General features: G+C 34.1%; 1 protein-coding gene and 1 pseudogene across 1 annotated transcript; both read right to left on the bottom strand.

The window, feature by feature from the left end:
• Window positions 1-24,506: 24,506 nt before the first annotated feature.
• Window positions 24,507-30,363, bottom strand: LOC127869551 (heat shock 70 kDa protein 12B-like). The gene is made up of 6 exons (XM_052412214.1): window positions 30,314-30,363; window positions 29,868-29,918; window positions 27,619-27,923; window positions 27,198-27,415; window positions 26,901-27,019; window positions 24,507-26,237 (listed from the first exon to the last, which is right to left on the bottom strand). Exons 3-6 carry the CDS (start codon window positions 27,913-27,915, stop codon window positions 25,186-25,188), a joined length of 1,686 nt encoding a protein of 561 aa, XP_052268174.1. The 5' UTR covers window positions 27,916-27,923; window positions 29,868-29,918; window positions 30,314-30,363; the 3' UTR covers window positions 24,507-25,185.
• Window positions 30,364-34,044: 3,681 nt separating this feature from the next.
• LOC127870212 (dipeptidase 1-like) lies at window positions 34,045-45,472 on the bottom strand (annotated as a pseudogene).
• Window positions 45,473-65,193: the final 19,721 nt, after the last annotated feature.

Here is a 65,193-nt window from a genome sequence, read left to right as displayed (position 1 = left end):
ACAGTGATCTTTAATGTATGTCATAATATAAATTAAAATCAATCTTAATTAAAGCTTGAGCGGTTGGTTTGTAATAAGTTTTGTAAATGTTGCTGTAGGATATGTATGCACAATAAATACTAACGCTCTGGCATATTGTGATGGTGATATGATTATATATTGCACAATGAATATGTGATGATGTTCTTGTGATAATATTGAGGCTATAATTAGTTTTTGAATTAAGCTAGCTAATTTCAAATAAGATACAAACACATCCCAATCCTAAAATTATCAGTAAGTTATAGTATTGTTTGCCTCTAGGCGCATAATTAATTGAAGGCCTAGTTTATCTGTTAATCCTCGCCCCATGTGGTGTCCCAGTGTGTACACTGATATTAATACACGATGTATTGGTCCACAATTAAATCTCTTATAAAAACATGTCTCTCAGGTGACTGTAAAATGGCTGTGTAGATACAACAAATACTACTACAACGGAGACTAAGATAACACATGTTACAATTAATTTGTCTTCCTTGCGTTCTTCTTATACGACAAACACTTCTAAAACAAAAAAGCAAAAAGCCGCTACTGCTACTGCTTCGGCTACTCTTACTGCTACTGCTACTGCTACTGCTGCCGCTGCCGCTGCCACTGCCAAGGCCGCTGCCACAGCCGCTGCCACTGCCGCTGCCACTGCCGCTGCCGCTGCCACTGCCACTGCCGCTGCCACTGCCGCTGCCAGTGCTGCTGCTGCTGCTACTGATAGTGCTACTGCTACTGCCACTGCTACTGCCACTGCTACTGCCACTGCCACTGCCGCTGCCACTGCCGCTGCTGCTGTTGCTTCTGATAGTGCTACTGCTACTGCTGCTGCTGCTGCTTCTGCTGCTGTTGCTGCTGCTACTGTTACTGCTACTGATACGGCTACTGCTAGTGCTACTTCTACTGCTACTGCTACTGCTAGTGCTACTGCTGCTGCTGCTGCTGCTGCTACTGCTACTGCTACTGCTACTGATTCTGCTACTGCTACTGCTGCTACTGCTGCTGCTGCTGCTACTGCTACTATTGATAATAATTCTCCTTCTACTTCTCTTTCTAATATTGCTAGCGATGCTTCATAATTTATTTTTAAATGTATCATTTTGTTAAAACAGGAAAGAACTGTTTTATATATTTTCTTAAAGGGATCTTTTCACGCTTTGGTAAATTGACAAAATTGAAAAAAGTTGATTCAGATTCGTAAGTTTTCGTTTTAGTTATGATATTTGTGAGGAAACATTAATACTGAACATTAACCATGCTCTAATATAGCCATTATATGCATCTTTTGACGATTTTAAAACCTAAAAATTATACAGCGTTGCAACGCGAAACGATTGAATAATTTGGAGAGTTCTGTTTTTGTCGTTAAATTTTGTGAAACTACGAAGATTGCTTATATAAGGTATAAAATACGTCGAGAATGTGTACTCGGCGGAATAGCTCAGTAGGCATAAGCGTTTATACTACAGGACTCTGCCAGGACTCCAGGGGTCACTGGTTCGAACCCTGCTCCGGGCAATGTACATTTCCTTTTTTTTTTTTCTTGATTTTTTACTGGAGCTTTTATGATCCAATGTTTACATTTATCAATATAAAGCATTTAATGAATAAGTTAAAAAAAATGCCAAAATCTGTGAAAAGGCCCCTTTAAAGGTGTAAAGAATCTAAACTTTTCTGCGATTAAAGTTTTATTTAACTGGATTAGTATAGGCCACATAACAGACGCTATTGTACTGATTTGTACTAAACAACATTTTGTCATAATCAACAGTTTTAACATGCCGCAGTTTCCTTGGAAGTTGACCTTTGATTGGAGTTATGTATAAAACATTAACAAGGTATTTGTTGACAGTTTGTCCTGTCACGATTATATATTAGTTGAGCCAAACGTGTGATAAAGATCCCTTTTGGGGTGGCGATAAATACTATTTATATTGTTCAACAGTGGGAGACTGAGAAAACATATGTTACAATTAATTTGTCTACTTTGCCTGCTTCTTCTTTATATATTTTTCTTGCTAATCGTTTAAGTTTAGTTTTAGTTAAGTAGGTATATCAATTTACATTTTTTGATAGATATTTATTTGGATAGTAATGGTATGTTTTATTTGACTTGACATCATTGAACCGGTTTATTCATTGATAAGATCGGATCTCCACAGGTGTTTAATCTCGATTGTTAGGTGGGGAGAAGGGTCCGAATGATAATGTTGTCGTCGGCTTACGAATCACATTTCACAAGTTTTAGACAAATATGCATACGTTATAAACCTAATTTAAGTATTACATAGATAATAACTTATCTTTATTTTGATGAACTACGTTTAAGGTATAAAACTATAATTATCTATGTGTTGTGTGCCGCATACAGGCTCTAGGAGAAGTGCCCCCCCGGAGAACTGCCCCCCCCAAAGATTTTTCACTGGGCGGAGAACTGCCCCCTCACTGTTTTTTATAGGGCGGAGAACTGCCCCCCTGCTGATTAATAAGGGGCGGAGAACTGCCCCCCTGTCAGAATTGATGACCCGGAGAAGTGCCCCCTAATTAAAGAAGTTTCGCGGCGATATATAAAGCGAGTATTAAAATGACAATAACGCCAGTAACTTTCTTGCTATTATGTCTGGAAATTGAGTGAAATTTCAAAAATAATATAAAGTTGTACAAGTAATAAAAGTTATAAAACTGCAAAAAAAAATACCTGCCTCGGCATGGACGTCGCCATCTTGATAATCACGTGATTTTCGTCTATGTGAACAAAGAAAAACAAATCACTTTTTGCTAATAAAAAGTTTTCGCGGCTGAATTATTTGATATTTTCCCCTTAATTAAAACAAACAATTAGCATGCAATTTAATCCATCCTTATGCAAGCTGAAAACAATAATTTATTTGTTTGTTTTCGCCAATTACGGATTTGGACGGTTCAATATAATAAACCCGTATGCGGCTTTATTCAATATGCGGCTTTATTCAATATGCGGCTTTATTCAAAGCTAACAAGTTCTTAACAATTAAGGTCGGTCCGGTCTACCAATTAAAAGATCGCGGTGCTTATCGTTAACGGTAACAAGTTCTCTGCCTGCCTTATTAGCTGCTAATTAAAGCAACTGTTACCGATTTTGTTTGTTTGGCATGTCGACATGATCTGCTCAAAATGCAAACTGTTGCCGTAATGTGTGTATTTATGTATGTTATTTTGTATGTCACATGAATTTACTAAACAACATAATAAATTGATTATGAATTCGACTTCACTTCACTTTTTTCTTCAAGTCAGCTAAATTATTGCCTTTGCTTTGCCTATTAATTTACTTTTTTATACGTAAATTTACGTTTTTTTTCCATGGGTCAATACTATCTTTATAATGTAAATTAAAGAGATCTTTTCACGCTTTGGTAAATTGACAAAATTGAAAAAAGTTGTTTAAGATTCGTAAGTTTTCGTTTTAGTTATGATATTTGTGAGGAAACAGTTATACTGAACATTAACCATGCTCTAATATAGCCATTATATGCATCTTTTGACGATTTTAAAACCTAAAAAATATAAAGCGTTGCAACGCGAAACGATTGAATAATTTGGAGAGTTCTGTTTTTGTCGTTAAATTTTGTGAAACTACGAAGATTGCTTATATAAGGTATAAAATACGTCAAACATGTGTACTCGGCGGAATAGCTCAGTAGGCTAAAGCGTTTTTACTTCAGGACTCTGGCAGGACTCCAGGGGTCACTGGTTCGAAACCTGCTCCGGGCAATGTTCTTTTCCTTTTTTTAATTTTTTTCTTGATTTTTTACTGGAGCTTTTACGATCCAATGTTTACATTTATCAATATAAAGCATTTAATGAATAAGTTAAAAAAATGCCAAAATCTGTGAAAAGGCCCCTTTAATTCCGATGTAACTTTTTCTCAATAAGTACTGAGTTGCACGTCTATATTTAGTTGCGACACATGGCCAGTATTAACACGCACGCGTTTCCTGTGTGGACCTCGACTATGTTTCGCGCTCTTATTAAAACACGACTTTTACATGGCATTCATGTATAGTGAGTGGTGCAGATGCGTACCAAGGGCCTTAAACAGTATTATCACATGCCTCTAGACAATTTGTGTTATTTAGTTCGATAAATGGTAATATACTTGTACTGAAATTAAATTGTTACCGGATAAAATGTGTACGGCGATAACGTAAAATTACCCTTAAGTATTTTTTTCACTACGTAACTAATAACTAATATGACACCGGGGGGGGGGCAGTTCTCCGCCCCGACAGATTTGATGGGGGGCAGATATCCGCCTACTAAATTCTGACAGGGGGGCAGTTCTCCGCCCCTACCGATTTGATGGGGGGGCACCTCTCCGCCACCTTTAAAATAAGGGGGCAGTTCTCCGGGGGGGGCAGTTCTCCGGGGGGGGGGGGGCGCTTCTCCGGATACCCCGCATACATACCATCTTGCTTTTTTAAATTTGATCACAACGGTCCGAAGTCATAAACATTCATTATGCATGGTTGCTAAAGCACAGTGTATACTAACTAACCTATGTTTATTGTTGTTTGCTAGGGTTATTATTATTATGTTTTATTTTATTTTTATTTTTTTTTTGGGGGGGGGGGGGGGGGGTGGGAGGGCTTTTATAGAAGATTTCAACTAGTCCTTCAATTAACGAAAAAAAAATATTGGTATAGGAAATATAAAAGAGTAATAGACAGCTTCATTCATGCTGTTCTATTATGGTGTTTTAACGCATATAATTATGTATGGTTGATGAAGCACATTGTATGCTACCGATGTTTATTGTTGTTTGATGATGATGTTAAGTTGGTGTTGCTGTTGTTGTTAATGATGATGATGAGGAGCAGGAGGAAGAAGAAGAAGAAGAAGAAGAAGAAGAAGATGATGATGATGATGATGATGGTGGTGGTGGTAGTAGTGACGACGACGACGATGATGATGATTTTGATTATGATAATGAGATTTGAATTAAATTAATGCGCAAAGATTTTTCTTTTTAGCGGCCAAATGCAGATATCTGCGCTCGGCCGCTGTAAGGGTTATGTAATATTTGCAATCTACATAGGAGTCAATAGCAGATACCCAGCACCATATGCTTATGAGAAACAAAAGCAAAATATTGGCAATCGCTGAAATCTCGAATATGACTTACTCATTTTATTAAATGAAAACCGGTAACTATTTTAAACGGTTATTATATTGCAACAACTTAGCGGTGTTTATCCAAAAGACCATTGTTATAATTACAGGGACGTCAATAGGCCAAACTATTCAGGAAATATGATTTGAGTCGTCAAGGATAGATTTTGAGATCAATGTTCGTCCGATGAGATTTAAAGGGAGTTTGAGGCGTAGGGACAGATTCGTTCGAGTACGCGATCATTTGAGAACAAATTATGTTGAAGCTTTATCGGAATTCCGGAAATTTGCGATCGGTACCGATTTTTTCTGGTTCTTTTTTATTGATTCTGATAAGTTAGCGGCCGGCACGGACATGAATATTAACTGACGAAAACCTCTTCGCTACTTTCCGAAAATCTTCGACATGTTGCAAATATCCGTAATATTCCGCATTGTACTCACCAGAAATTGCAACTAGAAAGACTACAATAAATCAGTTAGCTACGGCTCGGGCGGGGATTTACCTTTTATCCCTGTAAGGGACCTAATGCCCCAGACTACCGGCTATTTTTTCCGGAATTCGAACTTGATACACTTGATATCCCTGAATTAAATATTTTTATCCGCACTTTTGATCTCTAGAGTGCTGACTGTTAGTATTGTATTTGACTGGAATGACTGTCGATTATGTGTTTTTAAGATTAAAACAAGCTTACGAAGAACTTTGTGTTTGCTTTTTTGTACGCTTTCTTTTTAAAAATGTATTGTCCGCCACGGACGCAACAATTGACCAAATGTACCAGATTGTGGTCTCTTTAAAGTGCTATGTTTTTACTGCCGTGATATCTTTAACAAACTACACATTATTGATCGTGGACGTTTTGTACTCTTATTGAATTTGTTTCCCCAAAATATGCTCTTCTATTAGTAGATGTTTAGGTGACGATATTCTAATTATAGATCTTACACGGCCAAGAAACACTAGATAGGTCTTTGCAAAGAGAGCTGTTGGATATCGTGAATGCGTTCAATGTGGCCTGTTTATTTCAGAAAGCTATGTGCAATGTTTTATGGGGATTTCTATCAAATTGCCAATTGCAAAATTTGATTTAATTCATTCGGACCTACAAGCGGGAAACTTCTTCATTAAAGTTCAATGGGCTTTTAAGAAGTTCGTTGAAAGGCCAAATTTGACGTTAAACAGCAACGCCGAAAAAATTGCTACTCAGTCTTATTTATCACTTTTTTTGTAAGATTTACCAGTAGACGTTCTTCAGTGAAATTAAGCAAACACACAGTGCCGACAAATATGGAAGGGTATTTAGGTAAAAATTACATCCTTCTTTGTGACTGTGTCATGATTCTTGATGGTACTTTCAATTAATATGTAGACACCTTTTCATGCTTGATGACACTTACATCTTGCCTGATGTCCAATGTCTATTTACATTCTGCTTAATGGTATCATGCATGTGTACAGATGCAACATTCTTGTTCGTTAATTGCATGCTGCATATGTGTATGTTGGTTTGTGCAGAGAGACTTGTGCAATAGGCGCAGTGCATAATGAAATCAAATATTAATGCGTTTAATAAATTAACGCGATGGTAAGATGTGAGTTTCACCCAAGCACAAAGCAACATACTATCATGCATGATACAATGATGTCAATTGACAGTCATTCCGAAATGCTACGGAGGACTACGGAAATTTACGGCGTATAACGGAAATTTTATGTTATAGGAGAAGTTGCGCACCTTTGTAAGATATTTGCTACTGAACCGAAATTAACCGCGTGTTTGTAGACTTAACTTTTTTTTGGTTAATGACTAACCATATTTTTTGTACAGTAATTTACCTTCAATAACCAAAGAAAGTCTATGGATATATTTCAATATATGCTACTAATGCATGTATGCAGAGCTCCAGATAAGACGCTTAAAGTCGTAAAAAATTGAATTAAATTTAGTAAAAAAGTAGACTTAAATTCTGTGCGTACGGTTACACATTGGAAAAATAAAATAAGAATTCAAAATGTGTGATCATGCGTAAAACTCAATATCAATGCATATAATGTAAACATTTTATCAATGAGTTCCCACTCGTCTAGGCCCTCATTACAATTATGAAATCAACAGCACTTTAACGTTATTATGAATAACAGACCATCTTTACAACAGTCGAAAAGCCGAACGTTTTCCATTATCTGGTCCTTTTATCGCAAAAAGTCTGCTGTAAACCGGCAATTGTCATTAGCTCTTCTTAGACTATAAACCTAAATGCGGATGTGCCAAAAATTATATTTACATGAAAAAAAAGAATTAATAATAGACTTTAAGGCTGGATTATTATAGAGTGTAAACCAAGATTTTGCTGAAAAAGTTATCTGGAACTTTGCATGTATGTTGAGAGGAAATCGATTACATAATTTCAAATTTACTAGAGTACTTTTATATTGCACCACATAAAATGCTTTAAAACTATAATATTGAAGTGCACATATAAACTTTATTATAGATGGGTAGGTATTTCGTGTCAATCTCTTTCACATATGAAAGAGCTGTTGGTCATGCTGCTTTAAGTACATATAGATGCATGACACAATTTAGATTAAGCAAAATAAAACACTAGGTATTTGCCAAGAGTCAAATATATACGAGCAGTAAGAGCGTAATCGTGCACAGCGATACTTACTCTTGTAGAATTGAAACTCTTATTGCTTTCTTTCGAAATAATTTCATGTGTCCGATCTAATATGCAATATGCCCGGTGTTTTTTTTGCGGATTAATGTTCCGTTTTAGATCCATAATTAACGAATGCCTCAATATTTTCAAAAATTAACACCGGAATAATGTTCACCGACATTTTTTCATACAGATTGGATATAAATATTATAGAGCTTAACAAAAAATACATTAAGCCCTGTTCTCCCGGCACACGTGCTGGACACACAGGTGGTTAGCGTGTGGCTATGATAATAATTAGTGAAAACATCTTTTTGAATGATAAATAATCATATTAAAACGAAAAATCAAATTTTCTATAAAAAAAAAATCACTACCGTTTATATATAACAAGGTATCCAACTCGAAATCATCCGAAAACGGGGTGCATCGTTTTGAGCAGCCATTACTAAATTAATTTTGCAGCGATTTTCATGACCCGGTCTTATTCAACGCAGAAATGAATTTCCTTTTAGGAAATGTATATATATTGTTATATTTCTACACATGCTGGGTCAAATTTTAAGAAATAAAGCTATACATAATTCGCTTGACCCAGTTGTTATCGATCAGACCGTATTTATGAATGAAATCTCCAGTTGTAAGGACACAACTCCGCATTGGAGCAATGAAATCACCCTTGTGTTTAAAATGTCAGTTGGTTGAAATGTATGTAAACAAAGGTTTGAAAATGCGCTGGACAGTTAGTTTTGATGCATAATTCTACGGCAAGCACGGTAAGAATGTTTTTTTTTCATACGTTTTATTGAATTATGGTATCGAGGTTCGTGAACTTTGCAGGGAAAATGCCCATTTCCCCGTGAAGATTTCAGTCATGAATACTGTCTGATCGATCACAGCTGGGTCACGCGAGTTGTGTATCGTGTTATTTTTTAAAAGTTGACCCAGTATTTGTAAAAATATTGCAAGACATATACATTTCCAGAAAGGAAATTTATTTCTGCGTTGAATAAGACCAAGATCGTGAAAATCGCTGCAAAATTGATGAAGTAATGGCTGTTTAAAACGATGCATCCCGTTTTCGGATGATTTCGAGTTGGATACCTTGTTGAATATATATTTAACTTATTTTTTTTAAGAAAAGTTGATTTTTCGTTATAATATGATTACTTATCATTCCAAAATATGTTTTCACTAACTAGTATTATAGCCACACGCTAACCACCTGTAGCTGGACACTTTTAAAAAACACTATACAAATTCAAGTACTTATGCATTTAATTGATTGTAAACAATGACGGTTGAAATCCGTGCGTGGGAATTTTTCTGGTAACCAAGAGCGACGTCAACGTTCATGACAAACCTGTTTATATGACATTTATTTATTGATTTTTTCCAACTTGATTGAAAATTATGTTTTATGATATTTTAATACATGTAGATGAAGTAGTTGTTTTCTCAACGAGGAGTACAATAGTTGTACAGTACTAGACACGAGTACTTGTAACTTTCAGGTTTCTCTGTATACCACAGACATTATATAGTCATAAAATGATAAATATGTGTTTATAGAAATTGTAATTATAGCATGGTAAACAGACTAGAGAAATCTGAAAGTTTCACGCACAGGTCTGTGGCAATGGGGGTTTGGGCTACTTTATAAATATGAGGTCGATATGCAATGCACATCGGTAGATTACGTCTACTGTAATTATTTGGACTAGGGAAGGGCCACAATTCCAACACATCAGCCCCGTTATGTTCTGAATAAAATGCATGTATAATTTCTTGAGTGCCAATTGCATCTTACAAATATCAAAAACATTCACGGCAGTCAATTCATTGTGTAAACTTACTGGTCTTCATGGCAATAATGAACGTATTTAGTTTAATGGAGATTATATAACGAAGGGAACTAATTCAGCTTATTCAGTTTACTAGTCAAAATGATTCGGATGTTTTCGCTTTTTTTTCCGAAAAGTAATTTATTCAACATACGGAAATAAACGCGCGCCACCTGATGTCATAATTTAGTAACTTGCATTCTGCTTACTGCCTGTTGCTAACTGCCGTTGTTAATGACGCTTAGTGGCAAAACCGATTATGACTGGTTTCAGGAATAATGAACACACAAACATTGGATAGTCACCAAGCATGTTGAAACAATCATCAAGTATAACCGATAGAGAACAAGCATGTTGGAACTGTCATGAAGCATGTTAGAATAAACATCACGCACAATGTAAATATTATTCATGAATGATGTAATGTTGCAGCAATCATCAAGTATAAACGAATAGACAACAAGCATGTTGGAATTGTCATAAAGCAAATTAGAATAAGCATCGGTCATAATGTAAATATTCACCACGAATGATGTAACTTTTACCTAAATATCCTTCCATAGACATGTGTTGTTACTAAAATAGACATAGAGATTTGAGCATTGGGAGTGACCTAATCATACTGTGCTTTAGCAGTATTACGGAATATCGTTAGTGCCATCGTGGTTACACATTACAATCCAGAGGGCGAGAACGCGAGAACGCGATAGTACGATGGCGACAATGTGACAATACGATGATGACAGGGTGACAATACGATGGCGACAATGCGATAGTACGATGGCGACAATGCGAGAACGCGATAATACGATGACGACAATCAGACAGTGCGATGACGACAGTGCGACAATACGATGGCGACAGTGAGATAGTACGATGGCGACAATACTACAGTTCTATAGTGCGATAATACGATGACGACAGTGCGAAAATACGATGACGACAGTGCGACAATACGATGGCGATAGCCGACAGTGCGATAGTACGATGGTGCCAATGCGATAACGCGATAGTATGATGGCGGCAATTCGAAAATGAGATGGCGACAGTGCGACAATACGATGGCGACAATGCGATAGAACGATGGCGACATTGCGAAGATACCACGGCGACAGTACGATATGACTATCGCATTGTCGCCCCCGTACTATCGCACTGCCGCCATTGTATTGTCGCACTGTCGCATTGTCGTCATCGTACTAGCGCGTTTTCGCAATCGTACGAACGCATTGTCGCCATCGTATTGTCGCACTGTCGTCATCGTACTTTCGCGTTCTCGCATTCTCGCCCTCTGGATTTTAATGAGTAACCACGGTGGCCCTAACGGTATTTTGTACAGTAAAGTGCGTAAAATCTGGTTTGGAATAACAATTTTTATGCCGAAAACCCGACTTTGTTTTATAAGTAGTAGTCTAAATATACAATGAGTTTTCCGAGCATTAAATAAACATATTAAAATAAAATTCATGTTCGTATCAGTTGAAGTTCTTGTTAATAGTAGAAGCAAAAAACACAATAAAACGCTGATTGGGCTTACTAATTTGAGGCAAGAAAAAACACATCGCGCTATTATATATAACATATAACGCGCATCCGCAAAGTTCGAGCGCCCGTCTCGGTGCCGTCGTTTCCGGTAAAAGTTTCGCACAGGAGCTACCGAGTTAGGATATGAGACCACGAATCATGGCTTGACTTTATATATCAGTCAGCGTAGTACCTGACCAGACTGCGCGGTTGGACAAGCTAGGATGGACCAACTTCGGCCGCATATGACATAAGACCCATTTTCGCATGACGCGGGTCATCTGACCTTTATAATGTGTATATAGCTTTGAATGGAATTTGCACATAGTTTTTGGCATGGACTTATTGTTATGTTAATGTGTTGCACGCTTTCAAAAGCAGAGGGCATATATAAGATCAATTATACTACGGAGTTCATTTTCTGTTGCAAAATGAAATGCAATAAAGATTGTTACTCAGCGGTGTGTACAGTATGACAGCGTTGTCTGTCTGCGATGCATTTATACTGGTTCTAAGCTGGCATACTCACCAATTGGACTCAACCATCTGCTCGAACAAGAAATGATAAGTTCTACTAGCATAAACCTTTAATTGTAACTCATTTTAAAAATATTCATGTTATTTATATTATTCAATTTATTATTCAAAATTATAATTATTATTTCCTTTATTGTTGTTTTTCGCATTAAGAAACTTATTCGGCTTACGAAACTGAAAAATCCCATTGGAAAAAAATCCCATGGGAGAAAAAATCCCATGGGATTTAAAAATCCCATGGGATTTAAAAATCCCATGGGATTTTTTGTTTTTTTTTAAACACGACTAAACGCATTAAAATATCGTAGTTGTTCATCATTTCATAAAATATGATGTTTCTGAAAGTTTCATGAATAAATCTCTCAAAATAAGAAAAAAATCCCATGGGATTTTTTTCTCCCATTTTAAAATGGGATTTTTTTATTACTAAATATTTTTATATATAATTGGCATAAAACCAATATACAGTCCTTAAATAACGTTAAAATACTTGCAAACGCAAATAAAACACGTTTTTTAAAATGTTCAAAATCCCATGGGATTTTTCTCCCATTTGCAAATTATGGGAGAAAAAAAATCCCATGGGAGAAAAAATCCCATGGGAAAATCGAAAATCCCATGGGAAAATGCAAAAATCCCATGGGAACCCCAACTTTGCTTATAAATTTCATAGTGAAGAAAACGCGTTTTTTGAGTGAAAATAACCAATTATTAATCAACGATAAGACTTTTATCGCATACTATGTCTCAAAGTAGCAAATCTTTAAGAAAAAGGGTACTTAAGTTTGCGAAATTTCGGTTTCGCAAAGTTTTTCCGGTGGCCGTTTATAATCGTTTTTGTGCTGTACTTGGATAGTTAGTTACCAAAAAACGCAGAACACAGAATTGCTAATATGCTTCAGTGCTAAGAGGAGCTATACCATTATTTTATGTTGTGCTTATAGCGCAAGGAACGAATTGTGCTGTGCTAGGAGAATAAGGTACTGGATAAACAGAACACCGAAGTGTAAAACTGTTAAAGTGCTAAATTGATCTATCCCCTTTATTGCACTGTATTTGAGTGCAAGGAACAGGATAAACAGAACACTGCATTGTTACAGTACTATTGTACTCTATGGGGCTATACTCTGTATTGCGCTGCACTGGCAGAGCAAAAAACCGAAGAAACAGAACACATTCATGTTTAGGCATTACAATGCTTAGTGGAGCTATCTTTATTGGGTTGTACTTGAAGCGCAATGAACCAAAACAACATATGTCCGATTTGTAAAACTGTTTCAGCTCTTAGTGGAGCTATTTACTTTATTGTGTTGTGCTTCAGGAGACAGGAACCGATGAAACAGAACAACGAATTTACTGCCATAGTCCTTGGTGGAGCTATCCTCTTTATTTTGTTGCACTTTGAGAGCATGGAACCGACTAAACAGAACAACGAATTGAGACACTGCCAAAGTATTTGGTGGAGCTATCATCTTTATTTTGCTGTACTTTGAGAGCCTGGAACCGGAGAAACAGATCAGCGAATTTAGAAACTGCCATAGTCCTTGGTGGAGCTATCCACCTATTTTGCTGTAATTTGTGAGCATGGGACCGAAGAAAAATAATAACGACACGAGACACCGTCATAGTCATTGTTGGAGCTAGACTCTTTATTTTGTTGTACTTTGTGAGCATAGGGCCAAAGAAACAGAAGAACGAATTGAGACACTGCCATAGACCTTGGTGGAGCTATCCTGTTAGTTTTGTTGCTTTTTGAGAGCGTGGAACCGAAAAAAAAGAACAACAAATTGAGACACTGCCATAGTCCTTGGTGGAGCTATCCTCTTTATTTTGCTGTACTTTGAGGGTCTGGAACCGGTGAAACAGAACTACAAAATTAGACACTGTTATATTATTCATTGGAGCTATACTTTTTTTGTGATAGGCAAAGAGCGTGAGGTACCGAAGAAAGAGACCTGAATGGAGGTATACATGTTATCGTGCTGTGCTCGAAGCGCAATGAATAAAAAAAAAACATCACAGCATTAAAAAACTGATATCGTGCTTATTTGAGCTATACACTTTAATGTACTGTGCTTAGAGAGAAAGGAAGAGAAGAAAAAGATCACCGAAATGTAGCTCTGGTATAGTGCTCAATCGAGCAATACTCTTCCTTTTCTGTACTTTATTTGGAGAGCAATGAACCGAAAAAACTGGACATAGAATTGTAACATTGTTAAAGTAATATATGGAGCTACACTCCTTGCTAAACCGTTATAAGAGAGCGCAAGAAACGAACAGAAAAACACAATTGAACTACGAATTGTATACTTATAAAGTGCTTAGTGTAGCTATAATTTGTTACACTGCTATAGTTTTAAATTTAGCTAACCTATTTATTGTGCTTTAATTGGATAATACGGAACTGAAAAAAAAAAGTTATCATTTATAATGCTTTAATTGAAGCACAAGAAACTGAAAAACAACAGAGCACTAAATTGTAGAACTGTTATAGTGCTTAGTGGAGCTATCTGATTTATTGTGTTGTACTTTAACCGCAAGGAAGAGAAAAAACAGGGCACCGAATTGTAACAATGCTAAAGTGTTTAAGTGAGATATACTCTTTATTATGTTGTACCAGGACCGCATGGAGGCGAAAAACACAACAACGGGAAACCGAATGTTAACACTGCAAACATGCTTAGTGGAGCCATATGTTGTCGTTGAGCTATCCTCTATACTGTGCTTTTCTTGAGATTATGGAACCGAAGAAACAGAACACCAAATTGTAACACTGATATTGTGCCCAAATGAACTACTCTCTTTCTTCATTATGCTGTGTTTTGTGCGCAATGAACCAATGAAGCCGAATTGAAAAACAGTTTTAGTGGTTAAACAATAAGACCAACATCTTTCATTCGTTCTTTTTGAGGAACATTGCTCATGTGGTTCACCGTCCTGGACAGTGGATCTGTGAACCAACTTTGTATGATTGACGGGTCAATACCAAGCTTTTATCTCTCTCCAAGAACATCCTTTTCATCGTATTTCAAAGATGACAGTCGGTTTCCTACAGTCCCAGCGGGATATCGGTATGAGAATCAGACTCGAATGTCTTCTTCTTTGCCTCAAAGTCACGAATCGTATGAAAGTAATCGCACACTTCGTATTTTAACTGTCCCAAATACTTCTCTCAATAACGTTGTGAAGTTTACATCGACATGTATTTCGCCCCACGGACCGCCCCTAGGGGTGTGAATATTCTAAAGAGATGTCAGCAGTTCCACTTATGGATTAAAAATAAGGCAGATAAAAATACAGCAAATTCACATATTTCAGCAAATAACTTATTGTTAACAAGATTTTAAAACCCTCTTGTATTATAATTGTTATTATTATTATTATTATTATTATTATTATTATTATTATTATTATTATTATTATTATTATTATTATTATTATTATTATTGTTATTATTATTATTATTATGACTATTATTATCGTTATTATAATTATAATTTTTCTTTTTATTATAATAATAATAATTATTATTATTTGTTATTCTTATTATAATTATTATTATTATTATTAGTAGTAGTAGTAGTAGTAGTAGTAGCAGCAGCAGTAGCAGTAGAATTAGTAGAAGTAGAAGTAGTAGTAGTAGTACAAGTGGTAGTAGTAGTACAAGTGGTAGTAGTAGTACAAGTGGTAGTAGTAGTAGCAGCAATAGTAGTATTAGTAGTAATAGTAGTAGTAGTAGTAATAGTAGTAGTAGTAGTAGTAGTTGTAGTAGTAGTAGTAGTAGTAGTAGTAGTAGTAGTAGTAGTAGTAGTAGTTGTTGTAGTAGAAGTAGTAGTAGTAGTAGTAATGTAGAAGTAGTAGTAGTAGTAGTTGTTGTTGTTGTTGAAGTAGTAGTAGTAGTAGTAGTAGTAGTAGTAGTAGTAGTAGTAGTAGTAGTAAGCAGTAACTAATATGTCGACGACCGTTAACTTTTTCTCGCTATCGTGAGACCGAGGGCTTCACAACTGACCGCGGCTGCCTCCGGTTTCAGGGCCTTTTTTAAACGTTCACCATCGATACCAGCCTGAATATAGAATCAGTTTAATAACAAGTGGCTGACGATATGGAAATGTTTAATGCAATCATGAAAGCATCAGACGTGTACTCATTGCGTGAATAGTCTGTGCCTTATGTATGTTAGTCAAAAGTTTTAGATATTCCGCTTGCATGCATAACACATTATTAGCATTAAGCGGTTATTAAGAGTGTGTCATGTTATACGTTCATCAGGCTCAATTGTTTCACCCGAGATAGAAAAATTAAAAAAATGATTATAGAATTGGTAAGTTTAATCTTGAACAAAATTTTGTTATTTTGATTGATACAAAATTAAATTATTCGGAGCCCCTCGTCTTTTTGTGCTTGTGCTTAAACAGCTATTTCTATCGATATGGTACCGAAGTGCATACGTGGGTTTTGATTGTAGATAATACGTCTATTTATTCACACCTATGCTATCATTTTAGTATACTAAATCAACATTGCCGATGTAGGAAGACATATTATAAGCAATAAAAGCATTTATCATTACTAAGGCGTCTGTACAAACTTCTGGTTAGACTCCTTGAAAGATGTCACTAAGTGCCTATGTTTCAGCTTTGATAAACGTATACGTTGAGACATGTTGTGTATTTGAAAATCAATATGTAATTCTGTCCTTTATACTGGTGGGGAATTTTCATGTTGTTTCCACAGTCCTTCCGTTTTACACGTCACTGGTCATTTGACGTGAATAAAATAGCAAGCACTGACTCTCTAAAACCTCTACCAGGATGTAGCGTTTTTATCTTAACAACTACTTTTATAATAGAACATATGAATATACAAGGATTTAAACTGTGAACACCGCCTTTAAAAATTCAATGCTAAACACTGGGGTTTTAAACTGGATGGATAGACAGCCAGCTGAACCTCAAGCAATGCGGAGTATTAAACCTTCTAAAAAATAAACCTTCAGGAGCATATTGAGTTTCATTAGTTCTCAAATGAGAAAGGGATATAGCAAGGAACGGACACATCACCGATGAGTCCGTTGATAAGGCAGATACGTTACTATCGATCGAAGTGACTTCCATACTTTCTGAACCTGACATACGTTTGTATAGAAATTTCAAATTAGTATCGCCATTGTCAACGTTTATAAATTTGCATTACGTAACGAGGTTAGTTGTGGAATTTCATTTGTTTCTGTTTGATGCACACACAAAATTTGAAACCCTTGAAAAGAAAAGAATCGTATTTGAGTTTAAACAGACGAAAAGCGATTACCTATTTCGATTTGAAAACATGACAAGATGGCGTAACCAAGACTTGGCAATGAAATCTATTAAAGCAACTTTTTTTGTCTAAATATAGACAAGAGAGTCATGACGACCCTTAAAGGGGTCTTTTTCACGTTTTGGTGAATTGCCAAAATATATAAAATGTTTCAGAATCGCAAAATTTCGTTGTAGTTATATTATTTGTGAGGAAACAGTAATACTGAACATTCACCATGTCATTAAATGCTTTATATTGATAAACGTAAACATCGGATCTAAAAAGCTCCAGATAAACAACAAGAATAAAATTAAAGAATTAAATAAAAAGTAACCCTCAACTGGACTCGAACCACTGACCCCTGGAGTAAAAATCTACCGCTTAGACCACTCGGCCATCCGTGCTAATACAATAAGTGATGTATTTTATACTTATCATAAGTAACTCTCGTAGTATTACAAAATATAACGACATCATCAGAACTCTAAAAAATTATTCAATCGTATCGCGTTGCATCGCTTTATAATTTTCAGGTTTTTAAAACGTTAAAAGATTCATATAATGGATATTTTAGAGCATGTTAAATATTCAGTATTACTGTTTCCTCATAAATATCATAACTAAAACGAAATTTTGCGAATCGTTTTTAATTTTGTTAATTAACCAAAACGTGAAAAGGCCCCTTTAATGGCCGTCATGACCCTCTTGTCTATATTTATTAACAGTGAAATTGACCATGCTGGAATAGCCCCAAATACCAAATCCCAGGCCAGACCTACATGTAAACTTGATTTAATGGGAAGTGTCATCAAGATTGGTCAATCTAAACTTAGGTGCTCGAACGTGTAGAAATTCTATATAAAATACAGGTAAACATAAGTAACTCTCGTAGTATTACAAAATATAACGACATCATCAGAACTCTAAAAAATTATTCAATCGTATCGCGTTGCATCGCTTTATAATTTTCAGGTTTTTAAAACCTTTAAAGATTCATATAATGGATATTTTAGAGCATGTTAAATATTCAGTATTACTGTTTCCTCATAAATATCATAACTAAAACGAAATTTTGCGAATCGTTTTTAATTTTGTTAATTAACCAAAACGTGAAAAGGCCCCTTTAATGGCCGTCATGACCCTCTTGTCTATATTTATTAACAGTGAAATTGACCATGCTGGAATAGCCCCAAATACCAAATCCCAGGCCAGACCTACATGTAAACTTGATTTAATGGGAAGTGTCATCAAGATTGGTCAATCTAAACTTAGGTGCTCGAACGTGTAGAAATTCTATATAAAATCCAGGTAAACAATTGACAGCAAAATTCTTGGGATATCATTGGAAGAGACGATATTTTAATCAGTCGGGCAATATTGCTTTAATGAAGTTTTCCAAGAGTTATCCTTTCTGACAACTTAACTGTTAGCGTTGCAAATCAAATAGTTTTTTTTAAAATAAAATATTTAACACGTTTTAATACACTTTTATGTTATGATATACAACATTCAAGAAAAGAACAATCTTGTAATTTGAGTTCCAGCTTTACCCACATGAAGTTGTATATCATAAGCAATATTGTTTGAATGATGAAACATACCATAAAAAATAGCTTAATCAATAATGCCATGCATTATATGCAACATTCAAGAAAATCAAATGATAGAAATAGGAGTATTCTTGTATTTTTATGTTGTTTAACTCTGTGTAATGTGTAACACTACACAAAAATAAATAATGGTACAAAAGCAGTAATGTGGAATCACTAATTTGAAGCGCAGTAAACATTTAGATTTTCACTTTATAACGGTTATGTAGCTCACGACGGTATGCAACTAATGAATGCATAACACACTGTTTTCCCAATTTTCAAATGATTTTCAATAAATAAAAAAGATGTCAGTTTGGCATGCTGTAATACAAAATAGTTGGTATACCTAAATTATCCAGACGTGGAGACATGGACCAATGCAATTGGACATCCTTATTCAGAACCGACCAATGCGTTTTCTGTTCGATTAAGGCAAACTTTCCCCCCCCCCAAATTTCATTTGCATAAATGTAAGATTGCGCGAACAAGTCCGCTATTGAAACTGCTAAAAATGTGTACCTCGTGAATTTAAAAGATTCAACAGTATAGCAGTATTTTGGTCATGCTGAAAATTTAGAAAAAACCTTTTCACTGCATTATGTACCTGCACATTTAAACATGAACTGGACTCTGTCACGGCCATATTGAACAACTGACATGCTATATTGAGCGACAAACATAGCTCTATGTCTCGCGTATTACCGTTTTATACACCAACCGGATATTTAATGACCACATATAAACATGTCAGACTATAGTGATTCTATTGAAAAACGTAGGAGTTACACACACTTCATCAGAACAACACTTAAAGAATTTAACAGAACAACAGAAAACTCAGTTTCAATAAATTCTTCCGTATTCAAAACACTTCGAAGTATGCGTTCATACTACACTAGGCACAAGCTTGTTTCAGACATTTAAACGAGTCGTTATCAATTTTTAAAACTCAATATACCAACAATCACTTATCTTATAGGTTGAGTTGTCATATTTGTTACATTCCCAAGTGACACTTGTTTGGGCTATCTCGTGAATCATGGGAAAGAAAATGCGTTCTTTGTCTATCGTCACTAGAGGCATCTATAATCTGTCTCGGCGTTAGCTTTCTAAATAGACTACTAGTCTTCTAATTATTTTTGAATAAGTAAAATACGATACGGTATCTAGTGAAGAACATGTGAAATACTTATTGCTGTTAAACGCTGTAATGCGTTGTATTTGCATGCACAGACTTGACAAAGTTATTGATCATAGATGTTATTTAAATAAGCGATCATAAATAAACAAGACGGCTCAGTTGATAAGATATTATGAACTCGTTTTTTTTTAACACTTGAACGATAAATGAAATCATGTTAATAATTATTTCAGTTATTATACAGGCAAAGACAGAGGTGTCAACACAATTGTATGCGGTTATAACAATTATTAAATGTCATATTTATGCCATTTGTATTCAAGTCTATGCCTTAATTTCCCAGATTAAGTGAAATGTTTTCGTATGTCCCACTTCCAACATGCACTCACAAAATTACATCTGGGTACTATACACATGTTTGGAACAGAAACAATGCTAATATTGTATATAAACGTGGAACATCAATGAGCGTAACAACGTTAACATACTAGAAAGTTGGTTCAAACAAAAATAACATTATTTCATTGCATCACAAGAGCCTTGTTCAAGATGAATATCGTATATGGCGTCAGGACCAATCTAATCGGCTAGTAAAGTGCCTTTACACCAACAGCTTAAACGGAAAGAGAGCATACATATACAGCTAAATTAAAAACAAAACAAAATATTAAACAGTCTAAAGCAGATATAGATAGCACCATGTAACTGAAGCCACCAACATGCAACCGAAGATACTATCGCGAATTAATATACTACAGTGCAATATTTCTAAAGACACATAACTTCAACTCAAAACACAAACTAAACGATACATTCACGAGCCGTCTAAAAATCGTCGCGTACACTTTACCATTTATCCAATTTAGCGATTTTGTTAACTTTTATCGTGGTGTACCCGTGTTTCATTGCCTAACAAGATATTTATCGGTACTTCTACGGCATCTTACTGTTTATAACTACCTATCATATTGATTTAGTCATGTGCAGTCTAAAGTCGTGATTTGCATTCATCAAATTAAGCGTGTTATTAAATTTGTAACGCACATGTTGCAGTGATAAATAGACCCAAACGTGTTTTCTCCATAACAAATGCTTGTAGAGGCCATAGCTACTACGCTGATATAGTCACTTGTAGTAAAAATGCATCAATTGCTGGTGATTGTTCATCCGATTATGCCCTTTATTAACGTAAAGTTTTATTATTACGTTTATTTTTATTACCAAAACTTGAAGTACCTATTTTTGGTTGCCAAAAGTACCAAAGCAAGAGTTTTTTCCAGACAATCGTCTTCTTTGGGCTTTTAGAGTATACAAACACCTACCACGCGGATACAGGCACACTCCGTCTAAGGTCGTCACGTGCATGACACAATTCATCCAATTTCGCACTTTTCTTAAATGTTTACGTGTAATGTCCATGTTTCAGGGACCACAAGTACCAAAAGATAGCTTTCCCGGACTATCCACTACAACGCGCCCATACAATACACAAACCATTCTTACATAGTCACACGCCGACTAAATTGTCACAAGCACCATGTATCCATTTTAGCTTTTGAATTACATTTTTAATGAACAGTGTCCAATAGTATTCCCTGACGAATAATTCCGACTGAAAGAAAACAAAAACTGCCACGCTAATTTAGTAACGTGCCAGTGTCAATGTTTTAGTGGCACAGAGACGATTGTCCCAGTACCATGGATTAATACGTGCTTAATACAGCTGAAACGCTGATATTATCATGTGTCGTCTAAATGCATCATGCGCGCGATTTATTAATTTGTATGTATTATTTTTTAATACTCCTACTTTCCTAAGCATTTCTTGGACATGATCTGAAACTGTCATATTACTGATATAGACTTAATTCCGATGATCGACATGTGTTGACACATTTATAATAATGTTTAATTCTCTATTATTGAAAATACCGGAATTATAAATTTAAATAATTAACTTGTTCTTTAATTTGAAAATTATTTGCTTCCCGAAAATAATATTTTGTATATTGATTTTTTCATTAAACGTTATTGAGTAATATAACATTTGTTTAATTATTAAGTGTTTTATCGGATGATATGAGTTTTTATTGTTATTATAATAATTGTTAAAATTGTTAAGATAATTAGTGTCTAGTGGTTAAAATGTTTGAATACACAAGTATTAATGTGTTGTTGACTTTATTAATGGCTTTTTTATATATAAAAAAACATAATATAGAAGAGTTGTGTTCACAAATTTGTTTGTAATTTAAGGAGAAAATTGCAAACAGTAAATAGTTAACTTAACTTTTATATGAACGTAGTAGTAACTAACCTATTGCAACGGTAAGTATGAATGAGATATGTTAGACAAAACTTAAAAACTTTCTTCAACACACACATGGTTTATTTGTAAATCTGTACGAATAAATCTTAAACCCCTTATGTCCACAATGCCATAGAAGTATCCACCATACACGCAGTTGCTTTTGGACTTTTCGTCTCAAGTTTTAAAACGTGTGTAATGGTCAGAATTTCTACCCGGTCAGGAATCCGACTTATAAGCGACATTATGGTACTTCCCACCAACTAAACTCTTATTGTTTGTAGTGCGGTACGTTCATTCGTTGTGCTGTGCTTAAGATTTCTGAGATTATACGGACACCATTCACCGACTAGGATGTGATTTGAATACATGTACTTATGCCTAACGTAGTATAAAAATATATAAATAGACGTTTTAGAGGTTGTTCGAATATTTTCGTTGAAAATGGCTGCTTCAAAAGTTACTTTTATGATTATGTACGCCATTAATCGGACAGTCTCGCAAGAAAATGAGGACGAAGATAAATGAGGTCCAGGACCTATGGATTGAATATTGAAACATAGACGACCACAGACAACAGTAAGAAAGCCTACAACACCGTCAAGAACCCTACAAAGACCAGTCAGTTCAAGGCCAGGTTTATATCAAATGCCGACGGAATGCCGACGGAAATCTCCTGAAGGAGAGTGCAGACGTCCTAAATAGATGGACTAAATACTGTAGCAACCTGTATAACTACTCAATTCAACCAGACCCTAGTCTTTATCAGAAAGATCTCCGACCAGAAGCGGATAATGAAGGAGTCAGTGCGCAGTCTTAAGGCAGGAAAATCTTCGAAATTGTGCAATGTTCCATTCGAGCTGATTAAGCATGGACAAGTGGCAACAACTGCAGCAATGACAGCACTACGCAGAATATCTAGGAGAAGAAGAAGTGGAGCAAGGATATACCCCAGGTTCTGGTCATCCACCTACCGAAAAAGGATAACCTGAAGCTGTGTGAGAATTACAGCACCACCAGCCTCATCAGCCATCCTAGTAAAGTCATGATACGTATCATCCTTAACCGATTGAAACGTAAGGCCAAAGATCTGGATTCCCAGTTCGGCGGAGCACAATGAAACAGATCTTTAACAGCATAACAGTCATAATTGAGGAACACTTGCAAAACCAACGTCTGCTACCACGTCCTGGTTTAACTGTTTCTTAAAAAGATAATGCAGTAGACCTTCAAATACCACCACACATCTATCTTCATCGGTGGAAGACCCATCTCCAAAGTGGGCTTTGCTGATGGCATTGAACTCATGGGGGTAACCAGCAGTGAACTCCAAAATCACACCAACAAATTTAATGAAAGAGCAGAATATATGATGGGGGTCTGCACAAAAAAGTGTAAGAACATGGTGCCCAGAACGTACAACACAAAGCCATTAACGTCGAGAGGCTGGAAGAAGGGACACGCTAGAGGGAGGTCGCCGTCGAGGCCGTCAGAAGAAAATATGGTTAGACAATATAAACGAGTGGAAGTCCCGCCCCTTCGATGAGCAACTCTCAGCAGCCGTGTCGTGTCGTGACTCTTTGTCGTCGTTTTAAATTGCCGCCCCTCCCCAACGGCAATCCCGGTCAACGGAATGATGATGATTATGCTCAGCACTTTAAATTGCTTTTTTTAACCTTTCTCACTGTGTATCCTCTGATTCGATGCTTATATTTATCATACGAGTAAGTAATAAGGTTCCCACGAGTTAGTTAGGCGCTACCGGGAGTGATTTTGTACAATTGTATATTAAGTCCGTTGTGAAATAGAAATGGTACTCACTGTATGCCAGTAACTGAATTATGTCCTGCTTGAATGAGAGGTATGGGGAGATTGGTCGGATACATAATTTCAAGTCCAAATTACACATAAGTTAAATGGCAGTTCGGGATTCAAACTGATTTATATAATTGTCAAGCAACATTTTTAGGAAAAAATGAATGTAGATTTGAATAAGAAATTATTTAAATCATTTTATTTTTATTTTAACGAAGATTTTCATAACTATAACAAACTGATTTGAATAACGTTTCATGGACATTTAAAGTTGTTCATTCGTGTTGATTCATTAGATATATTCTAAATGCATTTAGCTTTTTTGATCATTCAATGTTTCATAACAAATTAATATGCTTTTAATCCAACACAAATATTTACATTAAAATTTAAGTACATAATATAATAATCATTTATCACATTTAAAGTGATGTATACCTGTAGAGAGTAAAGGTAAAGAGAACTATAGAATTCGTCATGAAAAGATCGACAGCAATCATATTCTAGTGAGAACAGAACAAACCAGATGCTGTTAATTTTTTTATATTATTTACACGAAATATATATGGATGTGCTGTAAAGCATATTAAAACAACAAAGAATTAATTTTAGTACCTCTTACCGATTACAAACTTTAATTTATGTTTGATGTAGCATATCCTATTGTAAACATATAACAACTGAGCAAAACGAATGAAGTGAAATAATATTGATACTATAAAAGAAAACACAACTACATCTATTAAAATTATGTAGAAAATAATTAAAAAGGACAAAACTAAACAATATATAGTCATGTGTTCTCAGTTGTAAAAGCATGCATTATTCCCAATTTACGGTGGTTTCATGTGCTTATTTTAGAAAGTATAGTTACTTTTTGCATAATTATAAACGTATTCGATCTTGGAATGTTTTATGAATATAACACTTCAACATATATAACCATGTTTGCGGTGATTGATAAGCCATTTTTTAAATAACAGGGTACACGAAAGGTCCTTTTTAATTTATTTGTCTTTTTGTATAAAGGATCATGCTTTCAGCCTAATGAATGCGCTTATTGATAGATACACATAACACAATTTGCACACTTTTAAAATGTAAATAGCCGTTTATTTAACTGAAGCATTGTATACGCTCTTTCTTAGGAAAATACATCGTTCGGTTCTTCTATCAAAATGTTCAGTGTTAACATAAATAATAACCAGTATCCTAATGAATTGTAACAGATAAGTACTGTCAAATTAAAGTTGATAATTTCCCGTATCTATAATGACCGTTTCATTTGCTCAAGTCAAGTGTTAATGTCTCCGCTTTGCCAGTCTTTACATTCTCACAGAATACACGTAACTCTGTGTCTCCGAACATAAACGTTGTCTTAATAATCTGTTCCTGCAGTGGAATGTCCGTATCGCAGTAATTTTTAATTCGACCAAGTTGTTCACATCCAGGATCTGTTGTGAAGGCCGGATCCCTGTCTTTCGTCCTGTATATTAGAATATTAGTAAGTTTACATCTAGGTCTGATATTATGTGTCACTTTGGAATCAACTTGGACCTCTTCATTCGCTCTAACAAATATCTCGAAACAGTTGTCGACTCTCCATGTTCCGTGTTTGTATACTTTCCTTTCGGCAGGATGTATTTCCTCGTCATATTGTTTCCATGCACGTATCCCATACGTGTAATCCATAAGCCTGGATATAATGATGTCAGGTTTGTGTCCAAACATCACGGCTCCTTTCAGAACGGCGAGACCCGCCTCCCCAGGAACAATCACCTGTTTCCCAGGTAGTTCTTCCTTAATCCTTTGCTGTACGTATGGACTCTCTGCAAACCCTCCAACTAAGATTATAAGATCAACAACCTTCATTCGTTCTTCTTTAAGAACACTGCCCATGTAATTCGACGTCTTGGAAACAGGATCTGTGAACCAACTTTGCATGATTGACGAGTCGACACCAAGCTTATCTCTACCTCTCGTGAAAACGTGTTTACCGTATTTCAAAGATGCCAGTCGGTCTGATAAAGACTGATGAAAATTCGCCTCTGAAATTTCCTTCAGTGCAACTGGGATACGAAATGTGATGTCGCTTTGAGAATTAAACTCGAATTTCCTCTTCTTAACCTCAAAGTCACGATTCATACCAAAGTAATCGTACATTTCTTTACTTTGCAAGGCATTTATGGCCATTGTCCCAAATACTTCTGTCATAAACGCTATGAAGTTTGCATCGACGAATATTCCGCCCCACGGACCTCCGCTGGGGGCATGAATATTCTTCAGTGAGCCATCAATTAGTTTTTCATGGACAGATATGTCAGCTGTTCCACCTATGGCATACAAATAAGGCAGATAAAATACGAGAGTAGTAGTAGTAGGTGAAGTAGAAGTTTTACAAGTATTATTATCATTATTAGTAGTAGTAGTAGAAGTAGAAGTAGTAGTAGAAGAAGTAGTAGAAGTAGTAGTGAAGTAGTAGTAGTAGTAGTAGTAGTAGTAGTAGTAGTAGTAGTAGTAGTAGTAGTAGTAGTAGTAGTAGTAGTAGTAGTAGTAGTAGTAGTAGTAGTAGTAGTAGTAGAAGTAGTAGTAGTAGTAGTAGTAGCTGTAGTAGTAGTAGTAGAAGTAGTAGTAGAAGTAGTAGTAGTAGTAGTAGTAGTAGTAGTAGTAGTAGTAGTAGCAGTAGTAGTAGTAGTAGTAGTAGTAGTAGTAGTAAAAGTAGTAGTAGTAGTAGTAGCGGTAGTAGTAGAAGTAGAAGTAGTAGTTATTGTAGTAATAGTAGTAGTAGTTGTTGATGTTGATTTTAAATGGTAGTAGTTGTAAAAAAATAGTATTAGTATTAGAATAAGTAGTAAAAGTTGCAGTAGTTGGGCTACTAACAGAAGCAGTTTTTGAAGTAGAAGTTGCTGTTGTTGCAGTAGTAGAAGTTGTAGCAAGTGTGGTATTAACAGTAGCAGAAGAAGTCGTAGTTGAAGAAGAAGTAGCATAAGCATTACCTCCTAAGTCGACGACCATAAACATTTTTCCGGCTAAGGTGTGACCGAGGGCCTCACAACAGACAGCGGCTGCCTCCGGCTCCAATGCCAATTTTAGACGGGTGCCATCGATTCCTGCCCAGATAGAGATAAACACTGTTTAAAATGATTCTGCATTTGTACCTAGTTTTTTTCAAGATAGAGCATATAATCAAGGTATAAGAGATAGGAACATGGCACTTGTGGATTTACGTTGAGTATATTTACATAGCGAAATCGATTAACAATTGTTAATTTGTTTATAAACTATTATGAACCTCAATCGCTGCTTCTCTCATGAACTTTTTTGCAGCTATTCCCCAGATAGCAGGTACGGTAATAATGTATCTGATGTCAGTTTCTCTTGTCCCAATGTTACTCATACTCAAAGCGTCCAAAAGGTGTTTCTGTAGATATTTGAGCGACATCGTAAATATCGGTTTGGCTGGGAAAGTTTTACCTTCCAAATCTTCAACTGTTGCTGAACTCAAAATGCGCTGAAACAGTATAAAAAAGCTATGCGGACAGTTACATCTTATATAATAAGTCCGCTAATACCACACCTCACAGCGGCTAAATTAACGTGTTATAGTCATTGTTTTTATAACGAGACGGTATAAATATATGTAACGAAATGTATTAAGCGTTCACAATGAATACACAATTGATATTGAAGTAAATAATAAATGTGACGATTTACCTGATTGTGAAGAACCATCTTAAATCTTCTGAACAGTCTCCAACCATGGTGTTTTCCGTCCTCTGCCAAAGATGAATACTTATCCTCGGCGTCGAATCCAAAGGAGTCGAACTCACCATCCTCATTGATAAGAACACATGTTGGTGTTTTAAGTGAGATGAGTTTACCAGATCCGGCAGTCCAACTCTTGTTAGATTTGATGTCATTTGGAGTGTCTTTGCAGGAGAATGCATATCCACTGTAAGTGGTTCCGAAGTCGAACGCAGCCACAATCAGGTATTGACTTCCGGTAGCCATAACTGTATCTAAATATATATAAATATCCTAGCTGTAAATGTTGTCACTTAAATGTTAAGTGCCGTAACCGTGATATACTTTCATTGACACCAATTAGTGTGATTTTAGGTGAAGTAAGTGGGATAGCATACCAGTTTATGGTTAGTGACTAACGACCGTATTGTTTCAAGGAAAAGCTTTGACAATGAAAAACCTACATTGAGTTTATAGCATAAGTTTGTTTTAAATTTGAAAAATCGACTAATAATTGCTTTCTGTTATAATAAACATTTGGGCCTCGAGATTTACGCAATTCGATTTGTTGGTCATCATGGTGCAATTTTGTAAATACGGAGTGGATTTTGAATCAACTAAAAATTGTTTAAAAATGCTCTCTGCGTACAACCATACCGATGCGTTTGTGTATTGCTGCATTTTTTGCAGCTTAACCTTAAAACACGCATTTCCTATTGAGGAAAAAGTAAATTATAAATAAATAAAATTAATACACGTTTTGAAGGCTCCAAACACCTTGATTACGTCCATACTAAACTTTAAACAAGAAAGGCCATTCTGACACTGCCTCTTTAAGTATGGACCATAACAGTATTTCCAACCTAAACCTATCTAAAACAATGTGCCTCCGTCGGTGTTTTACATATGTGTATGCAAATGTTGTGAATTTAGAGGTAATACACCATTTGACTTAAATAAAACTAGTTTACTCCTGGAGAATATGGAGTTTTATTATGTATATAATTAACAATACATATAAGTTTTAATTATAATGGAGATTTCATGATAAGGTTCATACATATTTATCGATTGACGTTACTAGCGGCATGCGCACTTGCTACACATGACATTATACCAAACTGTATATAAATATTAAATATTGATATGTTTATTTGTAAGCAGGTATGTTTAAATGCCTATCAATATTTAATTACATTATTTACCGAATCTAAGTGTTTAAGTAATTTTTTAATATAGACCGTAATCATATAGTTTTATCTACGTCTGTATAGACAAGCATTGATAAATACTTTAAATTAAATTATGTTTTGTTGTGACTGAGGTTTACAAGCTTGGTAAATTATTTGAAAAATAATTACGTTGCTCAGAATTTGCATTTTATTTATCAGTTGAGGAAAGTGTTTAATTTTATTCCCTATAACTAAAAGGTGTTTTTTAATGTAACATGAATTAGAAATTAAGATAAATAAAAACGTGAATTCTTTCATTGACATCAATAGTATCGTTGTTGTAACTTCTCTTACAAAGTTCCTTGTAACAATTATATTACTGCATTCAACTAGCAAATGCTGGGTATTAAATGAATGCGTGATTATGTACTTATTATTTATGGAATAAAACATAAAATCATATTCTCTAATTCAGGTTTTCAACATTTAGTTAATGAATGTTGTTATCCTTGTCACGCCTATTATACAATGAATGTCATAAAATAGCGTGATGCCTGTCTCTACCTACGCAGCCGTTCAATTGGTTTTGTAGACCTTTATTAATAAACTAAAACAATACACTACCAATTATATCACCGGAACATAACTGTGTTCATGATGTGTTTTCCCAATCCGATTCCTATCTGACAACATTTCGTTAAAGCGTGTAACTAGGTTAAAATATTTTATTATCTTTTAACTTTCAAGTGTGATATGTTCTTTGGAGCTATGAATCTAATTATTGCAACTTCACCGTCGCACAATACTTAATATTACTGAATCTTTATTCATTTCAAAAGTCGTGAGTGCAGAACGTGTGAATGGTGTGGACATAATTTAAACATGTGTATACACGAACATACAAACAGATCCGCAGAATCATAATTGGGATGGAGCAACATTAATGGTGTGAAAAAACATGAGAAATAGAATTGCATATCATATACACCTATCGAAACGACAAAATTTGATGATATATTGATTGTTATATTCAATTAAATATTTTACTCAGGAAATTCTTGTCTTCTTTGGTAACAGAAGAGCCCTTTATATCAACATCTGAAAGAGAAGAAAACGACATAACGCTAGTCCTACTTAGTCCTACTTTCGATTTGAGATAGGAGAACAAAATGGATAACTAAAAAACATAGATATTGGGCAAAAGTGCCAAAACAATATTGAGAAATTGTCTCCTGATAACGTTCTTCTTCGTGTCTTAAAATTATATTTACAACTTCATGCCTCCCTGTTTACGATTTAGAAGGCATTGAATTAGAAACAGACTTTTAGCCATTACCACTTTCGATTTGAGAACAGAACAAAATGACATTGCCATCATTTCCTTAAAATATAATATTTCATGAAATCATCACAAATACAGTAAATTCATTATCGATATCAAAGTTCAGTAATGTCATACACATAATGAAAACAGTATTCAGCAAACATCTTACCAAAAATAATCGCACAAACCCACTGCTTGAACAAACGAGTCACCTGCTTATTGACCAGGAAGTAATTTGGAATTTTTTTACTGCGCCTAAATATAGATTTCCAAGAAGAAGGTTAAATCTGTATTACGATACGTATTTTCGTCATGGCAACTTGCAGAACTTCACATTTCCATTCAGGCATTTATTCTATCTTGCTTCTAACAGTGCATAACAATTGGGTTAAGAAATAGAATGAACTATAAAACGGCTTTTAAAACATTATGATTCACACCACTTCTTTATGTCCTCATTATAAAACAGTTTATAAAAACTTATTTGTACATTACATTCTTCCCGTCCCGACTATTTAATTTGTCTACAAATTAATACATATAATTATAAACGGCATTTCTTAAATAAGAATTTTATTATCAACGTGACGAATGCGTAAATACATAAAACTATCACAGCGTCAAAATATTTCGAGATACGCTTACAATATCAAAGGCTAGAAAGTTTTTACTTCTTTTACTCAGGCATTAATGCTTTCATTTCGGAAACATATATCCATGAAATGAATACCAAGTTTGTAGGTAAAGACCTATAAAGTACGATTTTTCATGTAAGTCTGTTGGTTTGTCTTGAATTTCTTCTGTCTTGTTGGCCAGTATTTGGGCTGTTTGATTTGATTATTAGTTCACAATGAAATGAAAGATTTCAAAATTACGGCATAATTGTAAACATTTACACAAGAACCACATGGCTGCCTTAAATGTCAAGGTACGAGACAAAATGTTTACGCTAAAATAATGACCAGGATTATTTTTTCGTTACTTGATCACCATTAAGGAACAAACCATGCTAATTTGCGCTTAAACTTGATTGACGCCTTGGATTTTAAACAAAATGTATACGGCTTTATAGTCATCGTCATTATGAGAGGTTTGAAAACACTATAAGCAAATTGAGTGTAATAACATGTGGCGGAAACAACTTCATTTACATTATTACTGATTCCTCTTACACGTTTATCAGCCTCAATTGTATAACCCGAGATACTAAAATAAAGCATGTTTTATCGATTTCATTCGTATTATCTTCAACAAAGTTATATTTAATTTTCAATATATTTCATTTTAAGGAATAAAATAAATTATTTTCTGATCAGCATTGTAGTGAAATCATCTATTGCTGTTGATCGATGTGGTAGCGTGGGTTTTGACGGTTGATTATGTTTCGATTGATGCACACTTATAGCATTATTGCAAGTGCACGATATCAACGTGTTCGATGTAAGACGACAGACTACACTTTGTGAAAGCATTGCTCAACTTAACAAAGTCTCTACCAACCGTGTGGCAGGTTTCATTGACAGATGTAACCAAATGCCTAGGGATCTGGTTTGAAACAAGCCATGTTTAAATCACACTATTAACAGAAATATTAGCTGATCGAGCTAAATATTAGCCAATTCTTCAGAAAATCTTGAGCAATAATCAGCATTGTCCTTCCATAAACCCTGAGCTCTCTCGTGAGAATGTTTAATCTTGTTGTATGCACTTTCCGTCCTTATTTACACGTAAGTGGCATTATGACTTTTATATAAACGTTCCCTTCACGAGCATATGTATATTCATTGTTCCTATAACTGACGATGCATTAGCTGGTGATATAGGACGGCAATTACACATCACTGTAGTTTTCTCGATAAGGCAAATAAGTTACCAACGATCGGTGTATATTGCGACTTGCACACTTGCTAAGTTAGTCGATTGTGTATCATATTATCACACCCGCTGTACAGGTGTATTACACAACATAGTTTAATTAATGTTGCTGATGATTCATGATGGAGGCTGACACGGAACCTCCTCCTGTGCAGTCTGTTCAATTATCAAGCGATGTTTCAGTTGTTTATTCTCTCATGCAAAATTTGCACAATAATGACCATAAATAACAATACACATTTATGATTTATACAAATAAATAATTCTTTGTGTCATCATAAAAATAATTGATCAATACTTGTTTGCATATCAATACCTACCGTTCTGTTACGGTCATCTGCACATCACTGAAAATCTTTATCAAGAATGTTCTCTCCAATGAGTATTGTATTGAAAACGTGACGCAGATACAGCTTAGAGAGTGTAATTGTAGGCTCAACAACTGTTCTAATTGGTAACTTTTTTTTATTATCTTATACCTGTATTGATAAAATAAAAGTGTAGTTAGCCTTATAAATTATTCCTATCCTATTTGTGAATCGTGTTAACTTTTCTTAATAAAATTAACCAGAATCAATGATCCGTTACGTATAGGAAATTTGAGTGTTGTTTTTTGCGCATATCTAAATTAAATTGAATCGTTTTATTTTTCAATTGGATCATCCGTTTCTCATACAAAATAGTTTGATTTATGTACAGAGCGTTAATCAGCTGCTTGCAATAGCAGATTTTATTTAAGATTTGATGTGGTGACTCAGCGATCAACATTGACTCCACTTGACAGTGCTTTGAAATAGGTCTAGATATTATCAAGATAAACATTCTGACCAAGTTTTATCAATACTTAACCAAAAATGTGTCGGATAGAGTAGAGTTGTAGCGGGTGAAAAAAAGGGAAAATTGTCAGATGTTTCTAAGATGTGACCTAGTTTTTTTAACATTTATGATCCAAATTTGAAATTGTACATGTATACGATTTTTACCAGCCAAATCTCTAGGCGGAGTGTTGAAAACAGGTATAGAACTTACATGAGGTTTAACTTTTTTAACTCAAATGTTGGGTAAATTATTTTGAATTGTTGAATATGTTTTGTGCGTCGATTGTGTTGTTTTTTTTACAATTCTTGTTTTTTGTCTTAACATATTTATAATGCAAATCTGAAAATAAGGCCAACATAAATGGATCAGTTGTTCTACGGAATTTGGCCACCAAGCATTCCAACCGAAAATCAGAGGCAATCGAAAAGTGCAGACAAAAATAGAAGAATTTAAAATGCATATATATATATATATATATATATATATATATATATATATATATATATATATATATATATATATATATATATATATATATATATATATATATATATATATGACGTTTCCTCATATATAATCGTACATTGCAAATAATCAGCTCTGTCCTGTTTGTTTATTAATTAATTGTTTGTTTCTACCGTCTATTAAGGAAAGATAAATATGCAACCATGTCTGCAGTTCCTTCAGCCTCCTTAACTGGAGGCCTATCTTCAAAAATGTGGTGCAATATGTATTATTTAAGAATTCAAACATATTAATTAATGTTAAGCTTAAACTCATCAGTCGTTTAAAGATGTTTTGGCATTATTCTAAGCAAGTTGCTGCCATATGGACATGTACAATTTTTTAACATACAAAAACTATAGGAAGCATGCAGATAATACTAATAACACACAAATACTAATGATATCCTTTTGTAAATATATCACGGTGCATCATTTATGCATATAAGTTAATTTCTGAATTTCATACCACAATTTGACCCAGTTATGTTGGGCGATATTAAGAAGAAAATGTTTGGGGCAATATCGAATTAGAAAATGGCGTATATCCGAGTAAGCATGCCATTAAATGCGAACGGTATTTTATGAAAAAAGCTATTCAGTAAACTTAGTGGTCATTAAAGCCGCCGATCCAGTATAAAATGGCCATAGGGATATGGTGTGGTCAGCTGCACAGACTGTTCAGCGTGCAACGACATATTTGTCACCATTCGTTCATGTTGGTCCGACATGACTTGTCGGCACTGTTCTCGCTCTCTGGTAACATGTCCTCAAATGGTGGCAAGTAGCACATTTCGTCTCGAACCTACGGACCAATGAACGAAAATCTGGTAAACGATTGTGATTTATTGCGGAATAATGCTCAGGTTTCTGCTGTTTTCAAACAATAAACATTATTTCATAAACATAGAGTTGGGAGTTAGTATAATCGTGTCATGGGCATGTACCAGCACAACAAATAAATATTTAAACAAAACTTCTACGAACGTAATTTCAGGTATGAGACGTGACCAATAGTGTTCTTTTTCAAATGAGAAATATTGTTCACGTTTACACATTACATTATACGTGAGACTCGTTTAATGACAATGCCAAGTGATAAACGTTTTGCCTTCAACCAAGGCAAAACTAACCATTAACTGAATTTATTTTTTATTTGGACGTCGGCTCTAGTTTTCTTTGGGCGTCGGCTCTAGCAAGCGAGAATAAAACGACACTCAAATTTCAATTTCAATTTTTTTCTTTGAAATCGTAGAATTTTTAGAAACGGGTATATATACCAATAGGAGGAGGCTTCGACGGAAGCACATAATTGAAAGCTTTAGGTAGTTGAACTTGTATTATTCGCTACACGCGACCCTGTCTTAAGACCATTTTTCAGCAACTACGTGGCTGTTTCGTTGTAACACACATGACATTTTCATGATGGTTAACACCCCTTTATAACTGTTACGTTAATTCTTCTTTACAAACCCACTCTGTCTGTGACTAGCCGTGACACAGCAATTGACCTACCTTCTCCACCTGCCTGAAGACTCGGATGAGGTTTCTTCCGGCCAGTTTTTGCAGATCTAGTTCTCTCCAGCCCCGGCGAACGAGCTCGGCAAAATGGACTGGGTAGGTGGAAACGTCCTCTAGACCAACGGGCAACCTGCAATGAGAGCTTTATCGTGCATTTGCGTTTGAACTTACAGAGTAATGTTAAAATGCATTTATTTATTGCCAATACCGTACGTAAAAATATCATCAAAAAAGAAACCTGTTAATATTACGTTTCAGATTATTGTTTCACCTTGTTTTAATTCAATAACAACAAGTAGTACATTTTTATAACTCTATTTAACATCACGTATTTAGTGTTGTTGTTATTGTCGTTGATGTTTTATATTATAATGTATGTATCGGAACTTAATTCAACGGGAAATAATACTTCAGTTATTAACCAATGTATTAGCAACGACGTTAAAATGGAGTTGAACAGCTACCAACGCATAGCTTTCGCGGGAATTCCATCGTAGTCCGCCCCGATTGCCACGTGGTCGATTCCAATGATTTTCTTGATGTAATCTTTGTGATCTGGAACATGAGGTGCATGGTCAAGTTCATATTTTTAGCATTTTAAAATATTTGAGCTAACTGAAGAATAAAACTGTAGACACTCTTCGGTTAACACTTCAAAGTGTTATATGTGGATATCCCATCCACAAAGATCGAAATAAATATATTTATGAATTAAAATTTACTTATTTTTTCACAATAAGGACTTTGTTAATACGGACACAATTACTCAACCGCCACTCAACTTATCTTGGACGGTTTTTCCGTCAGTGGAGGACACGTGACGTACAAGTCATAGAAGTTCACCATGACAACCCCGCCATTCCGCTTCTGGAATTGAACGAGTAAATTAAAGGGGGTCGATTTGCTAAATGTACATTTAAAATTTAAAATTCGGCTTGACTTTAAAACTTGACGATTAATTACTTAACAAATTGATGACTTCGAACTGAATCATGTTCGGGCGATTTACTGATTAAAATTTGACAGTATGAAAATGATGGATTGAAAAAAATGACGATTTAAAAGCTTGAAAAATGTAGAACGCGGATAAAATCATAGAAGGTGACGATTGTCGGCTTAATATTGTAAGATCAGATTAACCCCATTATGTAAAGAGCGGATTTAATAATAAAAGGGACAATTACACAATTTAAATTTGTAGGTGACATTTACAATTAATGGAAACGACGATTTTGCTGCTAAATAATGTACACAATGGATTGAATTACACATCGTAGATTGGCTGATTTATTACTGAACATTACGAAGTAGGAGGATTCAATCATATAAGATATATTTACTTACTAACATTATATAGAGCGAAATGAAATATAGATGAAACGATTATATTCATAAGAATTTCTTACTGAACGCATACAAGATGTGACAACTTACTACTTTACATCATGGAATACAATAAGCGTTTTGTAGAACGGACGATCCACTTCTTAACATTATGAAGCCGAATGATCGATTCATAGAGGGATTCCGAAGATGGTTATTCAAGGAAAACGCCTTACCATGAAGGCATGATATTCAGTAATGGAGTATTTACTTCCCTGCAGTGGTTATATAGAGAGAACGATTTACCGTGAGATTCAATACGGAGTTTTGTAATTCCCCTAAGTAGTACTTTCCAAAATCGGTTATATAGAGAGAACACCTTATGGTGAGTTTCAGTACGGAGTGTTTTCTTCCCGAAAGTGGTTATATAAGGAGAACGCTTCACCGTGAAATTCAGTACTGCGTGTTGTACTTTCTTAAAATTGTTATGTAAGGCAAATTCCTTACCGTAAGATGTAGCACGGTGTCCTGTACGTTTCGGAAGTGGTTACAGATATTACAGGCGCCTTGTTGATGTAGCAAAATGTCAGTAAATATTAGGCCGTAAAGTCATAGTATTTAGGTTTTCAAAAGCGTGTGTGTTTACCCTGAATAAATCTGTCTTACTATATATTGAAGAATCAGTATGATAAGAGAACGCCTTTACGTGGCACTAACTTTTTGATTGATTGTCGCCATTGTATATGTTTTGGTAAGATTCAAGCATTTATCGACATCATGGCCATAATAACTTATGAGTAAGAAAGTTAAAAAATAACATTTGATCACTTTTTCATCGGTTTTTCAAATTATGAAAACAAATTGGCACATACTTAACATAAAACATCTCACTTGGAAGACACTACACATGTCTAAAAAGAGATAAATGTACGACACTTGGACATCTGACGATTGTTTTAGCCACCATGATTCTATTGCACGTTTAGTTATATTCTATTTTCTAACCTGAATACTCTCAAAGCGTCCACCATGGTAGCATTGGCCACGTGCGCTAGGTCAATCAGCATCCCCAGTCGGTTCATCTCTCGGATTACTGTCTGGGTAGTAAGAATAAGAAATGGTTATTCCAAGAATGCACGGACATGTATAGTGTAGATGTCTGCATTAAGTTTTGATCAAGTGTTTTAAAAAAGCATCCCCAGTAGATCGCATAATTCACAAGCTTATAATTGCATCATTTGAAAACAATACCGTTAACAATTGTCATGACAATATGGGTACAATATCCCGAAAATAAACATTACATATATCATGTTACAGTAGTAAATTATACCAGTTCTTCCCATCCCCGGATTCGATCATCTGAACCCATAGTGGCTTCTTCAGAGACTTTATGAATATAATTCATTCAGCATGTTTATTCATTTAGCATGTCCACTCTGGCTCACCTCTCCGAATGCAGAAAGCCCTCCAAATTTGGGTCCATCAACTGCTCTGTTATAGGTCGGCTCATCAATTTTCCAGTTGTCCGCCCTTGTAAATACATACATGAATTTTTTAATATATATTAATATGGCTTGTTATGTCTTTTCAAAGAACATCTTATTTGTACACATTTTTATTGAAATAATAATATTAATTATTATTATTATTATTATTATTATTATTGTTATTATTTATTTTTTGATCATTTATATTAATTATTATCATTATCATTATTATCATTATTATTATTATTATTATTATTTCTTTATTTTTTATTTTTTATTTTATTATTATTATTATTATTATCATTATTATTATTGTTATTATTTATTTTATTTTTTTATTTGATAATTATTATTATTATTATTATTATTATTATTATTATTATTATTATTATTATTATTATTATTATTATGATTATTATTATTTTTATTATTATTATTATTATTAAGTGTCATTCTAGTCTCATGTATGTGTCCTGTTGTCGGTACAGTTAAGTTCAGATGAAAACTATTTGTTTATGTTTTTAATTTACTGTACTTTAGGTAAAAACATATGGAAAGTGATTAGGCTAAGTGATGCTGGCTCAAACAGTGTTACAGGTTTATATTTGACATCTACTTCCCAAAGTACAGTTCACTCCATGTTTAACCATATACTTGAGCGTTGATTCGGTATGCAAATACATAGTCCAAATTGACTTAGCCTTTATCTGAGATCAGCGGTCATTTGTCTACAGCGGGAAGTCTAGATTCCCCGAAAATCATTCTACATTACATCTGAGTAACCTTGTTATAGCGGCCATGTCTATTTAATTTCACTCTGAACGCCATTTTCCACCTGTGTTAAGCGGTCACGAGACAGTCATTTTGATTTGCGAATAGTAAACAGTAAAATCAAAAATAAATTAATTGGTAGCAATTAGCGGCCACAGTCATAACCATAAAGAATGAGCGCGTGACCGAAATCAATAGATCTTTATTGATGACTATGCGTGAACAAAAACCCTAACCGACTGATGTTATGAGCAGCCGAAAAAGGGATTAAGGATCGTTTATTTTGGCAAAGCAGGCATTACATTGATTTGTTTCTTTCATAATTAACTTTCAGCATGATTGCAATTGGATTTATTTCATATAAACCTCCTGTTATAAAAATGCCATTTCGAATTTGCAGGGGAGAGATACATTGTGTTATTCTGTTATTGTTGTTTAAATGAAAATGCTGTTTGTCTGATGTTTGTATATAAAAAAAATAGAACATTTGGTGTCTGATTCTTTTAATGAGAACGGCACTGTTATGCCATAATTTTGCTTTATTACAGCGATTCCGCAAATAATACTTTTATTGAACGTGACTTCAACGACACATGCTGACCTTTATTAAAAAATATCTTCCAATGAACGTAACACGAACTGGCGAATTTGCAGAATGAACGAGATAATTGCATAAGTTGAACAATGTGTATACATTTTAATTTAAGTTATTAATTTGTATTTTTGAATATAAATAATGTGTGTCATTATGCTATGTATCGGCAATACGTTTTTGTTTAAAGTAAACTGTGTGGGGTGACGACCTAGCAATAATTCCAACTGACCTACACGGGCGTCGAAAGCAAATTGATATTGGTTGGTTGGTTTGGAGTAGACATATCGAAATGACACAAAAAAGGGGTAAAAACATTAAATAAGTTTTTTAGAATTATAGATTTACTTTGAGTTATTACAATTAATTCAGGTATCTTGAGGTATCTTTAATTTTGTGATAATTAAGGACTATTGTATATCGGCACATTTGTTTCATGTCATACTTTCCTTTATATTAAAGTGATATTATGGGTCATTTTTCACTGTTGCATTGAGCTGAAAAGAATTAACAGGTCAAAAGAGTTAGGTAAAATGTGGTTACTGACCAATTATCTGCAACTCATCTTGCTACCAGTTGTTTATAAAAAATATATATTATATTAAATATTGTACATGACTCACCCAGTCCTCTAAGCCGAAATGATCCGTAAAACAAAATAGTGTTTTTGTGTCGTATGAACGAATCTGCATTTAAACAAGATTTAGATTCACATCGTAAATCGAATCATTTCTGTCGTCAGTTGTCAAAACGAAAGTACGGTTGATATTCAAATGCATTATTTTTCTCTTTCCGGGATATTGTTTTAGTATGTTGATGCTGCATTAACAAATATAAGTGTATATTAAGTGAAAATACCAAAAATAAACAACGGTTGCGATAGACTAGCTGTAAGATGCCCATAATATCACTTTAATAAAAAGAAGCAAAGGCTTAGATCATACCGACAATTAAAGATTCACAGGTTTAATTACTCAAGGATGTAGGGATTATCGTTATAAAAGAGACCGATCAATTAACAACATAATTGACACGTACATTACCGCGGGCGGGTGATGACAATCAACAATACACGTGTCATAACCGCGAAAGCGTGATTACCTTGCTTCGTGGTAAAGATATTTTCAAATATACGGGTATTGAAATAAAAAAATGTATCCTGCCGCCCCAGCTCCGACGCCTCTGAGCTTTCTACTTAGGTTACTTTTCCCTTGACTGACCACTGTTCTCAGGTTTGATTTTATTTGTATAGCCATTTCCACTACCTCTAATTTAAGTAAGGAAGTCGTCAGTTATTGACGCTCACTTAGTCGCGGTCGGCTCAGGTACGACTTAAAAGTTGTGTGGGCAATCTTAAGTATACTGAGCTATACCCCGGACACGGAAATTATGCTCAAAGGCGACCGGTTATAACTTACTTATAAGTATATTTTCCGTACCCCCTGTATTTGTAATATACGTTAGAGTAAACGGGAATCTTTGGAGTAGTACCTCAGCCGACAATGACCAATCAAGCGTTTTTTTACATAAGTGTCGTGTTCTGAGAAAACTGGTCATAATGCATGTGCGTAACGTGTCGTCCCAGATTAGCCTGTGCAGTCCGCGGCTAATCAGGGACGACACATTCCGCCTAAATTGGATTTTTGCCTAGGAGAGACTTCATTTAAACGAAAAATGTCATAAAAGCGGAAAGTGTCGTCCCTGATAAGCCTGTGCGGACTGCACAGGCTAATCTGGGACGATACTTTACGCACATGCATTATGCCATTTTTTCTCAGAACACGACTCATATCTATATACGCTAACTTACTGACCCGAACAGAAAAAGTGTGAGGAAGTTTTCTGACTACCATGGAAAATGCAAATAAATCAACAACACAAATATCTGATAACGATGACATGAAAGGTTGTTTGCAGTACTCGTTACCTTTATTTCTCTACCAGCAGTAAAACTTGACAATAACCTTGAAATATATTAAACGTATAAAAAAGTGTTTGTTCGATTTACATATTCAGGTCTAAATAAACAACTTCGGGAAATGCCGTTCTACTTGATATCTCTTATGATTGTTTACTACAACCAGCGATCGTAAATTTAAATCGGATATATAAGATAATAAAATAATACTGAATTTATCATCTCTGAAAAGCAAAAAAACTTAAAGTACAAGCTGATTATATGGTCTTTAACGTTTACAACATTTGAACGGGTGCTGGCAGGGCATTCACTCGAGGTATTACAATTGTATAGGTCGGTGTTCGACTATTGCTTGTACTATTAAAAAGCGAGTGTGATCATACACTACGTGACACAGTAGCTTATTCTATATACAGAACACAATATTAATTTGTTTTTATTCAAACGTGACCTTACCTTGTTGTTAAATAATTGAATTCTATAGCACATGTTTACTTAAGCCTTCTGGCGCACATACTGTGATTTAACATAAATACATATATCAATATCTTATACATTTATTATTTCGTTATAGTCAAGATAAAACAACATGTATAAATGTCTAATTTATTTAAATGCGGTAGTGTTTCGAAATAAATCACAGTTCTTGAGTGTCCTGGTTTACATTTACGTATGGTTAAAGCCCCTCTCTGTTTACACAACCCATACAACTCACGTTGATGCATTTCAAGTAGAAGATTATTTACATCATTTATACCACTTTTACTTCTTTACAAAATTTGATGAATCAAAAACGCGTTCATCTCAAGCGTGTTTTCTTGCATGCGTTATTCTTTGTATCTTGCCTCACTATGCTACAATTGTTACTTTAGTTTTCATTCAAACATGGAATAGTTAAATGGCAATAAATTTTAAATGTGTTATCTTTAATTTCTATTAAAGTTACAAAGAAATGCGTGGGTGTTATTTTTATACAAACTCAAAAGTTTCGTGAATAACTCTACAACAAGTATGAGGTTAGATAAATCCTCACAACCAAGTTTTAACCCCAATAAAATTTGATTTGCCAGTTCTAATGTGGTTACTCCAAGTATATATATTTTGTGTTTTATTGTGTTCTGGTTGTCATGTCTAGAACTAGTGTATTAGTTCACACTGTTTGATAATGTGTTCCTTGTCATACACAAAGGACCACGTTCTATAATAAGGTTATTCTACTGCTGGTTCACTTGGTTTTACTTTGTTCATAATAATTGTGTTTTTATTTTGTAAGTACAACTGTATTAATCCAATCTTCGAAGAGTGTCACTAAGATGTCTTTAGGAAAATAATTTGGACAAGTTTGATAGAAAACGGAATAACTTCTTAAATTATTGTGTGTGCTTTTTTTCTAGAAATAATCTTAATTTAAATTTCAGATCAAAATGTTTGAAAAATCAACACATGTAGATATTTTTACCATCATACTTCATACTTTAAAATTAATATAAATTGCGTAATGCCATGAAGGGGAGGGGTCGGGTGAATAAATGTTTTAAACAATGCCATATTGCTACATGCAGGTCGTACAGAGGCAGCATGTGAGGCAACATGGTATGGCAACCGCAAATCCAACGCCATACAAACCACGGAGTGTTGCAGCTGTGCGTGATGGTCATATAGCGCACTCCCAATTCGTAGAACATCCTCAGGGCAGCCAGGCTACTGTCTATAGAATGACCGCCTTCGAGACCCACTAGACTGGCAACCCGACCCGCTTGGAATGCATCGAGTATACCTATTACACGAAAACAATACTATACAAAAAAATGAAAGATGACATGTTGAGGTTACACGAGCGCAATCCGGCTGTCAGTTTGATAATAACCGCCAATTGCTGAGTCATTAGTATACTGGTTTCTAGCCTCAAATCTTTTGGTGAGCTTTTTATGCTCAAAATGTCAGCCTTCATGCCACTGAATGCCGGCGTGTAATTTCTAATTTAAACATTTGAGTTGCAACACATATTATAATTAATTAATGCTTTTGTTTGACTTTATGGCCAAATCTTTCCAGCCGTGTATAGTGATTTAATGTAAAGGAAAATAACATTGTAAAAAATGACATACAAAATTGCAAACTTTGTAAATAACTTAGAAGTAATATATTTGCGCATGTGTGACCCTGCGTGGCACCTTTCCTAACCTACTAGACTGTCAACCATAACAACTTTGAATGCATCATATATAAACCAGTAAAACGAAAAGTAACATGTAATATCAAACTTCGGCAATGTACTGAATCGCCTGCTTGAAGGTTTGCCTCTTTATGATTCTCCCCTAATTTCTTGACATCCTTATTTCATAAAGACTCGCCCCTTAGTTCATAATAAATCCCTCCACTCACTATTATTGGAGTGTAACAACATGAAATGTTTAAAATCACTAACATATATTTTTTAATAAAAAAAATATAAAAAATACAAAAAGTTGTAAATATATGTTACAAATACATGCACACCTATTTTTTCACGACGCCTCGTTCCTTATTTCAAAACGACCCGCCCTAGCGCATATTTGTAAAAGTATACTTTGTTAATTTATTAATAAGATGCAATCTGAATGCGCTAGTGTTACTGTTTTACTTGGTTTATTGAAAATTATGTAACAATAGCGTTTGATTCTGATGAGTGTCTTTATTAGTTTGTGCAAATTGGGATTCAGAGTAAGTTGATTAGAAATTAAATATAACTAATAAAGTTTTTTCACTACATTTTGAATTCAAACGAGTTAACTCGATAGTGGTCCTTTAAAAGAATGTGTAACCATTTATCACCTTAATTACTCGATTTGTAGCGGAGACTCGAAACTGGAAACACAATAAATCTACTGTTGAAAATCTACCTTGCGCCTTTGTCACCCACCGGAAGGTGTCAGGGTAGCGCGTGACGTACTTCCGAATGACGTCAAGCTGCTCCAGAGACAGGCGGACAGCGTCTTTGTACTGGGACTTGCAGGGGACATAACATGCCCAAAACTGAGAACGGACAAAAAAACGAAACGTTCATGAACCAAAATAAACCAAGTGTTTCGGCTTTCTTAAAAGTGTCACTATACATTGCATTCACCACCAAAGCTATGCAACTTGGCTATTAATGATTCACGTGCAGTTAATAAAATATACATTTTTGTGCAAAAAGTAAAATAAAATTAACGTTTGATGCGCACATAATAAACACTTGATATTAATTAAGTTGCCCCCCTCCCCCCGAAAATACGAAACATTTATATCCATGCGTCTAAACTTTTCGTAAGAATTATGATTCGCACCTGTGCACCCAGTTTTCCCTCCCTCAGTCGGGGTATGTCGGTATGCGAGAGATTCGTACTCCAGACCTGCCGGAGGTCAGCCGTCAGGTCCACGCCGTAAACGGAAGTATTGGAGAACCGTCGATAACGGTACGGTAGATCGTTATGTCTGAAATAGGGAAACTACGCACATATTCCCATAGAAGACATGTGAATTGGCTTTAAATGCTTCAGTTTGTGTTTGTTATTTTTGCATTATTTGAATACTAGCTTGTATTTTTCCAAACAATTCTCATGTAGTTCAATAAAATGTAATATTATATACAGATTGTTTTATATAAAAAGAAATTAAGCTTTTAATTATTTCGTGAACTGATTGTTATTTGCGGTCGAAGGCTTTATTAATAACTACATAGACATTGAACTTAATACATACAAATATTTATTAATTTACGTATTTTTATACCCGTCAATTAATGGATAGCTGTCCAAGACGCATTTCGCTTTGTCCAAATCATTAATAGCATGAGAGCAATCAACTTCTGGTAGATCCCATGTGCCGCCGGTCTGACATCCGGTCGCCGGCGTCTCAGCGCCGTTACTTCATGAAGTTTTGGAGGCAACCACCGCCAGCGCAATGACGAGCTTCACCACAGTGACGCTGAGCACACAGATGGCGCCGTATAGGAGTCGCGTCTGCATCCTCTTCCGGGAAACACCGAAAAGGCCGGTACGCGAGGAGACGGTTGCCGTACTACCGGTATTAGCGTAAGATACTTCGCCGTCATTGTGTCACACCGGTCTTACTGACCTGTGTGAATGCGCGCTAAGCATTGTGGGAAACGGACTTTTTTCCATCATGGCGTTCGTAAACATAATAAACACGGAAGTGAAAAATGGTAATTAATTATTATCAAAAACAGACCCCATCAAATCGGGCCAGCTGTAATATATACATGGATGCAGTTTGTGCTTCAAAAGGAGTCACTTTTCATGTCAGTCTATTGTTTGTAAGAATCACTAAACACGTAACTTAGACTAACTAAACACGTTGCAAGACTGTATCTTCGAAATAGTAAATAAATCAAAATCATAAATAAATATTTATAATTAAATACCTGCTGAAATTTGAGAACGTAAACGATTTAAAATAAACGCTGTGAACATTACAAGGAATCTTACATGTAGGTATGGTGTACCTTGTACGGTCTTTTCTCCCCCTTGGACATTTCTCCCCCTAGTCTTTTCACCTCCTAATACCCTAGTCTTTTCTCCTCCCAGCATATTTCATACTGGGGGATTAATCTGCTACTTTTAACACCTCGATTGATATACTTGATTAGTCACTGATTGAATTATCAATGTTATTTCAATCAGTGATCAATCAAGCTCATCAGAGAAAGGAAGTTTATCATTGCTTCATTTTCATTATTTGACAATGAAATAGATTGAGTGTGTTTATGTCATTTCAACATTATAATGTTAAATTTATTTAAACAGTCCTTATTTGAAATTTAGTTTTATAATGTTGTATCTTTTTTTAACATTTTAATAGACTTGTTAGCCAATATTAACAATAAAGTAACTAAGAACTATATTTCAAAATAAATCAATACATTAATTTGAATTAAGTATGTACATTTATGTTAAACATATTCTAAGCTACTTTTTATTATGCCAAAGTATTTATGTACAAAATGCAAAAAGTTACTAGATTATTCACGTGAGTAATTTTTATTAAGTTAAACTGCTAAAGATTTAGATCACACAATGAATGATAGAAATTGAAATAAATTGCTAAAATAAGTGTGTGATTTAAATGTGTAGCAACCCAAATTTTGAATATTGATTATTAATTTTGAATTTAATATAAATATTTCCAAACTGTAAAGTATAAATTTAAAAATAATCATGAAGAAATGAAAGTCAAATCAAAACTAACTTTTTTCATGACATTGGGACTGGGTAGGATATGGACAGGATGTGGAAATGGTCAGGTGTGAATCCCTAAGACATTCTTGTGAAAAATTCTTGCTTAATTACATGGGTGGAATGTGTCATCCTTTGGAATGTATCATCCTTGTTTATTTGAAAGAATGTGCCAATCAACATCTTAGCTCATTGTTACTGATCATTAAACAGAGACACAACAGAATTACAAATTAATTTATTTGATTTTATTTCAAATCATCAATTTTTATTCATAATATGGTATACAGCAAAAACATTGTTTAGTTTTGAAAAACATTTAATGAAAGTTTAAATATATTTTAAACATACACAGAAACACAACACAATTACTTATTATTTTATTTTATTTCAAATCATCAATTTTTACTCATAATATTATGGTACACATCAAAAACAATTTTTAGTTTTGTGAAACAGTTAATGAAAATTTAAATATGTGTACCCTTTTTATATTATTTAATTATCAACCAACAATGTTCCAGATCAATCATACATGTGATAATTTAATTAAATTGTGTCTTTAATAACTAGACATCAAACAGTTCAATCAGTCTGAAGTACATATAAACATATTAAGGAGGTGTGAAAAACAACATCTTTTGATCATTTCATAAATATTCAAGAATAATTAACAATCAATTTTTATTAAATAAGTTTAAATCAACTTAAAATAAAATGTTGCTATATTACTATTTCTTTCATAGTCTTATAGACTTACAACAAAATATAATTAAAAATAACACTATTCACTGATATATATATATATATTTATATATATATATATACTAAAATGCTCCTTCATTAACCATTCTTCAATCACATACTTCATTTTCTCCTACCTAAATATACAGATAATTAAAAAAATGTTGGGAGGAGAAAATACTAGGGTTTGGGAGGAGAAAAGACCAGGGAAGAAACGTCCAGGGGGGAGAAAAGACCGGAAATCGTAGGTATCATGTGTCATTGTGTGAGAGGATTAATCAGGGATAAAATAAATGGAGTTAAAAGGATCTAACATTTTGAGGAGGACGTCATGGTATCTTCGACATTTGGTACTTTCATGTATTTATTTAGTAGATACTGAAAATGCTAAATGTGCTAATTGCAACAGCAAAGACGAGCAGGTGAGATTTTTACAGCTTTATTTTTCTTGACATAATGTTGTATGTTTTCCATTTAATTTATATGGCGCTCTAGTCTTATTTATAAGACGCGCAAAGAATTTAGAGATACTTTTTATATGGGCTAAATTCTTTGCTCCAAATATTACCCATATAAAAAGTAGCTTAATATTTAAGAGCGTCAAAAATTTGGACTAATGGCGCTCAATTTTAGCTCGGCTGTTTTCGGGGAAAACCCTAGGTATTGTCATAGCTCGTCGTCAGATGTCCGCGTTGTGCTAAAACCTTTACATCGGCTCTAAAATCAAAGTGCTTCCACCTATAACATTGAAACCTCACATGTATATGCACCGTGATGATTTCTACACACCACACCCATTTTGGGGTCACTCGGTCAAAGGTCAAGGTCACTAACCTCTAAAAAATTCTGTTAATAAATTTCATTTATTCAAAACTGCACCGCAGCCTAGCTTGGCACCCATAATGTGGTGCTCTTGTTTATATATAATTTTAAAAATGTATTAATAACCAGAATAGTTTATGCATGTATAAATAAAAAGATACAGCCATGAACATTGTGTTTTAATTTTTAATAAATATGGATTATGCTTTGATTGCGTATATGCAAAACAATGAAGTCCATATATTGTTAACTGATTTTTAAAATGTTGAATGTCACACATTACGTACCAGTCTGTTTATGTACCGACACTTTATGTACCACTATCTGACACTTTATGTACCATATTTATAATATAAAGAGATAACTAATTTAATATGAATGTGTGTTATTGATGAAATGTATTTTGTGTGATAGTATTTATGAATTTAGACTTATATATTGGCCATAGATTTTATATTTTGTCAGATTGTCTAAGTGTCACTGAGTGTCTTAGTTTAATTTATTAGCCCAAGTACATGTAGTACTTAATAAATGATTTATTAGTCTTACCTGAAATTGAAGTAAATTATAAAAATTCATTTGTCTCTTATCTTATCCTGACTAAGGATTATAAAGTCTAAAATGTTTGTATTATATTGTGTAATTGAAATGTGATACTTTGAAGAGAAGAGAGAATGACCTTATTGTTCAAACTGTAAAAAAATCAAATTATTTCCTTCTTTAGACTTTAATCATGTTTAGAGAATGACCTTAATTCATAAGGACTGCTATGAATGAATGGACAATAACACCTATATTTTATGTAGGTGGTACATAAAGTTTCAAAGTACCGGTAGTACATTAAAGGTCTGGTACATGTACATAAGGTGTTACACCCTAAAATGTTCATGGTATCAGTATTTCAATATAATAAATGTAGTGTTTCTTATTATGTATTGCTTAGGTTGTTTTGTTTCAAATTTGCATTTATTTTAAAGCATTTTCAGTCATTTTGAGAATTCCATGTTTTTTTTAATAAGGTGAATTATGTTGTACATGGCGTCAAATATTAATTCATGGTCGCTATGGTGTAGAGAATGATGTCCGCTGGGCGTGGGTTCGATCAATACTCTGGGAGTTCTAATTTATCGTCTCCATGGACAACAAGTTCTGGTGTACCAAGTAGTAGTAGTAGTAGTACCGGTAGTAGTGGTGGTGGTTGTGGTGGTGGTGGTGGTAGTAGTAGTAGTAATAGTAGTAGTAGAAGTAGTAGTAGTAGTAGTAGTAGTAGTAGTAGTAGTAGTAGTAGTAGTAGTAGTAGTAGTAGTAGTAGTAGTAGTAGTAGTAGTAGTAGGAGACTAGTAGTAGTAGAAGTAAGATCAGTAGTAGTAGTCGTAGTTGTTGTTCTTGTTGTAGTAGTAGATAATTTATTAATTAGTAGTAGTAGTAGTAAGAGTTGTAATGTTTGTGTTTGCATTTGTATTGAATTCTGATAATACAACACAATGATGCTGCTGCTAACGATGATGATGATGAATATGATAATGCTGCTGCTGATTGTGATGATGATTATATGATGGGACTTTGGTATTATAAAATTTGTGAGGTTCAAACACAAAACCTGTTGGATAATAAAACTTCTCATTTTATGACAAAAGAGCTAGATTGTAGAGTAAAAAATAAGTATAAAATTCCCTAATAGGAAAGCTACCATTAAAGGATACATGTTGTTATACAACCGAAAGTGAAAGTACAGTTTAAAAAAATGAATAAAGAGCGAAATTGTTGAAAACTTACGAAAATTTTAATTGATACTAACATAAGACCGTAAGACTGAACAAAATTATACTTAACTTTTAAATCATAACATGAAAGTTTACTTATAAAGCAAATTCTTCATTCATCCGCGGACTTCTTTGTGTCGTAGTCATAAATGCCTCCAAATGGAGGTGCGTGATGCGTCTAAGTATAGAGGTGACAATAACGTAGTGACGTCACCATTTATGTATAAAATGACTTCGCCGTTAGCATCAATAAAACACGTATCAAATGTATGTCATATTTCAAAAAGGAAAGCAGACGAACGTGAAACTGTCTTATGCAAATGCTGGTGAATTAAATGTTTACTTGCACTAAATTGATTTCAGGCGCGAGTTTAAGTGTCATATATCTTAACGTGTGCCGGGTTTAACAGAAACGGTTTGATATTCTCATTTACATCGAAATGAACAATTCAGTAGCTCGAGCATGGCTTTGAATACCCACACCGATATATTCAGTTTATACCAGCCTGTTCAATGTTTACAATTTAAACCGAAACTTTCGAGTAGTTTGAATTGTTGAACTGTACCTTACTCTTTAACGCTTTAATATAATTTGACTAAAATGTACGTTTCTCTTAAGAATGTGTTTACTGAATTTAAACCAGTCTGTTTAGCAAAGATAATAACGATTGTTTGCATGCATCAATGCGTCTGTTACGTTGTGGTTGCAAAAATTAATATTCTTACAACGTAAAGCACGTACATTGTACTTCGAAATATAAAAGTACAAACGTTCGCGGTTTAGTTTATATTACGCGTTCTGCGAAAACTGGACTTTATGAATATATCGTCCAAAATTAGCCTGTGCAGTCTACCCTGGCTTAACATGGACGATATTTTACGCTTTAATAAATGTTCGTTTAAAGGCAGACTCGTCTAAACGAAAATCAAGTTGAGGCTGATAAAAGACATACTGATTATCATGTGCTGACTACACAGCTGTGTATGGCGGTAGTTACAATGCTGTAACACACAAAGCAAACATTTTTACTCATAGCATATCGGCCCGATATCGGCATTCACATCGGTGATGTGAAACACGGTGCATATGGAAATGTATATCGTACCGATATTTAAAAAAAGCTTGTTGTGTGTGTTACACTGTATAACAGATTTAAGTTAAAATGAATCATGAGAACAAACGTATCATTTCCAAAGCTTACACTATGTTCTGTTAAAAAAGAAACAGATACTTTTAATAAAAGACAATTAAAATTTTTTATAGTATTGTTTGTTTTTTCAAAGATGCAGGCATACAAATGAACAAAGCGATAAATAGAATTTGCAGCTATGCAAAAAGTAAATACAGATTTATTACAACATTGTTATATTGATGGTAGGTAAATGAATCCGTTATCTTGAAACGAATGAAGTGATCTTTAAGACACAATACCGTGTGCTTTAATGTAAGAACATACAATGAATATCATACAGCTACTTAAAGGGACTTCTTCACGGTAAGTAAAACAAAGATTAAAAAAAAATCATATCCAAAAATGAATGTCTGCATTGTGTTTAACAAGTAAGTTTCTTAGTATGTCTATGTATCAAATTATATAGAAAACGTATGACTTAAGTTGTGTTGCTTTTGTCTTTCTTTGTATGTCACTGTCTAAAATTAATTAGATAACGTATGACTTTAATTGTGTAGCATATGTTTTATAAAGTGTTTAAGAAAAATACTAATATTATTGGTATATTAATGGATAATCATTGTTTAAAATCGGTAAATAATCAAGCTTTTTTGCGTTTCCTCAATACTTTGGAAAATACAATAAAATATCGAATATAATTCACTGTTTTGAAGCACGAATATTGCAGTGGTAGCGCACTTATTTTTACTTACGGTTTCAATCCCGGAGAAAGTAACATCTTTGTGTTCCTCTCTTTTCCTTGCTATTTTAATAAATTATGACTATTCAAAAACTAATAAAATTGTTAAAATGAGAATTAAAAAAATAATAACCCGCAGACCTTTTACTATAAACGCGATTATCTGATGAATAATCCTATTGATTTCGTTAAAATCCAATAGTTATTGTATGTGTATTTAAATTATTAATTATATATCAAATAAACAAACTATCTTACTTAAAGTCCGAACAACTTTTTTTCGACACACCGATACTGACTTTGTGGTCTGTGATGCAGAACCGAAAGGTGTGTCCATGTTTCATATGAACATAATTATCTCCATTTTTCTCAACATAATAGAGGGACATTTCCTAACAGAGTGTGTACGTCAATCCAACATGACTGACCTTTTAACCGCATAGACAGTATATGCAAATGTATAAGCTATGATTTCGTTGATGTTTAGGTACCATTGCATATGAACTTTTATTCAAATGAGTTTTATCAACGTTAAAAATATTCGTTACGTTAATTTATGATATCAAAGCGCTGAAGGCACTGAATTTGTTCGCTGTTGTATAATCTTAGACGCAACTCAGTTTTCAAAATTATGTTATAGCTTTTTATATCGCAAGTTTGAAATGACCACAACACATTCAAATTTATAAAGAGTGTGTCTTAACGCACAGGTCGAGATGAGTTTGTTTTTTCAAATCATTGATACAGCTAATCTGTGTGCACAGGCTAATCTTATTTGACATACATTAAGCCCCGTTTTCCCTGAAAGCAGCAATTATGTACATATTTCAATTATAAACACTAGACTGGCCAACGTTGTCTTACAAGCTGTTTAATACTTTTGAATACATACACACAATGTAGTGTACCAGTGGGAACTATAAACAGGCAGATGCGGTGGTTAGAGCAGACGCTTCTAGCATTGATTTCGTCGTCTGCTTAATTTTACTGCAGTTATCCTTACAGGCAGTCACAGGTTACGGTTCCTAGCGTACTTAACGCAGACTGACTTGCAAAATTGCCTCTACATTATTTGTGAGCGTAAGAACAAATAAAAACTGACACCGTTTTTAGGCTTTCAATCAATAAAACCTTATGTCGTTTTCTCAATGTATTACTTTTGAAGCATCCGCTTTTCAAATGCATTCACGAGGCTGTCAAAAAGACACAGAAAACCGGTATATCACAAGTACAAAAATCATGTAAACACATTAAACGTGTATTTGTTGTAAAAGTAAAAACTCAGCCAAATCGAAACGACTGACCCGCGTTCAGTAAAAAGTATACTTGAAGTGCTTAAACTTTATATCCCAGTGATTCGATCGTTAATCGTGTTAAAATATGTAAACAGACAGTATGTATTCGTTTTATTGCTACGTTGTATCATACATTGGTCTCCGCGAATTAGCCTGTCGCTGATGTAGACTAACAAAACAATGACTGATATTATAAGTTATAAAACCTTAATTTGTAATGCTGATTGTTAAATTTTGCAAATCTGTGAGGGTAAAAATAAAGAAAAATTAAACTATCAACAATACTTCACTTTCTTTTGTCGTTATTGTATTAATAGTATTTACTAAGAAATATAAATAATAATACATATTATTGTCTAAAATAATCTCCACATTTTAGAACAATGCTAGGTGTACTGGCACAGAAAGGGGAGGTAACCGCTGCAAAGTTGCTGCGAATTGTTTGTCTTTTGGTAACAATAAGGGACAAAACTACTGTAAGAAATTTGCTCTGCATTGTCATTCAATTTTACGACGGTTAAATTCCACTCACCTTAGTGTTGGGCTCGGAAGGTAATTCTTCAAACGTCTTGTTATCTACAAGTCACATAGGAGATTAGCTTCGGGCAGCGTCGTTAAAACGACGTATTCATGAGAACTACGTCGTGTGTCTGACGCTATCTGAAGCAAATCTCACGTTCGCTCGTAAATGTTCGGATATCGTCGCTAGAAATTCACATTGAATATATTGTCACACACAAAAGGTAAAACAAACATTTTGTATCGCGTTAAATCTATGTTACCAGACCACATCTAGTGTTAAATTGTTGGCTATTGCTATAAGAAACCCTTTTTTATGTGTTAACTTTATTTTTCGAAATATTGTACGAAACCTTTGTTGACTTTGAGTTTGTATGGGATTTTTAAGTCACACGATCATGATTTTCAAAAGGGCGACACACATTAACAGGTCTATAATATACTATTTTAAGTTTTGAGTTTCGATAATAAGACAAATGAAGTAAAATGGACAAAAGTCTGAATAAGACAGTCTATGTACAGTGAAACCCGACCACCACCACCAATATTATTTCAGCAATAAAGCATCTAGCATAGTGAAATATAAAAATACTTGTGGCTCAGATGATTTTTTAATAAAGGAGGAAGCAATCTATTTCTCGTATAGTCGTATATGGATTTATTAATTGTATGAAATCGGTGAAATGTTATTGTTCATGTATTCATTTATTGAATGAATACCTTTAGTATAGGTATTGATTTGATATATAAATCATGCTAATAAAATTAAATCAATTTGAAAAAAAAATAGATTAATGGAATAGACTGTGTAAACTAAATGATGTGATAGAGTTCCTGTATTCCTGTAGAATGTCTGCGTATTGCAAATCTACGTTTATATTCTTAAAAAAACAGTTACACATGAAGAGTGAACAAACGTTCAATTTAATTGTTCTACTGAAGACTTAAGTAACTAAATACGTAAGTTAAATGGGTTTGATTAAAAATGAAAGCAGTTAAGGTATTTCTAGCTTCCTCTTCAAGTACTAACACAGTGGATATTGGACTCTAGAATTTCAGTCAAATGCAGAACAGGCCAAATACACTATCATATGTTCATGTCATTATTTTTTGTAAAATATTTATGTAAGGCGTAAATTATTTTGAGTGCTTCATTAATCAAAGTCACCCAATAAATATAAACAGTTGGAAATGCAATATGTATTGGGCCATAGAAATTGTATAGTATATTAAGCGCCCACGTGGCATTTTGAAATTAACATCCAGGGCGGAATACAGAAACAACGAGTCTATAAAACATCTCATTCCTGTGATAAATTATACAGTGAGTGATTATTGTGTACATGCAATCCTATACATAGAATCACCTACATGTCAGTTATAATTCATTATAATATTTATATGGGTGTTACATGTACGATATGATGAAAATTATTCCTTAAAATGCAATACAAACAATATTAAACAGTGTTACTAAAGACAAAAGAGACAAAAAAACTAATTCATAATGTTCCGTTTTATGACTTTGTTGGTAATAAGAGGAGGAAAATCCCCATTCCGAGAAAATTGGTAATGTATTTCTAAATCAAAACAAAAATTCGTTCGACCGCCATTCTAAAGGCTCGTATAAGTTGACAAATCTAATATTATGCATATAAACTGGTCTAATTTTTAGCGGATTTTAGTTACTTATGCATAAACAATGATAATAACTCAGCTTAGGTGCAACGTTGTCAAGCATTATGGAAGATATACCCGTTCCATAATTTGAAGAAATGTTGACAACTTTGTAATTTCCGTACATTTTTGCTATCTCCGATGTTCCTCGGCTTCTTTCGTAAAGTACGCATATATTGATGACGTAGTACAAACAACACAATATCCTCTTAAACAAAGAAAGAGAACATGAGTTCGGTAAGATATTTTTGTGTTGTACAATATTTTGTTTTACATGGAATTGCATCATGCATACTTGTTTTAATATATGTTTCATTTTCCTGATTTCACTTTTGCCCTGATTGTAATTGCGACTTTGCAACACAGGTGGAAGTAACGTACCCTGGATAGTATATATATGTATATATATACATATATATATATATATATATATATATATATATATATATATATATATATATATATATATATATATATATATATATATATATATATATATATATATATATATAAGCCGCATTTGTAGAAGGCTGCACAGTTAGTGTCGAAAACTTGATTATAACCCACCCAACCACCGTCACCATATACAGCTTTCAAAAAGAACATTGTATTGATTGATACTGAAACCTGCACATACGACACTATGAGCTTGGCCCATTTATGCCTAGTGGACTCTCCCATCCTTCTAAATTGGATCAATTTATTTTCAAAATTAGGGATGTATAGTATATTTATTTCTATATTTAGAATATTTCTTACAGAAATTCCTTTAAGCAAACAGCATCATGCGGCGTCTCATCTGGGTGTACGCTGTTTGCCATGGCTTTTTTTTATAGACGTTAGGCATAAATGGGTTAATTTGATCTGGTATTCTGATCTTTATGTATTAATTAGCAATGGGAAATTTTCATGAATACCTTTCAATGAAAGTATCCGATCTAAGCTTTTGTTGTTCCCATTGGCCTTACACATACGGTTGAATGGTGTTCTATAAGAACACCGATCGCAAACAATGGCTTGGTAAGCCATACTGGGAATTGGTTCAATTAAAATATTCTCCGTACACGAATGCCATTTTTACGATGTTAATGAAGCAACTGATGTAGCACGCTGTATGACAACTATCCGTGAATAATAGAAACATGCAATATATATCAATATTGAGTCATTAATTAGAGTGTGTATCCAATATTTATAATGTTTTAAAACAACTCTTTTTTCGAGAGTTTTAACAAACTTATCTAAGATGTAACATTTGTGACCTAGTTTTGGACACTCTGGACGCAGATAAAATTATGTGTTAGATATGTTTAAAGTTATTATGCTTACCACATGTTATCATGATTTAGTGATATGTGTGGCTTTGTTATTAGAAAACACAAGATTTGACCTGTTGATCTAGTTTTTAGACGCACGTAATTCAGATTTAAACTTACACTAGATATTGGCTAAATTAAACTTCTGGCAATAATTTATAAAGATTAAGTCATAAATCAGGCCCCTTAACTGGTCATAAGAGTTTTGTAAGATAAGACCTAGTGGCCTTGTTTTGGGAAACACGTGGCCCATATTCGAAAATATGATTGGATTTTCAATTTAGCTTCAAGACGTGTAAATAGACTGGACCATAAGAATTCACCCTGAAAACTTTGTGCTCAGGTTAGCTTTAAATCTGTTTTAAAAGATACAGTTTAAATTCGCACGACATACGTAGACGCGCATAGACTATACACGACACGCTCACATTTACCACTTTGTACTTATGGCTTGCTTTACATAAGTTTTAGAAGTAAAATCAATTTTAATATTCAACACAATTCAGCAAATAATTTAAAACAAAATTGGGTAAACAGGGAGGTGGAGTCATAAATGTTTGTACACTGGTCAATTTACTGTACTGTCTTCTGTTCTTCACGAAAGGGTTGTGCTTTTTGATGTGAATCCAGACTGATGTAACAAAGGTTTAAATAAAACGGCAAATACAAGTGTATTCATTTATTAACTCATTACAACAAACGAGTCTTCAATTGTCTCCTTTTTATTTGAATAATTAGAGCGAACATTTGCATGAATTACCTATTTGGCACTGACAAAGAACAATCGACAATGTGTATGAAGCAGTTTGTCTTTTGATCTCAAAGTATGGTATTGACTGTAACAATGTGATGTTTGTGCTTAAAAAAACGCCTAATATACGTTATCAATTGTGCCATATAAGTGTATAGCTTTTTTTTTCCGTCTCATGAAGATTAAAACATTAAAGATGAAACAATACCCATGTTGACGATAAAGAACTGAATATGAACTTTAATCTCAAACATGGACCTTGGTGTTGAAGGTAGCCCGAGGTTCGTGCACGTAACATATCATGAAAAACAAATAAGTTGGAGTAACAGTCTCGAAACTTTTGGTACAGATAAACGGACAGACAGAGCAAAATACGCAGGGGATATAGTGATGTCAATATTTACCCTTGACCAATATACCTACTGAGTACTGGTAGTACGAATAAAATCAAGTCAACCACTAGTACAAACGTATTTCTTCCATGAACAGGAAGGACAGAAACATTGTCTTTACGGACATTGACCCTTTGCTGCTGACAAACATGCTTCCAATGAGGTTTTCCGACACATGCAAAACTAGCTCTCAAAAACAATATATCATCCACTTGCACCTTGAAGCACAAATAACGAGGCAAGGAAGTCTGGCGTTTGTGACTTTTAGAAACACTGCGATTGGGCATGGTTATCTTTTATCTATTTGTAAACATATTTCAGGAGACATTATTTTGTTCATCTAGCTAATTTGACTGTACATAAAACGTGATACTTTGTCCACTGTTCTTTACAGATGTAACAGTTATCTAGGTACATATATAGTCCCAAATGGACTTGATGTTGGTAAAATATGTGGATACAAAGCTTACTTATTTAGTCATGGGAAATACTGTCAATTTGCCATTAAACAACTCGTTTGCAAAAGGGATTGTATAACATTTTTCCCCACAATATTTTCATAATAAATACATCATATCACCCTTATAAATATATAGCTTAAACTTCATACAAACATCTTATAATGTCTATGTTCAGAAAATAAACCGGATATTAATGAAACACACAACTTCCAGGTAAACAAAAAAGCGCTGGTTCGCCAGCAACATTTTCTACAGTAAAGTGTCAACAGCAGAGATGAACAATTCAGTCCCACAGTACAACTTTGAAGAGTTTAAATGTGGCAAAATAATTATGCATAAAACGTGTTCTTAAAACAATTTTGTCATGGCATTCCTGAACTGTGCGTGCCGAAGTCCAGGACGCAAAACATCAGCTTTCCAACAATATGGGAATCCAGTTCCAAACAACATTCTGCATGCGTTCAGTGAAAAGATATCCATAATTCAGTTGTAAACCCAATAACATGTGTTTTTCCTCTTTTGAGGTTCATGTTTACACAGAGAATTCTTTTTTTTTTCCAAACTATTTAAGCTAATGTTCACAAATGTGATCATTGACAAAAATATGGAATTTTAAGTAATTTCATCAATAGTGTTATGCTTGTATATTGTATGATTGACTTTTGTTAAGTGTTGCTTTAATAGATGTATTTTAAATACATCAATATCGCCAGTTATTATGTGATTCTTGCGTGTAGCTCCTTTTTTCTTTTTAAATTTTTACAATTTAACATAAAAAGTTATATTCACTAAAACGAAACGGTGACAACCACTTTGATTTATAAAAATTGTAATAACTTGTGAAATTATTATATAATTATTAAATTCATTATGTCAACTCTGTATTACTTCGTGCAGTGTTTGAGTTGTATGAGTTGACACCAATATCGTAATTCTTTTGCATTTTTGTGTGTTCCTGTCAGCATGGATAGAACAACATCACAATATTCACACGTTTAACCTTAAGAACATTGTCTACAAAGTATCATACGATTCGGATTATTAGTTCTTTAGATCTCGCACATACCCAAAATAGTTCATCAAAAATATCATATAATTAAAAGATAATTACAACCTGAAAAACAAATCATCGGAGCGAAGCGAATTTATTGTACTTAACTGTATGCGTGCATATAGCGTAAATATATACCTATACAAATTTACCCGATTTTCGCCCATTTACCTGATGCCATTGTGTCATTTCGTCCTTCCTTCCGTCAGTCACACGAAATAAAATGGTATCACTACGATACAAATGATGTCTTGTTATGTCACGTCTGCAAAATGAATTAATGGTGTTTCTTTTTCGTAAAGCCATATTTGTAAAAGGCTGCACAATTAGTGTTGGTTAAGATTATTACCCACCCAACCACCGTCACCATATACAGCTTTCGAAAAGAACAATGTGTTTATTGATACTGAAACCTGCACACACGACATAGTGAGCTTAACCCATTCATGCCTAGTGGACTCTCCCATCCTTCTAAATTTGATCAATTAATTTCCAAAATTAGGGATGTCTAGTATATATATTTCTATATTTAGAATATTTCTTACAGAAACAGCGCAGACCATGTTGAGACGCCGCATATGCGGCGTCTCATCTGGGTCTTCGCTGTTTGCCAATGCCAATTTTTCTAGACGCTAGGCATAAATGGGTTAAAATGCAAATATAAGAGCATCAAAGACGAACATTAAACCATTTATGCCTAGCGGACTCTCACATCCTTCTAAATTGGGTCAATTTATTTACAAATTTAGGGATGTCTAGTATATTTATTTCTATATTTAAAATATTTCTTACAGAAACAGCGCAGACCCCGATGAGACGCCGCATCATGCGGCGTCTCATCTGGGTCTCCGCTGTTTGCCAATGCCCATTTTTCTAGACGCTAGGCATAAATGGTTTAAAATGCAAATATAAAAGCATCAAAGAAGAACATAAATTTGATCTGGTATTTTGATCATTATGTATGACTTAGCAGTACACATGACCGTAAATTAACAATAGATTCTGATAACGAAAGGGAAATTTTCATGAATTCATTTCAATGAAAGTTCCCGACCTAAGCTCTTGTTGTTCCCATTGGCCTTACATTTACGGTTGAATCGCGTTCTATGAGAACACCGCAGGGAATTCAATAGCTTGTTAAGCCATAAAAGGAATTGATTCAATTAGTATATTCTCCGTACATGAATGTCATTTTAACAATGTTACAGAAATAATTGATGCAGCACACTATATGACAACTATCCGTGAATAATAGAAACATGCAATTTATATCAATATGAGTCATTAATTTGAATGTGTATCCAATATTCATAATGTTTTAAAACAACGCTTTTTTTCGAGAGTTTAAAAAAAACTTTTCTAAGATTTAACATTGCGACCTAGATTTGGACACTCTGGACGCAGATAAAATTATATATGTAAGATATTTCTTAAATATTTTTAAAATAATTATAATGACCACATGTTATCATGATTTAGTCATATGCGAGGCTTTTATATTAGTAAACACCATTTTCAAGATTTGACCTGTTGACCTAGTTTTTAGACACACGTAATTCAGATTCACTTACACTAGATATTGGATAGATAAATAATTCATAAAGATTGAGTCATTAATCAGGCACCTTAACTGGTCATAAGATTTTTGTAAGATAAGACCTAGTGACCTTGTTTTGGGAAGCACGTGACCCATATTCGAATCCAAGGTTGGATTTTCAATTTGGCTTCTTGATGTGTAAACAAAATAGACTTGATCATAAGGATTCATCATGAAAACGTTGTGCTCAGGTTAGCTTAAAATCTTTTTTTTAAAGAGACATTTTAAACTTCGCACGACATACGAAGACGCACATAGACTATACAAGACACGCTTACCTTGACCATTTGGTACTCATGGCTTGCTTTAAATATGTATCACAAGTTAGATAAATTTAAATGTTCAACATAATTCAGTAAATAAAAGTAATAAAAACAAAAATGGGTAAACAGGGAGGTGGAGTCATATATGTCTGTCAACTGGTCAATTTACTTTACTTTCTGCTGTGAATGCAGACTGCTGTACCAAAAGTTTAAATAAAAATGTAAAATATCAGTTTATTGATTTATTTACTCATTACAACAAACCAGTCTTCACATGTGTCCTTTTTATTTAAATAATAAGAGCTAACATTTACATTGATTACCGATTTGGCACTTACGAAGAACCTCGGCAATGTGTATGAAGCAGTTTGACTTTTGATCTCAAAGTATGGCATTGACTGTAACAATGCGATGTTTGTGCTTAAAAAACGCCTATATACGTTATCAATTGTAACATATAGATGTATAGTCTGTTTGCCGTCTCATGAAGATTAACAAGTTATAGATGAAACAATCCCTATTTTGAAGATAAAGAACTAAATATGAACTTTGACCTCAAACATGGACCTTGATGTTTAAGGTAGCCAGGGGATTCTTGCATGTAACATATCTTGAAAAAACATAAGTTGGGGTTTCAGTCTCCAAACGGTTTGGAACAGATCCGCGGACAAAAAGAGCGACATACGCAAGGGACATAGTGATTCTAATATCCCCCCTTAACAAATATTCCTACAAGTAGTACGAGTGAAATGAAATCAACCTCTAGTACAAAAGTATCTCTTTCATGAACACGAAGGAAAGAGACATTGTATTTACGGACATTGCCCCTTGGCTGCTAACAGACACGTTGACAATGAAGTTTTCCGACACATGCAACAAATGTCACGTGGACTGAACGTTCTCAAACACAATCTACCATCCACTTGCACCTTGGTATAGCGTTTGTTACGTTTAGAAACACGGTGATTGGGCATTGTTGTCTTTTTTCAGGAGAAATCATTAGGTTCATCTAGTTTGTTTGACGGTAGATATCACATGATAGTTATCTTACTTTGTCCACTGTTGTTAACAGACGTATCTATTATCTAACTTTTTAACCGTTTCTCAAAGACAATACAAAGTTATAAAGCGATACATATAACAAAGTCAATAAAGTAATAAAGGTTATTGTATGAGTGTTCGAAAAAAAAAGGCATATTTGTCTAGCTGTAATAAAGATGGCATATTTGTTTAGCTTAATTGCCTGCTGTAAACAGGATAACATTCAGTTTTTGTGTTATGAGAGGTAATTAAACACAAACATTTTTGTACTTATTATTAGTTTTTGTTCATGTGATATCTCATGAAATAAAGATGAAATCTAACAGTGAAATTCTTTAATACCACAACTACTATATGAGTGTAATTGACTATTTGCACTTAATAAGCCAACTTTGATATTAAAACTGATCATTTAAACTTGGCAGGCAATTATCTCTACATTTTGCAATTATTTAATCAAAATTCAAAACAGTTCATAAACTGTGTCGTTCATCTAAAGTTGTGACATTCAATTCCTTAATTAACACACTGTTCTGTAGTGTCAACCTTCTAAAAAATATGTACGACAGTACGCTAATATGGAAAGCATTTTCACAGATGTAAATATCTCACCCAACGCATAAACATATCCTCTTTTTAATTGAGTGCAAGAACTAAAAAGGATGCTTCATGTGCCTAAAGGGTTTCAAAAAAGAGGAAATAGGGGAAGACATAGTACATCCTAGTTACTTCTCTTGTGGCATTATATTGTGGTTTGTTATTGATTTTGAAAGTTTAAATATTGTTATCAAAATGTGCAATTAATCAAATTGTTAAATACGATCTCTGACAAAAATCATATATACCCATTTACCCAAAATCGGCTCCCTAAAACGTGTTGCATGAATAAGGTGTCTTATTACATGTATCTAATCCACGTGATGTTCACAATATCGTATTTTGTGTTTATTGGTATATATTTCATGGATAGTAATAATTGTATGTTCTTATTTAGACATTTGAATACAAAAATTATAATTGGGTAAAACTTGAAGTAACACATGTATGGTCTACATGGGTGACTAAATTAAGGGCGTCCTCTTACAATTACAGTTATTAAAGAGATCAGCTAATATCCTATATAAAGCCTATAGTCAAATAATAATGATACATTAATTGCCACTTCCTATGGTTCAATGGAAACAACTGTTTTGTTAGTTTAACTAATAGAATGGATTTGTGTTCGCTTTTAATAATAATGTCCTTGACTGAAACCACAGCCTCAGTTTGAACAATACCGAATATCGAAAAACCGATGATCATGATGATGATGATGATCATCATCATCATCAGTATCAGCATCATCATCATCATCATCATCATCATTATCATTATCATCATTATCATCACCACCATCAACATCATCTTCTTCTTCGGCTTAATTATTATCATCATCGCATTCATTATAATCATCATCAACAACAACATCGACAGCATGATCATAATGATAGCCATCATCAGCATAACCACTATCACTATCAGCAATAACATCAACGTTCATATAATCTTAATGCACGTTTTTGCAATTGTTTGCAAAGACATGAGTAAAGAAAGATTGCTTATGTCTGTCACTATCAATACCGGCCTGTCTGTACGAAAAAATGTATAAGATGAGTATAGATTTTTATATCCGTCATTACCTTTACTAAAACGATGAAACGCAATAAGCATAAAGCAACTTGCAGGTTCTTTTGATGTCCTCAGGTTAAGTATTGGATGATAATTACACGATGGTGGATGTATACCTAAATCGCTTATGAGCTGCTTGGTAGCTGTACATCAGATATCTTGGACGGACATTTGTATCTGATGTCAGTTTCATCTTACCGATTCTGCTTATATTCAACGATTCCATGAAATATGTGTGTAGATACAGAATCGACCTTGTTAATATTGTATTGGCTGAATAGGTTTTACCGTGTTATCATCTAAATCTTCAAATATTGATGAATGGGAAACGTGCGGAAATTGTAATATCGATAATATGTAAACGATCAAACGTTGTTTTTACCATTATATTTGTCCGTCATCAGGAAAACGACTAACTGTACATATAATGTCGTGTTCGTGACAGCTGTCAATTTTAATAAACGGACATGACTGAAATTTTCTAAATTGGTATGGAAAAGTCAAAATAGAAAGAAACACTTGACATTCTTTCTCAAGTGAACAATTGAATGAACGAGACGTAAGTATCATAACAACAAAATGAGAATTTTGTGTTAAGTATGAAGAAACATCATAAATCGTATGAAAAGTCTCCAACCCTAGTGTTTAACATACCCTGATGGAGATGAATACCTGTCGTCGGCAACTCAAACGAGTCGAATTCACAAACGTGGTTGAGGTTTTAATTGAGATGACTCTACCAGAGTCCAATTCGTACGTCTATTTGGTGCGTCGTTGACGCAGTATGCACATACACTGTAGGTGGTTTCGAATCAACCTTATCGAATGTCATAGATAACTTTAAAATAAACAAAACACACACACACACAGTAACTTTGCTATAAAATTTGCACAATTTGTGCAATTACCTTAGATGAAAAAATTACATCGCATCTCCGGGATTTATATACTCAAGTGACATGAAAAATATTTAAAACATTTACAACGTATAAGTTTAATTTTCAAATCAACACTAAATATGGGAAAGAGCAATTATTTCTTTTTTTAAATACATAGGCATATTTAACTTGTAATTGTTTAAATATAAAAGAAAAAAACCACAAACGACCTGATATCTGGATAGATCACCTTCTAGTGGAAGGTTCAAGTCATTCAATCTGAGTCGTCAAATCAAGTCGACCTGTTTCGCGATATCATTTAATGCATACTCTCAGATCGCGTAATCGATCTGGACGTGATTGATAATATAAGCTTTATATACTTTAAAAAACACCAGAACGCCATGATTGATTGAAACAAATATATAATATTATGAATGTGTATAGATATTTCTGTGTTGTAAACAAATTTAAACTTCCTGGTTGCAAAACATGGTGTAAATATAAACACTACTTATGGTTCAAGTGTAGAGGTATCAATTCCGAATTAAACAAAACACCTTGTCAAGTAAAATTTAATTAAAGGACATTTTTTTCAATTCATATTATTAATATTATTTGCATGTGAAGAAAACAAGCATCAATAGCGATATCTCAGAAAGACAAAGGGAGGGATGGAGGGAGGGAGGAAGAGAGGGTATACAATATATACACCTTCAAAATATTGAATGTTTAAAAAAAGGAAATTGTAAAACAAACTCTTTTTTCAAACGAATATCAACATTACAATACTTTTCAATAGTTTATATAAAGTAATAACTTTAATTGCCAATGTCAAGTGTAAGCGTCTTCACGATTCCAGTATTGACATGTGTACACAACACATGTAGATCTGTGTCGCCGAACATGAA

The sequence above is a fragment of the Dreissena polymorpha genome, chromosome 2, assembly GCF_020536995.1.
Source record: "Dreissena polymorpha isolate Duluth1 chromosome 2, UMN_Dpol_1.0, whole genome shotgun sequence".
Classification (NCBI taxonomy): Eukaryota; Metazoa; Mollusca; class Bivalvia; order Myida; family Dreissenidae; genus Dreissena; species Dreissena polymorpha.
Note: the sequence above shows the minus strand (reverse complement) of the source record. Positions and strands in the feature narration are given on the sequence as shown.

Excerpts from the sequence above, each read along its gene's own strand:
- LOC127869551 (XM_052412214.1), bottom strand. The coding sequence starts at position 27,915 with ATGGCTACCGGAAGTCAATACCTGATTGTGGCTGCGTTCGACTTCGGA. Across the intron at positions 27,416-27,618 it reads AGATGGTTCTTCACAATCAG|CGCATTTTGAGTTCAGCAAC; the intron begins GTAAATCGTCAC and ends ATACTGTTTCAG. Across the intron at positions 26,238-26,900 it reads TATGGTCGTCGACTTAGGAG|GTGGAACAGCTGACATATCT; the intron begins GTAATGCTTATG and ends TGTATGCCATAG.